At 46.0% G+C, this 72,089-nt stretch overlaps 2 long non-coding RNA genes across 3 annotated transcripts; one reads left to right on the forward strand and one right to left on the reverse strand.

Moving 5' to 3' along the window:
- Window positions 1-1,770: 1,770 nt before the first annotated feature.
- LOC309328978 lies at window positions 1,771-11,894 on the reverse strand. The gene is made up of 3 exons (XR_014150979.1): window positions 9,950-11,894; window positions 2,085-2,222; window positions 1,771-1,967 (listed from the first exon to the last, which is right to left on the reverse strand). It is a non-coding gene; the product is annotated as an uncharacterized lncRNA (long non-coding RNA).
- Window positions 4,287-30,656, forward strand: LOC309328975. Of its 2 annotated transcripts, XR_014150973.1 has the most exons (4): window positions 4,287-4,401; window positions 7,751-7,815; window positions 22,674-22,803; window positions 29,463-30,656. It is a non-coding gene; the product is annotated as an uncharacterized lncRNA (long non-coding RNA). The 2 variants fall into 2 exon arrangements; XR_014150974.1 differs by lacking the exons at window positions 4,287-4,401; window positions 7,751-7,815 and adding an exon at window positions 15,711-16,092.
- The last annotated feature ends 41,433 nt before the right edge of the window (window positions 30,657-72,089 follow it).

A 72,089-nucleotide genomic window follows, 5' to 3' on the forward strand; every position in this document is an offset into this window, starting at 1 on the left:
CTGATCGGCAAGCCCAAGAGGCTCAGTGGTTTAGACCATAGCGCTACCCGCGTCCCTCTGTGATTGTAGGGACCAGCTAAAGGGCAGAGGCCTGGAGCCTGAGGTTTCACGGGTCCTGAGTCCTTTACAGAACTAGGATTTCTGAGGCCAGGCCAACCAGCACCAAGATTGCCCCTTTTAAAAACAATACAGTGGTACCTCGGGTTAAGAACTTAATTCGTTCCGGGGGTCCGTTCTTAACCTGAAACCGTTCTTAACCTGAAGCACCACTTTAGCTAATGGGGCCTCCCGCTGCTGCCACGCTGCTGCTGCGTGATTTCTGTTCTCATCCTGAAGCAACGTTCTTAACCTGAGGTACTATTTCTGGGTTAGCAGAGTCTGTAACCGGAAGCATATGTAACCCGAGGTACCACTGTATTGAGGCTTTCTTCTCAGTTTGGGGCATTTGTCAGCTCACATTGGATCCCTTGTCCACTTGGCAAGCATTCTTCCTTGACATATCCTAGCGCTGCTCGTTCGGCACTCAATTTACGGTAAGTGAAAATTATTGTTTCCCCAAACTTGCTGCAAGGTGGGGCACCGACACCCAGTTAGACTTTTTTGCCTTCTGGTCTTGCTGATGAGAGTTTTATCTCACTGGACATTTGAGACTTTGGCAGTTTATTATCAGGTGAAACATGCTTGATGCAACTAACAGATTAATAGAGAGGAGTTGGGGAGTGCATGGGGGGGATGTTTAGCAACTGACTGTGCATGTCAAATATTAATTATGTTTCATTTCATATGTAGATGAAGCAATCAGCTGTATAGCGCCGAGATAATGCTTGTGTCTGGACTTGTTTTTTGACCTTGAAAAGGCTGCATGGCTCAGAAATCAGAATTCATATCTTAATTATACTATGTGACCGGAGTTAACACGAACCCTTCCAGGAGATAACAGGGTCCGTGGTACTGTACAGACTTTGCCTTCAGATCATAGCTTTCCGCTGAGCACCCTGTAATCTGTTTGACCTCGGTGCTGACAACAGCAATGTTATTCTCAGCCTCGTTTTTTTGAGTAATGGGCGGGAGGAGAGCCAGGGCAACTTCATTAAAGTTGCACTTTGCGTGTGGAAGGTCCCTGACTCCATCCCTGGCATTTCCAAGTGGGGGCTAGGAATGCCCCTTGCCTGGAACCCGGGAGAGCTAGAGTTGCTGCCAGTGTTGGAACACAGAAAGGAGATGTAGACCAAAACATCTGGAGAGCACCAGGTCAAGGAAGGCTAGCCTATGCAGTAGCAAGGCGGACCCAATGAAAAGTTTAATTATAGCTGATGCCCGCCCACTAGGTAATCCCACCACCCCTTTTGGGAACCACTGGTGGTAGAGAGTAAGGGCAGGGAATCTTTTTCCAGCCCAAGGACTGCATTCCAGAGCTAGGCGAGGCCAGAGGCAAAAAGGAGGTGGACATACCTTCCAACATTTCACAGACGAAAATAGGGACATTTCTCACTCCCCACTACTGACCCCCCCTTGACCCCCCATTTTTGGTCCCTCCAACCCGCAGAGCATTTCCTATCAGAAGAAGGGCAACCACAACACCATTTTCCAATATTACGTTCCTGTTGCTACATTTCCCCATTAGTTTGCTTTTTTCAAAACGTCCCCATGATTTTTTAAAATTTAAATTTTCTCATTTTGCAAATATTTTAACGAAAAAGCAAAGTCTTAACATAACCAATCTGCATTTCCCTTGACTTCCCTCCCCTCCTTTCTGGGGTTACTTAGTTTATAGCTTTTTGTTACTGCATATCCAGTTCAAGCCTATTTACTAATTTCCCCTTTGTAGTCCCTTCTAATTACCGGTATTTCTTTCTGCACGTGTTTATGTCAACCCGCTAATGTTTTAAGTTGTTTACAGTACATCTTCAAATAGTCAATAAATTTTCCCCATTCTGTTTTAAAAAGTATCTCTTCTTGGAGTGGATCTACAAACAGGGGAAAAACGCTATAAATAAGTCAGAAATAAAATCGTTATAACACAAGAAAAAAATGCTATGTAAAATTGCATATAACACGTTTAAAACACGTTTTTTTTTTCTTACTAATGTATCTGAGTCCTTGGTTTCTTATTCTTCCAGTAAGCTTCACCATTTCTGCATACTCCATCAGTTTTAATTGTCACTCCTCCTTCGTTGGAACTGTTTCTTCTTTCCATCTCTCGGCATAAATCATTCGAGCAGCTGTAGCAGCGTACACAAATTATTATTTTCTTTTCTTTGGGTATCTTTCCACCGATTATACCTAAAAGAAAAGTTTCTGGGGGGTTTTTTTAAAACAAAAGTTATCTTCAACATTTTCCCCCCAGAAAGCTTTTGCTATCTTACATGACCATCAAAATATCCTCATGAAAGCCTCTCTTCTTTTTATAGGGTAGGTAGAACTGGAGATAAGCTTATGGAACTCAGGCAGGAGGCAGGGCTCAAAATAAGTTTGCAAACCACCGATCTAGTCCAACACTCTAACCATGACACTGCACTGGCTTAAAAGGGCGGTGCTGTATGAGGCATGGTAAGAGTCTGGCAGTCCTCCTTGCAGTTTAAAATAAAATATGAGGCCAAGGGTTTGTGCATCTGCTTCCATCCTCATCGATAACATGGTGCGACCAGGTAATGCTTGCAAGAAGTCTGGGAGGTAACTTTACCCAGCAGGTCACGGGGATGGCTGCAATTCCAAGGCATAAGCCAAGCCTGCCTTTAATTACCTTGGAGAAAGCATCTTGATCCACGCACGATTAAATATTCATTCTGTGTAACTAGACGGTTTCGTTGGATGCAAAGCAATATGAAATTTAGCTGGCACAAAGCCCTACCACCCAACACATCTAATAAATTCTTTGCAAGGCCTTGTGGCTTCAAACCAATCTTCTTCCCCCCCCCCCCTCCCCGCTTCCATCCTACTTTCTGGATCTTATTTAATTTTGATAAATTTGTTTCCCCCCCCCCTCTCTCTGCCTCCTTCACCTTTATGTCTGAACAATCAGGGCACATATGGGATTTTTTAGACAGGAGGAAATGACGGAATCTGGGCTAGGCCTGGGAAAAATAAACAACCAAATTGTTCAGCGAGGAATAGAGGCAAGAGGAAAATGTGATTCTCTTTCTCTCGTTTTCACAAGCGTTGCCAGCTAACTACTTTGGCAGCCAGAGCCACGGATAATAATAATCAAACCTCTTTTTAAAGTCAAGGCAGAGCTGAGGTAAATATTTGTATAATATTTTATTACAATCTGAATTTGTTCCTTGATTGAGAACATTTCCTACGGACGGGCCCACTGGAAAATCAAATTGATATGTAATTGAAGTTGCTGGGATTTGTATTTGTTTTTTAACAAGGGATTCTAGCTGGGCTGCCTACAGAATACCGGCTGAGCCTCTGCGAGAATCAGGACAGATTTCAAATTGCACTGCTCTTGGAATGAGAGGCAAAGAGGTGGGGGGAAGCCCAGGTAGCTCAGCAGATGAAAATCTCATTTTATACTGTTGTGGGTTTGAGAGCTCAGTCTGGATGATGCCCCAAGCCGCCTTCCAATTCTTGGGGTCCTGTACCCAGTGAGGGTTAGGATTTAACTGAGGATTCTATTGTTTGAACTAGTCAGATTCTTTGTAAGGCAGTGACCTGAGCTGGCTATATCAGTGTCCTCATCAACATCCCAAAAGAATTAGCTAGGCTGTGAGAGCTGTAACTGAGTGATGATGCCCTTCAGGCAAAAGGGTGGGCTTTCCTCTACCCCTCTCACCTAGCTTCTAGGTAGAAGAACAAGAGCCAGAGTAGATGCGTATGCGCTGGAAGACGGCTTGGAAGCTGGAGCCGTAGAGACCTGCTTGCTCTGTGCTCCTACGCCGCAACTAATAGAGAAGCAAGTTCTGCTGGGGGGGGGGTGTTAGTGCTATGAGCCCTTCCAGCTTCTTCTCAAGTTCTATATATGAGTAAGTAAAATCATATATCCTAAAGACACCACAGTCTCTGTTAAGTTGTGGGTGAACATATCAGACGACACAGCGGTTCTTCAAACAGCTCTTGTTTATTCACAGGCCAGAACAGAACTGAACTGAAGGGTTCAGCCAGCCTGCTTATATAGAGCTCCACTAGAATGCAACAGTAACCACTTTCTGTAACTATCCAATCACTGAACATCACTTTCAATCCCTTATTTGTATATGTGGACCTGAGTGAAAACTATCTACAGTATCCCCCTGCTGGCTCAGGGTGGGAACTTCAGTACATAACAGTCACCTCATTCCAAGGAAACTGAGCCAGGGTAAGTGCCTGGAACCCCTGGGTTCTCTCACCACTCAGAGATTGGGATGGCATGTACCAGTATAAGGAGGTCCCAAGGTGAATCTCTGATGGCATCACCAGGTAGGACTGGGGAGGACCCACTGGAGAGCTAATGCCCAGTCAGTGTGGAACAGTACTGACCAATGGTCTGGCTCGGTATACGGCAGCTTGTTCCTGAAGAGCCAGCGAGGAAAGACTGTGACAACCCACTTGTTTTTTCTTCTCTATGGGAAATTATGTTCATGCAGGCTTTTCCTGACGTGACCTGGGTTTTGGGTGTAAAAATGTCGTTGGGAATTTTGCTGAATCGGCAAAATGTCAGGGAAAACCCGGATGTATGGCAAAGTGATGGAAAAAGCAGTGGAAACAGCTCAAAAAGCTTTAAATCACTATTTTTGGGGGTTAGGTTTCCCCAAGGAAGCAAAACAATTTTGGGGGCTTCTTTAAAAAAAGTTCAGGAATTTTACTTTTTGAAATATGGCAACCCTAGTTCATGGCAAAGCAAGCCTGTCTCTTTTTGAAAAATTCTGCACAGGCAGAGACCTTTGGAGATGAAAGCTCAGTGGAATATCTCCATGTGACCTTGATCCTCCAAGGCAATGAAAACAACTACTTCTTCTTCTTCTTCTTCTTCTTCTTCTTCTTCTTCTTCTTCTTTGCATTTCTACCCCATCTTTGGTTCTTCCCCTCCTCATTCAATCCCCACAGTAACCCTGCAAGGGAGGTTAGGCTGAGAGGCAGTGACTGGCCCAAGGGTCACCCAATGAGCTTCAGGGCCAAGTGGGGATTTGAACCCTGGTCTCCGAGGTCCCCGTTCGACTTTCTAACCACTACGCCACACTGGCTCTCATCAATTCTGCCAGGAGGCTGCAGCGAGAATGATGGGCAGATTTCGGAGACCTGACCCACAGAGCCTAGGCAGAATTCAGTCTTGGCAGATTAACTGTTGGGCCTGGGCTCTAGGCGTTATATGTAGGGCTGCCTTTGAAGATGGTTCTGAAACTGCAGAGGACCCAGGTGTTGTGACACCACCTCTAATGGTCCGCCTCTCCCCCATTTCATACTAACCAATCTAACCACTACACCACCACTGGCTCTCCTATGGCCTCTGGTTGGGTTTCTAGTGTGTGTTAATGAGTCTGCTTCACTTACATCTTCTGGTTGGCAGTGAGAGGTTCCTGTGAGCTCCTTCAAAAATAATTTGCTTTTCAGAGAGGTGGGAAGTGCTTGGGAAGCATTATATTTTTACTGGTGTGTGTGTGTGTGTGTGTGTGTGTGTGTGTGTCCGTCCCTTGGAAGTGAGCACACACACATCCACCTGAAGCAAAGAAGCTTCCTTTTGAATTTGCTTACGTGCAAATTGAGGCGCCCTTAATGAGGCAGCCAAGGCTGGCGGATAAAGCACAAAGCCAATTAGCTGTCTTGGGGAAAAAAAAAAAAAGAAGAAAACCCGACGTGTTCATTAGCATGAAAATAAAGCTAAACTTTTAGAACATAATTGCATCTCCCTTAAAAAAAAAAAAGTATTCTTGATCTATGACAGTCTCATAAATATGCATTCTTATATAAATACTCTTCCCGAAGGCAGGAATATGCGCCCCAGAAATATTTGAACCATTTCAGACAGTGACAAAACCAAACCAAAAGGAATTCTTCTTCCTTTCCTAAGCCTCCCTCCCAATATGACAAAAATCATCGGCAACACAACCCTGTTCTTGAGTGCCAAGCACGGGGAAGGGCTGCAGTTTGGTGGGAGAGCATCTGCTTGGTATGAAGAAGGTTCAATCCCTGATGCCATTTCTAGGTGGGGTTGGCAGAGATCCCTCGTCTGAAACCCTGGAGAGCCTCTGCCAGTCAGTGCAGGCAATACTGAGCTAGATAGGCCTGACTCTGGAGGACTCAGCAGCTTCCTATATACAGTGCTACCTTGGGTTACATATGCTTCAGGTTACATACGCTTCAGGTTACAGCCTCCGCTAACTCAGAAATATTACCTCAGGTTAAGAACTTTGCTTCAGGATGAGAACAGAAATCGTATTCCAGCGGCGCGGCAGCAGCAGGAGGCCCCATTAGCTAAAGTGGTGCTTCAGGTTAAGAACAGTTTCAGGTTAAGAACGGACCTCCGGAACGAATTAAGTACTTAACCTGAGGTACCACTGTATGCCCATTTTAGACTTCATACAGCACCCTCCAGGCTCTGCAGGAGAACCTGTGTGGTGGGCCTGGGAGACCTGCGTTCAAATTCCCCTCGCAGCCACCAAGTCCACCCTGGGCTTCATGCTATCTCTAGCCCACTCAGTAGAGTATGAGACTTTTAATCCCAGGTGTCATGAGTTTGAGCCACACATTGGGTGAAACATTCCTGCATTGCAGAGGGTTGGACTAGATGGACCCACGAGGCCCCTTACAAATCTACAGTTCTATAATTCTATTCTGTGCCTAATTTACCTCACAAAGTTGTTGTGCAGATAAATGGTTGAAGTGTGTACATGCTGCCTTGAGCTCCTTGGAGAAACGGTGGGATATAAATATAATACAGTGGTACCTCAGGTTACATACGCTTCAGGTTACATACGCTTCAGGTTACAGACTCCGCTAACCCAGAAATAGTACCTCGGGTTAAGAACTTTGCTTCAGGATGAGAACAGAAATCGTGCGGCGGCGGCGCGGTGGCAACAGCGGGAGGCCCCATTAGCTAAAGTGGTACCTCAGGTGAAGAACAGTTTCAGGTTAAGAACAGACCTCCAGAACGAATTAAGTACTTAACCCGAGGTACCACTGTAATAAATAAAACAAACCTTGTGCCTTCTATAGAGTGCCGTGGGCGGGCTGGCGTCTCATCCTGAGCCGAATTGGGCCGACTGTTTCCTCAATTCCCTCATGAAACTGTGCTGCATCAGGAAGGTCTTGAAAAAGAGAGGCAGTGTGTCTAGCATGTTGGAGACCAGGGTTCAAATCTTCCCACTGGGCCATGTAGCTCTCTGGGTGAACTTGGGCCCTCAGCCTGACCTACTTCACAGGGTTGTTGTGGGGATTAAATGAGGAGAGTTGAACTGTGGAGGCCACCTTGAGGTCCTTGGAGGAGAAGGTGGGATATAGATGCTAAAAATGATTATGACGGTGATGTCAACAGAAGGGGGCTCATGGGAAATGAAGTCCAAAACATCTGTAAGATGCCAGGTGGGCCAATGTTTTCTTAGAGAGTAGCTGTTAAGATGTCTGGCTTGGTAGCCCATAATAAGACCCCCTCTCCCAGCTTGTTTCCATTTCCCAGCCTCAATCTCATCTTTCAGCTGTGGGTGTCAACACCGACACAGATGCTAAACCAGAAGTGCTTAAATAGACTTTCCAATGGAGGGGGCGGAAAGCCATCCTGCAGTTCTCTTTCCTCTTAAGGTGTTAAGTGCTGAATTCTCGGACTCCTTTGCAGAACCCAAACACTTAAAAGATTAAACCGGGAGAAGATCTGGGCATGAGCAATTGACGGCTTCTGTTGTGAGTAGCACCACCAAGAAAAGAAAAAAATAACTTAGCCTTCCCCTGGGGCTTTGGGCATGATGTGTGAGAGAATTGGCCTGTCAGGCACAGAGTGGGAGTGGGGTGAATATACCAACAGCAGGAAGAACCCTAAGTGGATATTGGAATGGCTGCTTAGGAAATGCTAGAAGATGGGCATTTGCTTGCTGGAAACTGTGGCATAGGGCAGGATGGGAAGGGCAGAAATCATGGACTTGTAAAAAGGTAGGGTTGGGAGAGATCTGAGGGGTCATCTAGCCTGACCCCCTGCAATGCAGGAAGTCCCTTGTCTTAGACTTCATTGAAGTGCATCTTTTCACCCCTTCGCTGTTGGCTTGCTCGCTGGCACTCTCCCCCCAAGTATTGTAGGGGGCGAAGTAGATGACCCTTTGAGCCCCCTTCAGCTCTACAATTCTATGATGCTAAGTAGCGATGATTGAGTCACAACATATACATGTCTGCAGGCAGGCGGGGCCTTCTTCGCTCAGGCCCCTTGCCACTTGGAAAGCATATGCCAACATTATCTCAGAAGCAGAGGTGAGAATACGCTGCCTGGTGCTCAAAACACAGCTGATCAACAGCCATATGTATGAACTGAGCAACCATTTCTTGCAAGGATCCCAGGCTGTGCACACACCATATGTCTAAAGTCCACACGCCCAAGGATCCTGGGGACTGTACTTTACCCCTCACAGAGCTACAATTCCCAGCACCCTTAAACTACAGTTTCCATGATTCTCTGCAGGGCAGTGGGAGTCTTTATTCCCTGCCTCTTTGGTGTTCAGGGTGCTGCCACTCTCTTCACAGACATAATTGGGTTTGGCAGCTAAATATAATAGCCAAGCACCTGTTCCCCCGCAGCTGTCATGAAAGCCGCTGCTAATGGCACCAGAGAGAGGCCTGAGGGATTGGTTGCAAATACTCTTTGGGCAGCAGGTGCCGGGAGCAATGGCCGACCTGCTTGAGCACTCTGAAATACAAGCAGCTAATGGGTAACCCAGGACGAGGGAGATTGGAGGGCCTAATGGAGGGGATTATCAAGGACCCGGGTTGGGAAAGGCCACAGTCAGGCCTTCTTCTGAGGCTGTGACGGCCATTTTGGAAAGTGATCAAAGGCCGGTCTCTCTCTGACAAGGGTCTGTCATCAGGAAATCACTGTCCACAGCCAGCCAGCTGGGTGTTAGGGACTGTTCTGTATGGGTTAGGGATGGCAAGAGCTACTCAGAGCTCCACTCTCTCTCTCTCATGCACACACGCAAACACACATCTCTTGTCTCACGAATACATTATCTTTAAGCAGATTTATAGCAGAATTCTTTGAGTTTATGCATCTGAGCACAGAATGAACCTTTAACTGACAGAGCTCTAGCACTCTCCCACCCTGGCCCTGCTATCACAGTGGAGACTACCTCTGTACAGTGGTACCTCGGGTTAAGTACTTAATTCGTTCCGGAGGTCTGTTCTTAACCTGAAACTGTTCTTAACCTGAAGCACCACTTTATCTAATGGAGCCTCCTGCTGCCGCTGCGCCGTGTGTCTACTGCGCGATTTCTGTTCTCATCCTGAAGCAAAGTTCTTAACCTGAGGTAATATTTCTGGGTTAGTGGAGTCTGTAACCTGAAGTCTATGTAACCCGAGGTACCACTGTGTTATTATTGGGCATTTGGAAAATGGTACATATCAAGCCCTATGCCTGGTGCTTCCCCATCGTAATAACATAAGCATAGCCTGCTGGATCAGGCCAATAAACGGTAAGTTCTCATGGAAGTTATTCATCGTTTTAGCACGAATTTCTCCTGATTTGTATGCAATTTTGTTTACTGCGTGCATTTTTTGCAAAACAATTTCTCCTGGTATAGTGCATGCTGATATTTTCACTAATATGTATATGCGTTTTATTCTGGTAGATGCATTTCCCTACGCATTGTTTGGCTGAAGAACTGCGTTGCAAAATTCAAAGAACTGTGACTTTTGAAGGAAGGTGTTTTGATTTGCATAATTAGGCAGATTAGATCACCTCTCATTTAAATGCAGACTTCATCAAACTTTGGTCCCACCCATCCTCACAACTCCTTCCTTGGTCACCTCAAAAGCAAGGTAAGCGTGAGGTTACCTCACCGATGAGAATTTCTCAAGCGTCGTCCTCTTTTGCGTGAATGCTCCCAGTCCCTGTTGCATCCTGCATTTATCTCTGTGCCTTTGAAAAGGAGATGGGCGGCTGGGAAACTGAGCTCGGGGAACACAGGGTGAACTCTGTTGCTCCGATATAAAGTGCCCTGTAATTCTATATGTGGACAGGATGTTGGCTTAACATCGTATTGGCAAGACAGGCCTTCCGGGGGGGCCGTGGCTTTTAACATGCTGCTGACAGAGAGCAAACAGGCTGCCCTCTTGATCCAGGAGGGCTTGGGTTTCTCCCCCATCCATCACTCCCATAATAGCCCCGAGGACAAAAAGGGTTCAAAGACACCCAATCCCCAAATCTTGGGATAAACTGCAGGCACAGGGGGATGAATTCCAAGATTTAAATGTTCCTTAAAAATGAGTGAAAGTGATCTCAAATCTGGAATTATAATGAATTCTGGTGACATTTAAGGGCTGGGGAATGAGTATTTACACCGTTGTTCCCTGAGGGTCTTCATCAGTTACCACAGCCTTAAAAAGATTCATAGGATATATTATGTAGCTTATTAAGAATCAGTGCCTGAATTTGTTTGTTTTTCTGTTCTTGGCATCTGTGAATTTCAGTTTCAACCAGTTTCCCATTTTTCCCACACTGGGATTAAAAAGGAATATCGTGCAGATAAACAAACAAACCAAAGAGCGTTGCAGGAGAGGGGAGGGAGTCTTGGCCAGCCATATCAGCAAAATCCAAAGGCTCCTTTCCACAGTAGCTGTAGTCAAGAGGTAAAGTGCCCAAGGCTGGACACAATGTGCTTAAAATGTCATTATCCCTCTTAACAGGAGTAACGGTGTTCTGTTGAGTAAACCGTCTGTTTGCTTTGGAGTCAATACAATGGCTGGCCGGCGGGTTTGATGAATGGTTCAACGTACATATAAGTCACTTATTAATCCACTGTGACAATGCAGACCGCGCTTTTCCCATGTTCATTGTCTAGGGGGCATCCTGCTACCATGGAGCCTCTGTTTCCACAGATTACACTTACACACACACACACTCTGCACACACATCTCCCACGGCATGTTTCATAAACAGATCCCTCAGATTACGATCAGATGATTTCGATTTGAATGCTATTTGGACAATGGGGCCATGTGATGATATTGTATGCCCTCATCCACCTCAACCGGCTGCGACGGCACCTGAACCTGACTGGCTTGTGCCTCCTAAGTAGGAGGAGCTTTGGGGCAGCGTGGGAGGGGTTGGTTAAGAAAGATCTTGCCTCACCCCCAAAAAACACTCTGGAGTGGCTGCTGGCACATGAGACCACACGGCACAATACGTTTGTCAGTCTTTAAGAGCCGAGAACCGTAGTTGAGTTGGAAGGAACCCCAAGGCTCATCCAGTCCAATCTCCTCTACAATGCAATGAATTGCAGCTAAAGAATCCTTGGCAGATAACTGTCCAACATTTGTTTAAAATCCTCCAGTGCCATCATCGCATTCTCGGTTCTTCAAACATTATCTTGACCCGTTGTAATCTGTCCTTGTTTTAGCACCAAAACAAGAGCAATCTACCTGTGTTCTCATGAACCAGACCTTTGGATTTAGTAAGTTAAGCATTTAAAGCTTACTTAACAGTGTGTGGTCTGGTCATTATGAGAGGGGTAAAGGGAGGGAGACAAGAGCTTTAAAGCAGACTAAGTGGAATATGCAAACCTATTTTCCACTCTGAAAGTGATTTTTTACTCTGCTGGAGGCTCTCTCACCCTAGAGAGTGTGCAGAGCCCTGCCTTTTGAATCCAGGCACCCACATTTTCTTATGTTAAGTACACACATGTGGGTCAGATCTATTTTCCACCTCCAGGGACCCCGCACCACTTTCCTAACAACACTCCTGCAAGCTATTGAATTTGTGTAATGTCGTTATTGTTGTTGTTGTTTGAACAGGAGGCAGTGATGGTGACCAACTTAGATGGCTTTAAAGGAGGATTAGACAAATTCATGGAAGAGAGGGCTATTGACGGCTACTCACCACAATGGCTATGCTCAGCCTCTACAGTAGGAGGCAGCAATGCTCCTGAATCACAGGAGGGGAGAGGGTTCTTGTGCACAGATCCTGCTTGCAGATTTCCCACAGGCATCTGGTCACAGCCCCCCCCCCCCACTAGATGGGCCATTGGCCTGATCCAGCAGGCTCTTTTTGTACTGGCTCCTAGCCCTGAAAAAAAAGGAGACCTATCCACTATCTCAACGATTATTCATTTAAATGTTAACCTCTTGACTAATCTGCCTCATTCTCACTGGAGACCTCTTTCGCTATCTGCATTGCAATGTTTATCCCCTGCAATTTCTGAAAGGATAAGAGGACCATCAAGCTTTTCCTAGTTAAACGCAACCCTGACATTTCAGGTAATCCAGGCGCTGGCCTCCAGCTGCTCTTTGCCCGCTCTCCTCTCTTCCTCCCTCACAATGATTAACTTTGCTATCCACACAACAAGGCCCGGCTAATCTCTGCACTGCAAATACGGTTGTTAGCAAGAGCAAGCTATAATGAGCGCAAAATGCAACCCTTCCATTTAAAACGCAGCCTATCTGTAAGCTCAGGATGAAGACCAAGAATGTACGATGCCTTAAGAGGTCTTCTGAGAATGGAGATGCCAGCGATTGAAACTGCAGCCTTCCGCATTCAGGGCAGATAGATGCTCTACCCCTGAGCCACTCTCTTCCCAGAAAATGGGACTTTAAGCTTACAGCCCCTGGCAATTTTCCTGCACACGTGAGCTAATCCTAATGTCTGTAGTGCACCCCCTGCTCACTGTCACCACTAGTGTGCTGCATCCCATGGAGCAGGTCTGCAGGGTCTGCTCAAATTTGAGTGCGTGGCATTTGGAAAGTAGCTTTTCTTAAGGATGTAAGAACCACCTGCTGGGTCAGGCCAGGCCAGCCTCCTGTTCTCACCGTGGCCAGCCAGAAGACTGGGCTGGGAAGCCCTTAAGCAGGGCCTGAGCACAAGACCACCCTCCCCTCTTGCCATTTCCAGCAACTGGTATTCAGAAGAATTCCTGCCTCCAACCATGGATGGCAGCAATTTCACGTGACACCTTGCAGTGATGAGGAAGAGTTGCTCCTTTGGTGAGTGGGGGTGCTTGGGTGCTGTGTCCTTTCAGCCAACCCCCAGAATTTATTAAAGGTAAAGGACCCCTGACAGTTAAGTCCAGTTACGAACGACACTGGAGTTGCGGCACTCATCTCACTTTACTGGCCGAGGGAGCCGACGTTAGTCCGCAGACAGTTTTTCTGGGTCATGTGGCCTGCATGACTAAGCCGCTTCTGGTGAAACCAGAGTAGTGCATGGAAACGCCGTTTACCTTCCTGCCAGAGTGGTACCTATTTATCTACTTGCACTTTGACGTGCTTTTGAACTGCTAGGTTGGCAGGAGCTGAGACTGAACAACAGGAGCTCACCCCGTTGCGGGGATTCGAACCACCGACCTTCCAATCTGCAAGCCCCCGGCTCAGTGGTTTACACCACAGTGCCACCCATGTCCCCAGAATTTATGAGCAACCCCCAAAGTTGTTCAAGGTGACAGCAAGCCTTTCATGTGTTGCTTTCACCAAACTCCCATATTAGAGATGAACCCCTGCCCTCTTGAAGGAAGAGGTCCCAAGTTTTAGCACTGCCCCCCTTTCCAGGAGCATTCCTTATTCCCTTGCAACTTAGCCTCATTCAGCCCTCTCTTGGCCTGGCAAAGAGCTTGGCTTGGCCTTGAAAGAGTCCCAAAGGCAGGTAAGAAGTGACATGGTAGACGTCGATAACAAATGTTGGACAAATTCATGGAGGAGAGGGCTATCAGTGGCAACTAGCCGGGATGGCATACCCGCCAACATTTCTCTGATGAAAATAAGGACATCCAGTGGCTATGCTCTTCCCCCACAATTTGAGGCAGTAATGCCTCTGAATACCAGTTGCTGGAAAGCACAGGGAGTGAGAGGGCCCTTGTGGTCACGTTCTGCTTCTGGGTTTCCCAGAGGCATGTAATAAAAAATTTAAGGTCTAATATATATAATAAATGTTCATAAATGTACCAACCAAGCACGTACATAGATATGTGGACCACATGTCTGGAGCAGCACAGGAAGACCGTCCTGAAACCGTTTCGACTGACCAAATGTTTTCTCTGCAAGGAGGGAGGGGGTGAGGGAACCTTCCCATTGTCTCAGGAATTGGGTAATCACTATCTCAAAGGAATGGCCAGACTACCAGGAAAGGCAATCAGATAAGGCATTATCAGATAACCTGGCAGATAGGAAAAACAACAACATTCAAATTTCTGTTGTAGACCACCTTTTCTGTGATGTAGGTATGATGTTTGTGGGGGGTGGTCTTCTGTGATGTATGTGTGATGTATGGAGGGGTGGTCTTGAGCTCCAGGGAAGGCAATTTAAAATATCTATATAAGGGCAGGCACACCTTTGTTCTGGGTCCTCCTTTCTCCTGCGTGTGACGGGAGCACCTTGTTGCAACAGTTCAATAAAGAACAGGCTTACTAGCTGCTTTGCTTCTCAATATTCTCTGGTTGGCCTCTGTTATTTTCTCCTGCCAATGGAGAACCTACAAAGGACTCTATAAGGGCTCTTGTGTCCCCCAGAAGGGAATAAGGGCAGATTTTGTTTACAACAGGCACCTGGTTGGCCAATGTGAGAACATGATGCTGGACTAGATGGGGCACTGGCCTGATCCAGCAGGCTCTTCTCATGTGGCTATGAGAGATGACTCAGGGAGGTGGGGAGCCTCTCAGGAAGCCTCAGTTAATTTTTATTGCTTCGTGGATTTAAGGATTTGGAGGAAGATAAATTCCACGGAGCCCTCCACTGCCAGCTCACCCAGATAACATTTGCATGCTCTGGGTGTTTGCTGCCTTGCTGATCCCTCTCAAATTCCGCTCCCTGTTCAAACTTTTTCCCCTCCACCTTGCGAAGGATCAGTGGCTACATCAAAGGTTACGTGAAGGTTGTCCACATTCCTTCCGAGCTGTTTGCACAGCCCTCCAGTTTGCTCTGCTAACACCCCAGGCAGCTCTCCTTGCAATCGCTCTATTTGCCCAGCATTAGGCCCCTGTTTGCCCAAACACCTCAGAGAATCCGAGGGGGGCGGGGCGGCCGGCTTTCTAAACATTGGGTCCCATCTGTCAATCAATAACACCAATCAGTTTCCTGATACAAACAGCAAACTCTGCCAAAGCCAATATTTGTCCAACTTTTACTAACTCTCTGTGTGTCGTTGGGTTTGGTGTTTTTTTTTTAAAGCGTAAAATGCATCTGAGCAGACGTTTTGTACACAGAATTGTCCTCGCTTAATGGTTAACTCTGGGCAAACAGAATGTATGATTTCAGTTAACGGAAGGCGCAAAAAAAAAGAAGGGGGAAAAACAACCCGCATTTTTATTGCCACCTTTTAAAGAGGAGAAGAAAGGACTGGGGGAGGCGATTTGCATAAATACAGGGGTTGTTATCTGTTACCATAGGCAATAATGAAAAAGGGCAAGAAAAAGGACTCCATTGAGTCAGCCGTGTACACACCCAGCCCCACAGGCTCACCTTTGACTGGTGTTTGTTTCAGGTGATGTTTATGCAGGCCCATAAACCCACTGATGTCATTACTGTGGAATGGGAACAGCACGACACTACAAGACCCATGCACACATCTTGCAAGGGACAAAGTGCTCCATGGTCTGCCTTGGGAGTCCAGGGGTGCCAACTTGAATAAAATATTGGGGGAGGGGGATTTCCAGGTAAGCCTTTCCCTACATAATCAATCACAAGACGATTCATTGGAGGTTTTAAGCTGAGGTTCGGTGGCCACCTGTCAGGAATTCTTGAGTTGTGATTCCTGCATTGCAGGGGGTTGGACTAGATGACTCCTGGGTGTCCCTTTCAACTCCACAGTTCTATGATTCCATGACTTGTTTACAGGCTGTGCTTCAGTCTTCGGCTTTCTTCCTCCTTGCCCCTTTTTAAGTTCTTAACATTTCTTCCGTGCCTTTTCAATATCCCTCCTGGAGCTCGGCTTGCGTCAAAGCGATTAGATCTCACAGCCCCCCTAAGGATGACAATACTGCTTGTCTTGTAAAGGTATTTCTTTATTATATCATTTTTTTATTTTTGCTGGAGGTTTGTTCAGAGAGAGAGAGAGAGAGAGCGTGCTTCTAGCAGCTCAGTTCATGTTTAATTCATTATGTTTTGCCAAGAAAAGGAAAACCTAGGAAGAACTGGGCCAGATAATGATCTGCCAAGAGGTGTGTCTGTGTCTGTGTGTGTCTGTGTGTGTGTCTGTGTGTGTGTGCGCGCACGTGTGTGTTTAATATATCACATTTTGGTAATCAAATAAATCTCCTTTTGAGATAAATGTCAGAAGTATTTTAAAAGCTTTTCTTCACAGGGAAGGAGCCTTTCGCTGAAAGGGGCATCAAACAGTCATTTTCACAAGGAAAAGATCCCTTAATTGGATCTGACAAGGATGGAGAGAGGAAAGAAGAGATACCTGAACAGCAGCATCCCCCAAACTGGTGCTCGCCAGATGTTTGGGGCTGTAGCTTCCATCAGTCCCAGCCAGCTGTTTTCTTCCCCTCTTGTCTAAATGCCAGAACTTGAACTGCCTTGTGATCACCCTCTTAAATTTTGTAGGGAAGGTAAAATCAGCAGGAGGCAAACAGGTTAAATCATAGAACTGCAGAGACACCAGGGGTTGTTTAGTCTAACGCCCCGCAATGCAGGGGTTTTAACTAAAGCATCCATGACAGAACAGCTATCCAACCTCCAGCTTAAAAACCTCAAATGAAGGAGAGTCCACCACCTTCTGAAGGAGTCCGCGCCACTGTCAAGCAGCTCTTACCACCATAAAGTTATTTAGTCCAGTGTTTCCTAAACTTAGGTCTCCAGCTACTTTTGGACTACAACTCCCATCATCCCTAGTTACAGGACCAGTGGTCAGGGATGATGGGAACTGTAGTCCAAAAAAATCTATATTATACAGTGGTACTTCGGGTTACATATGCTTCAGGTTACAGACTCCGCTAACCCAGAAATAGTACCTCGGGTTAAGAACTTTGCTTCAGGATGAGAACAGCAGCGGCACGATGGCAGCAGGAGGCCCCATTAGCTAAAGTGATGCTTCAGGTTAAGAACAGTTTCAGGTTAAGAACGGACCTCCAGAACGAATTAAGTTCTTAACCCGAGGTACCACTGTATCACATTTATATTCAACCTTCTCCTCAAAGAGCCTAAGGTGGCAAACATAACTTCCCCTCCTCCTCATTTTATCCTTACAACAGCCATGTGAGGTAGGTTAGACTAAGAGACAGCAATTGGCCCAAGCTCACACAATGAACTACACAGCTCATTCAATTGTCCCAGGGTGGGGGTTATAACCATTTTAGAACACAATGGGCAGTATCCAGCTAGTGTATCTCATCATCTCAAGGATTTCCGCTTGTGCAATGGAACTTCCCCTTCTCCTCCCCCTGTCCCTCCCCAGATTTTCTCTGGAGGTTTGGGGGGACCCCTAGAATAAATTTAGTCGGTGCATGGGAGGAGGGGCTGGAAGAATATTTGCAAATTCTTGTGTTGACGAGACATGATAGTTCAATATTCTATTAGAATGGGACTCACTTTTGCCTCTGCGACCAGAAATTGGCCAGGAGGGGACCAGAAGGCGCTCACACCTCACTGGTAAAACTGTGGAGATTCTCTTGGTCCCCCAAAAAGCCAATACTTAAATTCAAACAGAAGGTGGCGCTAGATGAAAAATGATGGCTTTTTGCCCTCCCCACCCCCAGCTTCATGCTCCTTCTTTATTGCAAGCAAAGATTGTTGTACTTCTGATAGCATCAGAATGGTTCACCTAGAGGGGGTTAGGGATCTGCAGTGGTAGGAAGAAGAATATGTGTACAGTGAACATCTCCCCACCCACCAACTTAGAGTGGTAGGCCATTATTTATTCCAGCCTTACCCTTTCCAAATGCTGGCAAGCACATTTATTTATTAGAATCGTAGAGTTGAGAGGCGCCCCGAGGGCCATTTAGTCCAGCCCCCTGCAACACAGGAATCCCGGCTATCTGTTTACTCGACCTCTTTCTTAGCAATGCCTCTCATTCCCCCTGAAGCCAGGAAATGTTGCCACTGCTGGGCGATCCAAATAAATAAAGAAGTCCAGAGGCTCCCAAAATCTTACTAGGTTTTATGGCAGTCCAAATGTATTGCTTGTTTATTCAGAAGTGAACCCTGTTTAAATCAGCGGGGCTTTCAGCCATGAAATATTGAAGTGCACAAACATTATTGACAGGCCCAGTGCCGTCAAATGAATCCAAATAGAGTAATGCAGTGATTGCTACTTTGCTGCTAAATAACCTACAAATATGTGGTCTCTAATCTACAGTGCTTGGGAAGGGAGATTCTCTTCGCTCCGTCCATGGATCCTCTGCTTTGCATGGAGAACGTCCCAGATTTGGTTCCTGGCATCTCCAGGGAAAGTGGCTGGGAAAAGCTTCCACTGGAAATCCTGGAAAGCCACTCCCAGCTGGTGTCAACATTGTTGGTTGACATTCATCTGTCTCAGGAGACAGCGGAGGAGCGAGCCTTTGGAACTGTATATATTTTGTTAAGAATTACATAACATACCCTCCAATATTTCTCTGATGAAAATAGAGATGTTGATGATGGTGGTGATGATGATACTATTTATACCCCCCATGTGACTGAATTGGCCCAGCCACTCTGGGTGGCTTCCAACATGTACAAAAACATAATAAAACATCAAATGTTAAAAGAACCTTCCCTATACATTGGTACCTCGGGTTACAGACGCTTCAGGTTAGAGACGCTTCAGGTTACAGACTCCGCTAACCCAGAAATAGTACCTTGGGTTAAGAACTTTGCTTCAGGATGAGAACAGAAATTGTGCTCCGGCGGCGCGGTGGCAGCAGGAGGCCCCATTAGCTAAAGTGGTGCTTCAGGTTAAGAACAGATTCAGGTTAAGAATGGACCTCCGGAACGAATTAAGTTCTTAACCCAAGGTACCACTGTATAGGGCTGCCTTCAGATGGCTCAGGAGTCAGATAACTCTATACCCTCCAACATTTCTCCGATGAAAATAGGACGCAGTAAGGTAATGTGGGACATTCCTGTATCAAATCAAAAAGAGGGATGGCTTCTGTAAATCTGGGACTGTCCCTGGAAAATAGGGACACTTGGAAGGTCTGAAAACATATAGAAGGTCTTGAGGTTCAAAGCCTCCTTCTGGACTGCTTGTTCCCAGTAATCTGTACTGTCTGTCTCCCCACCCACACCCTCCCCGTCATCGGCCCTGAGGATAGATATTGGTTGTGGCTAATAGTGTGCGTAGATTTCTGGCTGTTTGTATTGCATGGGTAAGCAGGGTGCCACCACAACCTGTGGTTGTTTGAACTAGCGGGGAGCATCCATGCCAGCATGAAACCCAACAGCTATACTCGAGCAAGTCCCACCCCCATGCAGCACCGCTCTCACCCCCCCCCATCCTAAGGACCATTATGGCACCATATCCTACATGGGCCTGATGGATTGGTTTCCCTGTTGTGCTCTGTGTTATCGCAGGCCTGTTCTAATGCTAGTCAAACATCATGGTGAATAGCCCAACTCAATGGCAGCCGTGTCGGGCTGGAGAGTCAATATTAGCTGAGCAAACAGCGCAAACAAAGAGTTGCTATTTGCGTAGCTATGAGGAGCTGTGTGCTTTTGTCACCAGACAGGCCACTTGGAAATTTCGTGAAAAGGGAAGCTCAGAATTCTCTTGCTCAGCAAATGCTCTCTGTCAGGGTTAAAAACAGGCTGTGTTTTTTGTTGTTGCTAAGCAAGTATATTTAAGATCAAGACTGGTTCCCATGCTTTCATAAGAGCCTGCAGGATCAGGCCAACGGGCATCTTGTCCAGCATCCTGTTCTCACAGTGGTCAACCAGATGCCTGTGGGAAACCCGAAACCAGGATTCGAACACAAGAACCCTCTCCCCTGTTGCGGTTTCCAGCAACTGTTAATCAGGAGCATCGCTTGCTTGGTAGAACATGAGACTCTGAATCTCAGGGTTGTGGGTTCGAGCCCCACATCGGGCAAAAGATTCCTGCATTTCAGGGGGTTGGACTAGATGACCTTCATGGTCCCTTCCAACTCGAAAAATCTATGATTCCATGATTCCAACTGTGGAGAAAGAGCCTGGGCATCATGGCCAGTACCAACAGAAACAAATGACAAGTACCAACAGAAACAAATGGCCAGTACCAACAGAAACAAATGACAAGAAAGGAGATTCCAACTAAGCACTAGGAAGAGCTGTTTGACAGTGGAGTCACCTCTTCGTTGGAAGTTTTTAAACAGAGTTTAGATGGGGATTCTTGAGCTGTGATTCCTGCATTGCAGGGGGTTAGACTAGATGTCCTTTGGGGGTCCCTTCCAACTCCACATGTCTATGATTCTATGCCCATCTGATACATTGTTCCCTGGGTCCCCATATGGGTGGCAGAAGGGCTATCAAGCTTCCCGATATTCAGTCTTACACACGTGTGTGTGAATCAGCAGCTCTACAAATGTGCACATTTCAGCTTCAGAATTCCAGCGCGGTGGCCTTGTCACCGAGGAAGCTCATTTACGGTGCAATTATGGCAGGAGTCGGAGGCTGTTTGGAATAACGAAGCCCCCGTGGCAGGCGCCGTTGCATTAATTTTATTTATCTCGAGTGGGTGAGTGGGAACGAGTGGCAGAGGCAAAAAAATAATTGTTTTGCTTCTAGGTCACTGGGATTGCTTATCGGGAGGGATCTCAGAGGCGCTGCTTTCCCCGGCAGAGAGGAGCGCGATATGAAATGCAGGAGGCACAGCCGCGGTGCATAAATAGGAACATAATTTCTGAAAAATGGAATTAATGAGGCAATGAGGTTGTCTTAATGAGTGCAAGGTCTGCTGTAAATGTCACCGCGCCAATGTCTTCATTGTAAATTACCGTATGAATTTCTGAACACCATTTCGAGAGGCAGAAATGAGTCGTGGGGTGGGAAAGAGGAAAGAGAGGCTGCGAGCGCATTGGGGTCAGTTTCCAGGAGAGGGAAAGACAAATGTGCTGTGAAATTGGGCTTGCTCCCGGGCCCAGCAGGATGGCAGGTACAGGGCGGCTGTGTGTGCTGTGTGTAGTTAAAGGTAAAGGGACCCCTGACCACTAGGTCCAGTTGTGGCCTACTCTGGAGTTTATTGGCAGAGGGAGCCGACGTACAGCTTCCGGGTCATGCGACCAGCATGACTAAGCCGCTTCTGGCGAACCAGAGCAGCTCACGGAAACACCATTTACCATCCCGCTGGAGCGGTACCTATTTATCTACTTGCACTTTGTGCTTTCAAACTGCTAGGTTGGCAGGAGCAGGGACCGAGCAATGGGAGTTCACCCCGTCGCGGGGCTTCGAACCGCCAACCTTCTGACTGGAAAGTCCTAAGCTCCATGGTTTAACCCACAGACACGACACATAAGGAAAAAGGGATGGGGAGGGAGAAGGGGGGGGATGCAAGCTTAGGCACTGGTTCTTAAAAGTTACAGTTCTTCCTAGAAGCAGCTGGGATGGAAATGGTTTGTGTAACCTATGTTTCTACGGCTTTTCATTCCGAATTTTAAATTTTAACCTGTCCTGGGACCTGCTGGTGAAGGGTGAGTAATAAATATAAGGATGATGATAATGCTGCCTGGTGGGGTGACAGGCAGTCAGGAGATGCTTGCAGAGCTGCGGTGAGCTTCCGCTTTCCATCCAAACGTCGGGGATGGAGGATGTAGGATCAGGGCGAGGTGAGGCGGAGTCTATGGCTAGGAAGTGCACACCTTCTACTTGTTCAGTGGTAGCTCATTTCCTTGCATGGGAGCTGTTGGATAGGGGTCAAGGGGTATCACCTGGTTTGCTGTGACCTATTGGGATAAAGAGGAATACCTAGGTGCATACCCTACATTGGGCCAGAACCATGGGGTGCCAGATCGAGAGCAGTTGCAGGCATTTTTTTCCCATTTCATTTATTTCATTTGCAACAACCATCCAGTCTTTACTGGGCTGATTTTCATTCTGGATGGGGGACGAATAAGCGAATATTGACAATTTCTGCTCCCATTTCTGTTTTCACTGAATTCTCCAGCATTTCTCCTTGAGAAGTCTCATGGGGAGAGAGGGCATTCTGCAGAGCAGCGTAGATTAAGTTTGCTCGCCCTATTGATCTGAACTGAAACTCCCATTTTCCAAAGCCAGTCCCATGCCTATTCAAGGACCCGATACAACTTGACTTGGGGGAGGACAGCACCAGTTGCTGCGTCTGAATTCGCACTCGCCTCTCCAGTTAGCATTCCAAAGGAGCATGTGCTCATTTGACTGATGCTCTCTATATCTGGAGCTGCTCCTGCGAACAGTGGCTGTGCTTCTAAGGAAGTCAAAATCTTCCTTTGGGTGCCAAAACCTTCTTTGATGCAGCTATAAAACAAACAAAGCTCCTTGGGCTCTCTCCTCCTCTTACCCATTCAACAAACAGCCTGAGTCAATGTTGGCGCTTTTGCCACCTTCAGATGCATAAGATGGCTGTAGCTTCCTTTTCGGATAGAAAGGGCGCCCGTCAACGCCCTGAAAACAAGCCAGGAAGATGACGATTCTTTTCTTTTTTCCAGGCAGGTGTGGTCTAATCAAAACATGTAACTGTTTAATTCCTCTCATTCAGTTGAAGAAGGCAAATGGCAGGCCTGGCACACTGCTCCTCCTCTGCTCTGACAAGCCCAGTGAATTCCCACTGTGCTTCCAGTGAGTGACTGGCCATTTCTGGGTTCCCTAAGCAGAAGGAGGGGCTGATGGCTCTGGGCAGCTAAAGCACTGCCCTGCATTCAATTGACGCGCTTCTATTATTATTATTATTATTATTATTATTATTATTATTATTATTTACACCACCCATCTGGCTGGGTTTCCCCAGCCACTCTGGGCGGCTCACAGAATATATAGATGTTACATACTAAAACATCAAACATTAAAAACTTCCCGATACAGGGCTGCCTTCAAATGTCTGATCCCTATGGATTAGGGATGCCTGAATCTGTCCAATTTGAGTTTTCTCCATTTCTCATTTTTCTGTCTTCAAATTCAGTTCCTCACATTGTCAAATAGTTAATTTTTTTTTAAAAAAAGATCCCCATTAAAAACCAGTGTTTTAGTGCAAATTTCATAAAATCATAAAGTTGTAGAGTTGGAAGGGACCTCAGGGGTCATCTAGACCAACCCCTGCAATATTTATCTGAATGTACATGCTATTCTGCCTAATAGATGCATTTTTTATTTTTATTTTGCAAAGCATATTGGGTGAAATTCAACTCAGTTTTACTCAGAGCAGACTCGTTGAAATTAATGGACCTAACTTATTTAAGACCTTAATTGAGTCTATGCTAAGTAAAGCTTAGTTGAATATCACCCAATTTCTCCTAAAATAATGCATTTTTGCATATTATCTTCACAATTATATGTATTTTTATGCACACTTTAAGTAAGAGTATGCATTTTCGCACGCATTACTTGACTAGAGAAATGCATTGCAAAACATAGAGCACTGGGGCTGTTAAAGGATAGCTGTGTTTCCATTTTAATATCGCATACATGCAAATTAGATAGTTTCCTCTTCACAAGCAAACTTGTGAATTTCTCCCCCATCCAGGTGTTGCTGGACTACAACTCCCATCATCCATGGAGACTGGCCATGCTGGCTGAGGCTGATGGGAATTAGAGTCCAACAACATGGGAATGTACTAGAAGCCTGAAATAACATCATGGGGTGGTGGGGATTTCCTTCACCACATTCATCGTCATAAAAAGAAATGCTTCTTTCACATTTATTCATTCATTTTATCTAACAGAATTTGCATGCTGCTTAATTGTAAAAACCTCTGAGCAGTTGACATAAAATACACCCGAAACCTATAGATAAAAGTTAGAAATTAAAAACAAGATAAAATCAGCCTTGAGGTTTTTTAACTGCTTTGAGGTTAAAGTTATCATTGTTATTTAATAAACAAATCATGCATATGAAGTTTCACTTTTCCTGAAGATGCTTTAAAAAAAAAACAACAACCACCAGCAAGGAACTTCTGTTGCTTGCAAACAAAGGTTTTGCAACTTCCAGACATCCCTCTGTGGCCTCCCTTCTCTTAGACCAATTAGGAGGTGCCATCTGCCCAGCATCTGTTTGCTTTCTGAAGAAGGAAATGGGGTAAAAAAATCGACAAAGGGCGCTCTCTCCCCCATCAAGAAGTGTCAGCCTTTTGTGAAGATGTTTGCACTCAGCTTACATGTCAACAAACTCTTAATCTGCCTGGTCTGGCAGAGGGAAAGACAAATATTGATTCTCCAGGCTCACAAGATGGCTGGCCTTGCCATTGTTTTCATGTCAGCGTGATCTCAGGAGGTTAAGGAATGATTTTGGAGGTTCTCTGGTTTGGGCTTGTAGACAACCAACCAAGTTCTACTCAGAGAAGTCCCATAGGGTAGAATCATAAAATCACTAGGGTCCACTAGGGTCATCTTGTCCTGTCTCATGCAATGCAGGAATCTTTTGCAAAAGAAGACAAAGTTCCACCCAGAGAGGAATGGCTGATGAAGATGATGGACTATGCCGAAATGGCAAAACTGACTTGGAAAATCAGAAACCAGGAAGAGAAGAATTTTAAGAAGGAAGTTGTGCATCTCTACGCATCTTCCAGCACCTGAACTCCAGGGATGGTGGCTGCAAGTGCAGCTCACCCTGGCATCATCTCGCCTCGCAGAACTGGCTTGGCAATGATGCCAACCCCACAGCTGCCAAGTTGGGACTTGATGGGCAGGAGCAGCACGAGTGCCTGCTGAGAGAGAAACTTGGCAGCGGGCGAGAGGCCTTCTGAGTGGCGTCTCTCGGGTATGTTTAGCCTCCCTGCCTGAGAAACTGAAGAAGCCCCAAGTCGGCAAATGTGCAATCTTTCCTGGAGCTATTTATAGAAGGAGATGATGAGAGACAAGCATCATTCAAGGAGTGAGGGTGCCAGGAGGCGGGGGGGGGGGGGCGGAGAGAGAAAGAGAAACAGAAGGGGAGGGAGGAGTGTGAAAGGCTGGCAGCTTCCTTATGGCTCAGCCCAAGTTGCCATCAGCCATCCAGGCACCTCAGCTGTCAATCTGCATCTGCAATCTGGCTGGGTGGGGCTTCTGAGATTGGCATGGAATGAATTTAAATATAAGTATGGATATGAATTTAAATTTAAATAAATATTTATTTATTTATTTTAGAAAGGGAATGTGCTTCAATGACACACATGAAAAAAGGAAGGAAGGAAGGAAGGAAGGAAGGAAGGAAGAAAAAGGAAATGCAGATTTGGGTTGTTTTGGTCACAATTCCTGAAAGAATTATGATTATTGGTATTGGGGCAGGGGTAGCATACCCTCCAAGTGTCCCAATTTTCCAGGGACAATACCGGAATTACGAAAGCCATTCCAATTTCTGATTTGATCCTGGGATGTCCCTGTTTCCTCTGCCAGCGCCATAAGTGCTGAGCTCAGGGAGGAGGATGAGCCAGCGCTTGTCCCAAGCGACGATGACAGCAGTGGCAGAGGCTGCCAGGAAGCATCCCGTTGTCTCTCTCAAATGACAAGTAAGGAAATCCCGGCAAAATCTTAGGAGGAACTTTCTGGAGGCAAGAGCCGTTCGACAGCGGAATGGACTACATCAGAAGGTGGTGGACTTTGTCACCTTGAAGGTTTTCCAACAGAGGTTGGGTGCCCATCTGTCAGGGATTCTTTAGATGTGATTCCTGTGTTGTTGGGGGGTTGGACTAGATTGGGGTCCCTTCGAAATCTATGATTCTATGAAAGCTGGCTTTTGCTTATGAAATGCCCTCTCTGATGTCACAGCCTGGCTTGCAAGACAAACAACTCACACTCCATGGTGGGAAAAGACTTCAGATGCAATAATTGCAGCCTAGAGTTGGCTGTTGAGATGTGGAGTTTGGGAGGGGAAGATAGGCAGAACATGTGAAAGCTATTGATCTCAGAGCATCCGTGAACACGCTCTTATTAACCAACAGTAAATCTCAGCTGCTTTATAATTAGGTTGCTTCCTTCCCTTTGAACTCTCATTGCAAAGAGCCATTACTTAATTTGGCTGCCGTGATTTATATCTGAGAGGAAATACTAGGTTTGCTGGCATCACCGCTTACGCTTGAAAGGGTGTTCACATTTGTTGGGGTTTTCTTCCCCAGGGAATTGTGTTTCTCTCTGAAGCTTTTGTTGTGTAACCTGTGTGGGATCACACAAACATACTCATCGCTGCTCCGGGGGCTATATATTGTCAGTAGTGGTTGCCTTTGGTGGAACAGAACACTGTGATCCAGGGCACGTCTACTCTGCAAATACGAACTGGTTTCAGGATGTATATCGCTATCATATCAGTGTCATCGGAACAAACTGCAATCATGTTAATGTTTGCATTGCAGTAAGATACAGATCAGGGACGCGGGTGGCGCTGTGGGTAAAACCTCAGCGCCTAGGACTTGCCGATCGCATGGTCGGCGGTTCGAATCCCCGCGGCGGGGTGCGCTCCCGTCGCTCGGTCCCAACGCCTGCCAACCTAGCAGTTCGAAAGCACCCCTGGGTGCAAGTAGATAAATAGGGACCGCTTACCAGCGGGAAGGTAAACGGCGTTCCGTGTGCTGCGCTGGCTCGCCAGATGCAGCTTGTCACGCTGGCCACGTGACCCGGAAGTGTCTGCGGACAGCGCTGGCTCCCAGCCTCTAGAGTGAAATGAGTGCACAACCCTAGAGTCTGTCAAGACTGGCTCGTACGGGCAGGGGTACCTATACCTTTTACCTAAGATACAGATCGCTCCTTTCTGCCTATGTTGGATTTCTGGCAATATGGCTGAAATCAGGGGTTGCCAGAATTGGATGTGGTGGTGAGGAAGCTGAGGCTCATTTGGGTAAAAGGGTTGCAAAAGTATATGAGGGTAGGACGGAAAGGCAGTGTGGTGTAGTGGTTAGAGTCTTGGCGTCGGAAGTGAGAGAGACAGGTTCAAATTCCCACTTGGACATGAAGCTCACTGGGTGACTTTGGTCCAGACCCTCCCTCTCTCAGCCTAACTTACTTCACAGGGCCATTGTGGACATTAACTGAGGAGGAGGAGAATCAGGTGTGCTACCTTGAGCTCCTTGGAGGAAAAGGGGGGATATGAATACATAAATAAGGTGGGGAAAGAAGCCTTCTTATTCACACCAGAATGGTCAAAGGGCTGAAGCAAGTCCCCTATGAGGAAAGAGCACAACCTTTGGGCCTTTGTAGCTTGGGCAGGGGAAGTCAACAGCAGCAGCAGCAGCAACAACAACAACAACAACATTAATAATAATTTATATGCTGGCCATCTGACTGGGTTGCCCCAGCCTGTCTAGGCAGCTTCCAGTCAAGTAAGGAGGGGACATGATAAAGATGTCTAAAATTATGTGGAGACTTCCTGTGGGCATCTGGCTGGCCACTGTGGCTACATTCACACTACACACTTAAAGCATCACTTTGAACAGTCATGGCTTCCAACCAAGGAATTCTGGGAACTGCAGTTTGTTAAGTTGTCAGGAGGCCCCCTATTCTTCCTCCCAGTGCTACAATTCCCAGAGTTCCCAGTGAAGAGGAATCAAATGTTGAACCACTCTGTGGAATTGGGTTTCCTGACAACTCTCAGCACTCTTGTTATTTATTTATTTATTTATTTATTTATTTATTTAACACCCCACTTCTCTCCCCCCCCCCAAACACCCCAAGGAGCTCAAGGTGATGTTCATGAATCTTTCCCTCATTTAATCCCCTCAACAACCCTGTGAGGTAGGCTAGGCTGAGAGTAAATGACTGGCCCAAGGGGAGCTCCATGCTTGAGTGGGGTTTGAACCCTCGACTGTCCCAGGTCCTAGTCTGAAAGTCAGGAGGCACTTCTTTCGGTGCCACACTCTCACAGGAGGCTGTTGACTCGTGTGAGAGCATGGCACCACAGCAAACTCCAGTGCCAGCTGCTCCTCTTCCCCATGTTTGGCAGTGAAGGCAGTGCTGGAGGGGGGGGGGTGGAATGGGACATTCTGGGATCCAATCAGAAGCCAGAATGGCTTCTGCAATTCCTGGGTGTGCCAGGGAAATCAGGATGGTTGAGGAGCATGCACCACACTAGCCCTGACAGTTCCCAGAATCCTTTGGGGGAAAGCCATGACTGTTCAAAGTGGTACCATAGTCCTTTAAATGTATCGTACGAATGGGGCCACTGTGAGACTAGGATGCTTGACTAAAAGGGGGTTCTGTTTAGATCCTGCAGCCAGGTTTCCTCTCCTCTTCTTATCCATGCACTTGCAAACAGAACTGATATAAGTTTGGGGAGGGTTTGAGATCATGGGCTTGCTGGGGAAAAGTTCAAATGGATCAGCCCGTGACTGGCTGGGGGCCTCCCACAGCTCTTCACACGTTGAAGAAGAGAGCCTCAGGCCTGGCTGGCTCCAAAAGTCTCTCAGATGTTTGTTTTAAAATTTCAACGCTGCCTTTTCCACTTCAGTCGAGATGCTCATGGAAAGTAAGGGATGGGATTAGAACAAAATTCAGAGTAAAAAAAAAAGTAACATAAACAATAAAACAGAGCTGGTGCAGTGTAGGAGTTAAAGTGTCGAACTAGGGCCTAGAAAAGACCAGGGTTCAAATCCCCACTTGGCCAGGAAACTTGCTGTGTGACTTTGGGCCAGTCACTGCCCCTCGCAGCCTAACCTACCTTGCAGAGCTGTTGTGGAGATAAAATAAAGCATACCCTCCAACATTTCTCTGATGAAAATAGGGACGTCCCCTTCCATCATGATAATTTTACTATTTATACCCCACACGTATAGCACAGCCACTCTGGGCAGCTTCCAACATATATAAAAACATAATAAAACAGTAAACATTTAGAAACTTCCCTGTACAGGATTGCCCTCAGATGGCTCGGGGGTCAGATAACTCCATACCCTCCAACATTTCTCCATTGAAAATAGGGACGTCCTAAGGAAAAGCGGGACATTCCGGGATCAAATCAGAAACCGGGACGTTCCTGGAAAATAGGGACACTGGGAGGGTCTGATAAAGGAGGCAGGAGAGGACTATGTCTGCCACCTTGAGCTTCTTGGAAGATACCGTAGGTGAGAAATAAATGCAATAAAATAAAATGAAAGTAAATAAATTATGACTCTAACCAGACCACCCAAGCCTCTTGACACCCTAATCTTTCCTCCATCTTAACCAGGATTATTTTTTCTTCCTTGTGAGAATTAATAGTGTGTGTGTGTGTTTGGTTGTAATAGACCTCGGTTGCCCTTGGCAACTTTGTCGGAGTTCACTTGTCTCTTCACTTCTCTCTAAATCTTCCTTTTTCTCCCCTTCGGGCTCTTTCCTGTCAGGTCGCAGCCGAGGAAAAAGTAAACAGAAAAGAGAAAGAACAACAACCCTGTAGCTGACACAAGAAGGGCTTGGTTTCCCCAGGTGCCCCCTGAGGATTCTCGCATCACCTCTGCTGTTGACAGATGGCTTTTGCTTTTCGCTTTTGAATTTTGTGTCAATGACTTTCCAGTGACTGGAATACATTATGTTCTCGGGTCCCGCCCTGGCTCTCGAGATGCTTTTAATTTGTAGGTTTAAGCTTAAATTCCTCGACGGGTGCCAACTTTTCTGTTTGTTTTCCTCGGAGCGCTTTGCACTATGGGTTTCGGTAACTGTTAACCGTTGGGGGACATTAATTGCAGCTCCCGAGGTCATCTTTCAGAGCTGACTTATATTTCTGTCGACACTGGAGTTGCTCCTCGATGACCTGTCTTTCTGCTGTGGCGCAGCTTTTTTGACTCCTGTAATTACCCTCTGAATTTAAGCTGATTATGTCGACTTTGGAGGCTGTGTGTTTGTTTAATTCATCCATTGCTGGGTGTTTGCACAGCAGCTCTGCGAGTAAACACAAAACTGATTGCGCATCTCTCAGAAAAAAAAGGGTTTGCCCGATGGCTGTTTCCCCAAAGATACAGTCAAGTAAACAGGACGAGTTTCTCCAGAGCTGGCTGGTATCTGCTCTCTTTCACAGCCGTGTGAAATGTCAAATCATGCAGGCTTTCTGCAAATGTTTCCAAATGGAATCACCTAAAAACCAGCTACTGCCTCCAATGAGCCATCTCCTGCTGTTGACCAAACCGCTTGTGATGCCAAGGAATATTGTTTGATGGAGGAAGGAGCTGTGCTCGGAATGTTGGCAAAGAGTTTGGCTTCTGTGTGTGAAGTGAAAGGTCCATTTGGGGGGGGGGGGAATGCCTTCAAGCGGGGCTGTGCTGAAACAGGACCTCTCATTTCTCGATATTTTTGCTCCCCTGAGAAAGAAGCTTCTACTTTTTCTCCTCATTCTCAGAGAATTTGAAAATGTCTCATACCCTCCAACATTTATCTGATGAAAATAGGGATATCCTGCTTAATAATAATAATAATAATAATAATAATAATAAAAAATTTTATTATTTATACCCCACCCATCTGTCTAGGTTGCCCCAGCCACTCTGGGCAGCTTCCAACATATATAAAACATAACAAAACATTAAACATTTTAAAACTTCCCTGTACAGGACTGCCTTCAGATTTATTCTAAAGTTTATGTGGTTCCTTATCTCCTTGGCTTGGGGGTCGCATAAAAGCTCTTTACATGCAGGGTAACCCCAAGCAGACCTGGCACAAGAAGAGCTTTTGTCTCCACCTTGCTTGGATTTAACTTACTCAATTTCAACCAGCCCGCTTTCAACCACATATGGTTGAAATCACACAAATTAAGTCGCACATAAGCTGTAATCATACTGGATATTATTTAAGACTATCAAATACTCAAAAAGTAATCATCAGTTTGGTCCAATGATCATCAGTTGGGAAATGCCTGGGCCAAGAAGGAGATGTGTTTAGTAACTTTCTGAAACATGCTGGAGGTAGAACCTCCTGAATGCCAGAGCAGAGAACATTCCAGAGATAGGGGCCACCACAGAGAAAGCCCTGCTTCCATATTGCCTGCAGGGAACAGCCTGCATGCCATAGCAAGGTCAGCAGAGCCTACTAGGATTATCTTGGTGATTGCACAGGTATGTATCGGGGAATGGAATCCGCTAGAAGGTACTCTGTGCAATTGGTATCTCTCTCTGTGTGGGCGATATGATTTTACCCCTTCCTATGGGTTGATGTCTGACTCCCTGGAGGGGGTTATGGCACACCGGCAGTGCATCATAAGGACGCCACAGGTTTGAAGTCCTGTAATAGCACCTCTGCAAGAAAACTCAACAAAGCTTTGATGTATTGCGATGATGCATTATTGGGACAATGGCAGTTTGATGCATTGCATTAAAGCATCATCAGAACAAAGGCACTTTGATATATTGTGGAAGCGTCTTGGCGTATTATCTTCCTCTGCTGCCGACGGGATGGCCTCTTAATGTATTTTCAATAATACATCATTATAGAGACAGACAGTGCTTAATTTCTAGGGGAGCGGCTGGAATTGAGTCTCCTGGAACAGAGTCCAAAATAATGCTTCTATGATTCATTTCAGAGACACTTGTGCAAGAGGACTTTGTGATGGTTTTGCCCCCTTAATAAAGGGGTGGGGGACCTTTTGGCTCTGGGGGCCAGTTCTTTATCTGCCTCCGCCCTGTGCACCAACTTTGAACTATATTACCTATAAAGTCCTAAATGGCTTGCACCCAGGCTCCCTGAAATTTCATATCTCCTTATACAAACCTGCCCAGGTGTTAAGAGCCCCAGGTGAGCACCTTCTCTTGGTCCCATCACGATCAGAGGCATGGTTGGTGGTGACATGAGAGAGGGCCTTTTCTGTGTCTACTCCTGTGTTATGGAACTGAAGGAGCATACCTGAAGGAGCGTCTCCACCCCCATCGTTCTGCCCGGATGCTGAGGTCCAGCGCCGAGGGCCTTCTGGCGGTTCCCTCATTGCGAGAAGCAAAGCTACAGGGAAACCAGGCAGTGGGCCTTCTCGGTAGTGGCGCCCGCCCTGTGGAACGCCCTCCCATCAGATGTCAAAGCGATACACAACTACCTGACATTCAGAAGACATCTTAAGGCAGCCTTGTTCAGGGAAGTTTTTAATGTGTGATATTTTTGTGTATTTTTGGTTTCTATGGAAGCCACCCAGAGTGGCTGGGGAAACCCAGCCAGATGGGCGGGGTACAAATAATAAATTATTATTATTATTATTATAACTGTAGAGTTGGAAGGGACCTTGGGGGACATCTAGTCCAACCCCCTGCATGGTAGAAATCAAAACTAAACAATCCTTGCCCATCCAACCTTCAGTGAAGGAGAGTCCTTCCTAAGTCGCCCTTTCCACAGCTGAACAGCTCTGACACCAGAAAGTTCTTCCTAATGTTTAGGCTTCAGGCACAGCCCTCTGGAACATGAAGCACAGATAATTTGTATGTTGTGGGTCTCTCTCTGAGAAGGTCTAGCGTGGCCTGGGAGGTTATCAGAATTGATGGGACCTGTCAAGGAGGTTCCAGAGAGCCCCTGCTCCTCAAAGTGGCGAAATGCAAAGTCACTGCTGAAATCCAGTTCAAACTGGACCTATCTGACTGGGATCTGCTGCTGTAGAGTGTAGACACTCCAAGCTCCTTTGGACACCCTTTGCCAGCTTGGTACCCTCGAGATGACTTTGTAGGGTTTTGCCAAACGTTGTTGAACTTTTTTGGGCAAAATCGCAAGAAATGAAAGTTTTGGGGCTTTATGAGTTCAATTAAAAGTGCTGGTGCTGACCTTTAGAGCCCTAAACGGCCTCGTCCCAGTATACCTGAAGGAGCGTCTCCACCCCCATTGTTCAACCCGGACACTGAGGTCCAGCTCCGAGGGCCTTCTAGTGGTTCCCTCACTGCAAGAAGTGAGGTTACAGGGAACCAGGCAGAGGGCCTTCTCGGTACTGGCACCCACCCTGTGGAACGCCCTCCCATTAGATGCCAAGACAATAAACAACTACGGTATTTTTCGCTCTATAAGACACACTTTTTCCCTCCTAAAAAGTAAAAGGAAATGTGTGTATATCTTATGGAGCAAATGCAGGCTGCGCAGCTATCCCAGAAGCCAGAACAGCAAGAGGAATTGTTGCTTTCGCTGTGCAACGATCCCTCTTGCTGTTCTGGCATCTGGGATTCAGATTTTTTTTCCCTTGTTTTCCTCCTCTGAAAACAAGGAGCGTCTTATGGTCTGGTGCGAAAAATACGGTATCTGACTTTTAGAAGACATCTGAAGGCAGCCCTGTTTAGGGAAGTTCTTAATGTTTGATGTTTTATCCTGTTTTTAATATTCTGTTGGTAACCGCCCAGAGTGGCTGGGCAAACCCAGCCAGATGGGTGGGGAATGAATGAATATTATTAAATCACCAAAAATGGCACTGCCGACATGGGTTGCCATGTGTCCGGGTTTTCCTGGACATATTTTTTGGGAGGCCGATTTCCACCCGGACATGGTTTCCGACAGCAGTATACTGGGTATGTCCGGGAAAATCCGGGCCTATGGCAACCTTCGTTTTTGACTACAATTCCCATCAGCCCCTGTTCTCCAAAAACACTTGGAGGGCACCAGGCTGGCGACTTCTGCTCCTGCAGAGCTCATGCCAAGCCCATAAATTTATGCCTGATTTTCTCCAAACAAATTCAGAGACCGGGAGTGAGGCAAAGCTGCTACGGAGGGCTGCCAAGAGGAATCTATCTCAGAAGAGGCGCTGTGGGAGCGGCGCTAATACTTTTGGAGATTGAAATGCCGCCCATGAAATTACAGATCATTTATCATCGCCAAGCGCTTTATGGAGAAAAATGGTTATTGCTTTTTAAACACTGGTGATTGCAGAGAAATTCTATCTAATCTTGCCTCTTTAATATGCATCTTATGAAAATGTCCGCAAGAGTGAGAGCGGGGTAGCAGCAGCAGAGGTTTTCAATGTGTGTTTAAATGCAAATATTTGCTTTATACAATTTATTCCACTGAAACCTTGAAGCTGTCCGGTGTCAGAATTTAATCCAAACTCCATTCTTGCCGCTGAAATAGTTTTCTGTTGTTCTGTTGGGAGGGAGGTGTGATGTGCTTAGAGTGCCAAAACTTGCACTCGAAACATTCATGGTATTTTTTTCAGGTCAACGGCCACACTGCCTTGTGGCCAAGCTTCTGGTGGCCATAGAATCATAGAGATGGAAGGGGCCCTGAGGGTCATCTAGTCCAACCCCCTGTAATGCAGGAATTTATTGCCCAACAGGGGCTTGAACCCATGACCTTGAGATTAAGAATCTCATGTTTTGCCAACTGAGCCATCTCAGCCAGCCATGTGTCAGCAGTGGGTGGAGCCAGAGCCTCAAGTGGGTGGAGCAAGATATGAATTTCTCCACCTCCAATGCAAAGAAGCAAGTCCAGGGACTTATTCAAGCAAAGACAAAAGGCCTTGATGATGGGATGGAGCAGTGCTGGTGAGGGGTGTGGCCATGGAAGGGTTCATGGCCTAGGGAGAGTCCTGAGGGCCAGATTGAGGTCTGGACAGACATTTGTCTCCCAGGCCTAAAGTTTCCTAGGGTAAAGGTAAAGGGGACCCCTGATCATTAGGTCCAGTTGCGGCTGACTCTGGGGTTGCGGCGCTCATCTCGCTTTATTGGCCGAGGGAGCCGGCGTACAGCTTCCAGGTCATGTGGCCAGCATGACTAAGCCACTTCTGGCGAACCAGAGCAGTGCATGGATACACCGTTTACCTTCCCACCAGAGTGGTACCTATTTATCTACTTGCACTTTGACGTGCTTTCGAACTGCTAGGTTGGCAGGAGCAGGGACCGAGCAACGGGAGCTCACCCTGTCGTGGGGATTTGAACCACCGACCTTCTGATCGGCAAGTCCTGGGCTCTGTGGTTTAACCCACAGCGCCACCCGTGTCCCAAAGTTTCCTACCCTGGTGCAAAAGACTCATGGGAATAAATATCTATTGAACATGTGCAGAGTGCTTTTCTCTCATCACTTCCTGTCCCAGGGTCTGCACATCTAGGTGTTCAGGAGATTGGGTCCTTCCAAAGTACAAAAGTGAGGGTATATAACAGACTTCTATCTAGAAATTGATAATTTTCTTAGGTCAAACTGAGCTAATTCCCACCTTGTTGGGAAAAAGCACAACCATCCATCAGATTTCAATCTTCACTGAAATTTGCGATATACTTTTTGACTCAAAAATGAACCCAAAGTGTGTGTTTCAGGATAAAATAAATTTAGAAATGCATACGTTGAGATAAAATATGTATTTGTCAGCTGTCCTGCGACGTTCTAACAGCCCCATGGAACTCCAGAACATCAAGAGGTCTCCCTTATCTTCAGAGCCCCTCCCTCCCTTCCACTGATTTTGGGACTCTGGTGGGCTCCAGTTTGGGGAAGCGAGGACTTAGATTAATCTGGGGGCAAATGGGCTGGAGAGAGGAGCACCTGGATTTCTCACCTGATACCAGGGGCACCGACTTATAAAAAATATTGGGGGGGCCCATACCGGGGTCCTGTCCCGGGAAGTTTTCTAAATTTTAGATGAAAATTAGTGAGTTTTAAAGTTTTTTAAAAGTATTTTAGAGTCATATGATCAACATTAGAACCCCGAAAACTCGACTCTCTATAACTCCACACTCCGGGAAACTCGACAAGCCTGAAACACTTTTTGGCTTTGAAAAAAGAAACAAAACATAAACACGCACGGTATTTTCGTAAAAAGCTAATTTAATTTACAGTAACAATTATGCTTATAGACTATTACAGAGCAGTGAATATATAGCTCTGAAAAGACTGAAATGATATTTAAATAAATCCTAAACTATCATTAAAAGAATAAAACATAAAATATTGCTGTCGCACAGTAATAGCACTTTGATTAATAAGTGAAATAGCTAATTTAAGCTTACTTTGAATAAGGCTGAGGGTTCATTAAATAAAAATAATATCTCAAAGTTAATGCTTTAATACAGTTAATAAAGTTAATACAGTATGCCTAATACTGTATGTAAATACTGTAATACTGTATGTAAATAACGAGCTTTAATTGGGTCTTACATCCTAAAAATATTTAAGTATTTGAAAATAACTAATACAGTACTATAGTAATATAGAAATACAGTACTAAACTAGTACTAATATTTCGAAACTGAAAATTTAACATTCTGTATGTATTTAATTCTCTATTTTATAAAGATTTTTAATATCTGACAGTGAGTTTGGAATAGCCCAATGCAAAAATCCTGAGGATCCATGTGGATCCGTGCTTTGTAACCACGTTTTTGCACCACTGTGACCCTAGGCAACAGTGGGTGCGTGATTTTTTTGGTGCAGGCTGTAGCCATGGACATGCTATGTGATCTGATGGTGAATTTGGGGTTACCCAATGCAAAAATCCTGAGGATCCATGTGGATCCGTGCTTTGTAACCACGTTTTTGCACCATTGTGGCCCCAGGCCACAGTGGGTGCGTGATTTTTTTGGTGCAGGCTGTAGCCATGGACATGCTATGTTATCTGATGGTGAATTTGGGGTGACCCAGTGCAAAGATCCTGTGGATCCATGCTTTGTAACCACGTTTTTGCACCATTGCAGCCCCAGGCAACAGTGGGTGCGTGATTTTTTTGGTACAGACTGTAGCCATGGACATGTAATGTGATCTGATGGTGAATTTGGAGTGACCCAATGCAAAAATCCTGAGGATCCATGTGGATCCGTGCTTTGTCACCACGTTTTAAATGGGGAGGGAAGGAAAAACACAGAAGGGACAAGAAGCACAAGAGGGGTGTGCGGAGAAGCAGCTGGCTAAGAATGCAGGGGAGGAGTTTAACGGGGTGGGGGGGAGGAAAGGAAGGCAAAAGTCCCCCCCCCAAGCCAGCCCTCTCTCTCTCTCTCCCACCTGCCAGTCCCTAGACCACGGAGAGGAGGAGGTGGTGGGCTGGAGCCTGCACGCAGTGTGACTAGGAAAGAATTAGAAGGAAGGACTCGATCCTTTCCTTAACCCTCTGCTTGCCAGGAGGGCAGGGGATTCCCTGCTCTTTGTTGAGTTTGAGCAAATGCAGCAACAGAAACGGGTGGGCAGTAAGACCCTGAGGCAGAATGCAGGAAAGCAGCAGCTTCCGCCTTCCCTCCGCCCGACCGCCCGATCTTATTTTTGCCTGATTTTTGCCTATTTTTGCCCCTGCGCTCCAGCGAGTCAGCTCCAGGGACCACACATTCGCTCAATAACATGCACAGACATTTCCCCTTACTTTTTAGGAGAAAAAATCTGCATGTTATAGAGCGAAATTTACGGTAATAATTTTCTTAAATTATTGGGGGGGCGGAGCCCCCCCAAACGAATTTTTGAGGGGGCTCGGGCCCCCTCAGGCCCCATGGAGTCGGCGCCTATGCCTGATACCCCAAAGTGCCTTCAGCTGGTGCTAAAGTGTGTTCCTCTGGGCTGCAAAAAGAAACATGAGAAATTCCTCCCACTGCAGTGTTCTCTCCATCAGTTTATTTCCTGCAATCAGTAAACAAGGATCTCCCACAAGCGAAAGTTTGGAGGTGTCATCATCCATCAGAGGCATTGAGCTTGGAAGAAAATGCATTAGGCTTTTCCTTTTTAAAGAATAACAACAGCAAAAAGGTGGTGTTGTTTTGTGGGGTTGGTTTCTCTCTCTCTCTCTCTTTTTTTTTTTGGCTTGGGTGGAGGAAGAAATCAACTCTGGAAAAATGCTTCTCAAAATGACAGCAGCCCCAAGCGCCCCTTGATGGGATGGATAGCAAATGTGCATAGTTAAACTATGGAACTCTCTGCCACAGGAGGCAGTGATGACCACCAAGTTAGGTGGCTTTCAAAGAGATTGACCAATTTATGGAGAAAAGAGCTTTTGACGGCTGCTAGCCATGATGGCTATTGTTGTAAACAAAAAATCTGCCCCTTTTCCCTTATGGGGTATCCAAGAACCCATATAGAATCCTTACGTAGGTTCCCTATTGGTAAGAGAAAATAACAGAGGCCAACCAGAGAATATTGAGAAGCAAAGCAGCTAGTAAGCCTGATCTTTATTGATCTGTTGCAACAGGGTCCTCACTCATCATACGCAGGAGGGAGGAGGAACCCAGAACAATGGCACACAAGGCCTTATATATGCATTTTAAATTCCCGGCCCTGGAGCTCAAGACCACCCCTCCATACATCATACATACATCACAGAAGGGGTGTAACCTAAGACCACCCCCCAGATACATCATACCTACATCACAGAAAAGGCGGTTTATAGCAGAAATCTGAGTGACTTGTTTATCTAGTCTGACAGGTTACCTGTTTAATGGTCACTTGATTGGATTGCCTGGGGAGCCTGGCCAGTCTTTTGTAATGATAAATACTTAGTTCCTGAGCCTGGTCACAGGCTCACACCCTATTCATATCTTAGGGTAAAGGGACCCCTGACCATTAGGTCCAGTCGTGGCCAACTCTGGGGTTGCGGCGCTCATCTCGCTTTATTGGCCGAGGGAGCCGGTGTACATCTTCCAGGTCATGTGGCCAGCATGACTAAACCGCTTCTGGCAAACCAGAGCAGCGCACAGAAACGCCGTTTACCTTCTCGCCAGAGCGGTACCTATTTATCTACTTGCACTTTTGATGTGATTTCGAACTTCTAGGTTGGCAGGAATTCATATCTTAGATGTGCCCTTAAGACAGGATTTGGGAAGGAAAAAGAGAATGGGGAGGTTTCCCACTTTGACCTTGCAGAGAAATAATTGAGGTCAATTTGTTCAGGACTTTTTTTCTGTGGGGTTTTCAGACATGTGGTTTATATATTTATGTACGTGTTTGCTTGGTACATTTATTACATATCTAAGACCTTAAAATTCTTATCACACTATTCTCTACCTCTACAGTTGGAGGCAGCAATGCTTCTGAATACTAGCTGCTGGAAACCCAGGAGGGGAGAGGGCTCTGGTGCTTGAATCCTGCTTGCAGTTTTGCCAGAGGCACCAGTTCAGTCAGTGTGAGGAACAGGGTGCTGGACGAGATGGGCGACTGGCCTGATCCAGCAGCCGCTGATGATCCAGCTGATGATCCAGCAGCCGCTCTTATAGTCTTGGCAAATCCTGCCACAGGTGTTAGAGGCCAACTGCTGGCTGGGAAGGATCCCTCCCGCCCGCCCCCCATCGTCTGCCACCCCAAAGAAACAACATTTGTTGCTCTCTTCTCTCCACAGCGCCACCCCCACCCCTCGCCATGTTCCCTGGCACATCATGCAATGCGACAATGAATATATATTGACCTTATTATAGCAGCCGGCTGCTGGTGCCAGAAGCAGGCAGGCATACTTTGCTCAAATTAAAGCTGTCAGCCTGTAATTTATGGTTCGTTGCAGGAGAGGAGCTCTGAGGGGAGAGCTGTGGAGCTGGGGAACAGGCAGGCAGGTAGGAAGATGAACCCTGGGGGGAGGTGGGGGAAAGATCTCGCTAATGATGCCATGCTGGCGTTCAAGTGTCATCTCTCTCCTGCTTTTGCACATCTTTCAAAGCGGCTCCATTTGCCGGAGGTGATGTCTTGCTCCCCTCTTGCCCGCCTCTCCTTGCCTTGGGATTGTTTCTTCCCCCAGAGTTAAATTACTGGTTGTACCTGAAAAGGATGAAGTAGGTGTGATAACAGAGGGCTAGACAGAAGTTGTCTGAAGACAATGGGGTAGCTTTGTGTCTTCCAGCCTCATAATATGGTATCGTTTTTCCTAACAGAGCTAACAGGCTTGTCAGATTAAGACTCTGTGGGTGGGTGGGTGGGAGAGAGAGAGAGAGAGAGAGAGAAGGAGAAGGAGAGAGAGAGCAGTCTTGCTCAACCTGTACAAAAGGAAAAGTCAAGTCTGTTCCTCCACCTACTTTTGCATGTGGCCCTGTCAACCCTCGCACACAGCTCCTGACAGGGGGAGCATAGCCCCATGGCTGACAATGTTCCCCCTGTGGGGCGGGAAAAATAAACATAGTTCACCCGTGTGGGGGAATTAATAAAAGACTTGGCTGGATCCCTAGATCCTAAGCACAGGGCTAACCACACTCTCCAGCAAGACAGAGCCCCCAGCTGAGTATTAAAATCCTAGAATCATGCAGCACAGTGACGCAAAAAGGAATACAGGCTGTTAGACCTTTTAAACACCGCATTTAGTCTGCTTACAGAGCTTCCCTTCTCCACCTTTCTCACAATGAACAGACCACACCATTAGCAAGTTTAAATGCTTTACTTACAAACTCCGAAGGTCAGATTTGTGCATTATTCCATTCAGCAGCAAGAAGAACACAGGTAGAAATCTTGGGTTTACAAAATACAGAAAAATATTTCTGAGTGCGTGGTCTGGGCTTGAAGGAGTCAAGCCCAGACATGTTGCCTGGTCAGCATCACATGGTGGAAGGGAACGAAGTAAGAAGCTTCACTTGCTTCTTCCCTGGAAGTGAGGGGGCAAGACCTGCCTGAGTCCAGGAATACAGATCTGTGGTCCTAACCCCTTCATGCATTAACTAGCCCTAAGCTAGTGGGTGGGGGAAATTTGACTGCAATTTCCCCACCTCCACCCTTCGTCTCCTGGCACATAAAGGCCCTCAGTGAGAATTTCAGGGATTCCTTGGGAATGATATGTTAAACTTTTCTGATCATTTTGAATGTTGATATTCCAGTTGTTCTCTTATGATGAGCCCAGCTGTGCACTGACGGTCAGATCTGCTGGCAAGGGGCCTTTCTGAAGGGTATCTCCATGGCTACCTATGAAAGGATTACAAGAAACATTAGCCTTGTTTTAGGTCACCCTGTAGCACCCTGCTTGTGGTTAACGCTTAGCTGGAATGAAATATTCAACGCAGCAATAGAGAAATTAAAATAGTAATTTATTTGTCAGACAAATAAATAAGAGGCACAGTGGTACATGGTTACCAAGCTCTGGCCCGGCCTCCTGCCATTCTGGCCAGCACTTATATTCCCTTAATCCAGCCCCCTTTGCTCCTCCTGTGGCTGCCTCTGTCCAATCAGCCTGGTTGAAATTCCTATTGGCTGTTTGCTAGAACCAATCACAAAAGATACACCCACAAAAGATACACCCATTTCCTTGCCCTTATAAGGGAGACAAAGAGCTATATATATGACATATAAGTAATAATATATCTTACATGGAATCTTAATTACCAGCTCACCTCTTGCCCTCCTTGCCCTATTGCCTTCTAAAACAAATGTTTAATCTTACATTTTTATGTTCAACAGATGTCAAGGATCTTGAGTTTCACATCAACATTGAAAGATTTCCTTCATTTAATGTTTCTAAACAAAATGCCTGACAACTATATATCAAGACTGCTTGGATGGCGTCTTCTGTCTGGCAGGGGGGGGGCTAGGCTGGTGGCTGACTTAATTTCAGGATAAATACAACTCTTACAACCATATGAAATAAGAATCTAGCATTCCTTAAATCCTTTGCATAATTACATTTAAGCCAATATATTTAAGCTAATATATTTCATACATTTATCATAGGTAGCCTCTTAAAAGAATAAAGCTTTTCAAAGTAAAAAGGAAGAAACTCAGTAAAACACAGCTTTTAAAAGAAGCCTCTTCAGTTTACACCTCCCCCTTTCACCCCCCTTTCCAGCCTCAAAATAAAATAGGAAGAAGCTTCTTCTTCTGCCAAGCCAGTTGCCTTTCCAACATTTAACACATTTTAACCTTTTTAACTCTCTCAGTTTAAGAAACAGCTTTAGAAGAGACTTTTCAAAAATGTTCTCTTTTTCTGTCAGCTAAATGTTTTTCCCCATTTGCTCCTGGCCTTTCAACCTTAGAAAGAAGATCTGGCTCATTTTACTGGGAGGCACATTGGTATTATCTTACCCATTCTTAATAGTGTTTTTTCAGCCTTGGGGCAGCATATGTAATTCTCCCTTTTTATGACTTTGAGAATTGTTTTTCTACTATAAATCAATGGGGCCCTCTTGTCTTAGGAGAATGGCCAAGGTTTTCTCTGCCTGGCATGAAACATTTGAAAATCCTTTTTAAGCTCATTTTTAAATACAAGCCTTGATTGAAATATATAGAAGCTTTGATAAAAATGCAGGCTTATGGTTAGGTGCCTCATTCCCCCCTTTCAAGCTCAAGGACCTTCATCCCAAGTGTCCTTGATAGCTTGACCTTCATCATATTCCTGAGGTAAAGCTCTGTATAGGGCCATGATATGAGGTAGAGTTTCATTTGAAACCATCTTGCTAATTGTACTTCTAAAACATGAAATGATACATGGCATCATACATAAAACCAATACTACTACTGTCAAGAAAAACAAGCAAGACAATAGTATCCCTTTGAGTCCTGTGACATTAGGTAACCAATTGGTGAGCCATCCCATATCCCATCCTTCCCATGTTTGTACTGGGACATGTGCTATATTCTCCATCTTTGTGGCCAACACACGGATTGCCTCACCATTATCAGAAATGTTAAAGCAACAGGCATTCCCTGTCAAGTTCAAGACTCCACATAGGCCTCCCTGCCTGGCAAGTACATAATCCATTCCCATTTTCAGCTGCAAAATGGCGGCTCTACTTTCATCCAACTGTTGTGCAATAAGTCTCAAACTCTGGGCCGTTGCATTGGTTACAAGTTCCACTACTGCTTGCAATCGAATTATTCTGTTTAGATTATAAATAGGATCCCGTGCCCCTTGTATGAGCTCACCAGGATTCCAGGAGGCAGGATCATAATAGGCTATAATGCGCTCTGGCGGCCAATCATCAGTACCGCTCCAACTTTGGGTACTTCCTCCTGCTATATGAGAAATATCAGCATTCCTTCGTGTTCGCCTGGCCGAACTAGTGGGCATAATCCACATTGGTGGTAATACCCAACCCAAGAAACAAGTCCCACTCCATTTGGAAGGGAGTTTCTTGTATGCCCATTCTCCACATATCCACCACAACCATCGGGTCTGAGGTTTTTGGTACGTGGAATACAGAAGGCGAAATACCAAAAGGGGTAGAGAGTTCACAGTGCAGTATGTTAGATTGCCTTTTTCTGTCACAGTTATGTTCCACACCACTTTCCATGCGTGAATAAAAGGAGGTGCACAGGGCAAGGTATTCCGAGTTCGATAGGTAGTACCGTGTGCCCAGGTATGACTATTCTTAATATAATCCCAAGTATAGTGACAATGAGAAGAGCCTATCATGGGAGAATCAGCTGCATCTGATGATTTATGTACACAGAATTCCCCTTGTACAGGTATAACTCGTAATGGTTTAGTTGAGTTCCATCCGGGGAAATTCTGTATTTCAGTTTGGTGTGGCATTTCGCTTACCATACCAATGGCATCTAATGGTATCGGTAATAAGGGCATACCTCCCTCTGAATCATCTGGCCCAAGAGAGCAAACAAGGCAATTGGTCCTATTTGCAACATTAGCTACCATTTCAGCTAAACCTACCCACATATTGTGGTCATGGCTGAATCCATATTTAGCCAATTTGGTCAGATTCAAGGACCCTTCCCCTTCCCAAGGGATCAGGATTAATAATAAAATCATGTTGATGTCTAGTATATGCATTCCTTCCACAAAAGATTACCTTATTGTGATAGCAAATAATTATTAGCCCCAATATAATTCCCCCAGTGACAGAAATGGGGAACCACCAAGACCAAAACATATATCCCGAGGATCCCCAATGAGTAATATCTCTGATAATTGTTCCACAAGGGGGGCAGTCAATCAATTGTATTAGAGAATCTTTCCGTTCACAGTCGCTGGTTCAGACGCTCCTCAAGCTTCAGGCGTGCGCAGGTCAGCCAGCTTCCAGGTTGTGGCTGCAGCAGGCCGGTCGTCAAATGTTGCCCGTGACCGAGCCCGTTCCCGGTAGGGCTAGATACAGGGGTTTTTGGAGAGAGTTAGTTTTAAAGGATTAGAGGGGTCACCTTTGCACGTCCAACTGCCTTCAGACTTCTTCAAACGAGAGTGATGAATCCAGGGGGTCACCTCAGCTACCTTCACCGCTGTTGGAGTAGAGAGCAAGACGGTGTAAGGTCCACGCCACTTAGGTGCAAGTGGATCACGTTTCCACTCTTTCACCCATACGCTATCGCCAGCCTGGAACTGATGAATCGGCTCGGCAATGCTGCACGGCGTGCGCTCGAGGGCCCACCTGTTAAGAGAAACAAAAACACGGGAGAGAGATTGCACTTGTCCCTGTGTCACATGATCTCCTATTTGTTTAAGGTCAGCTGGAATATCCTGAACAAAGGAGGGCGGTCTCCCATACAGGAGCTCAAAAGGTGACAACTTAAGTCTTTTTGTGGGTGCACACCGAACACGAAACAGTGTTATGGGTAACACATCTACCCATCCCAATCCCGTTTCCTGGGTTAATTTTGCCAATTGGGTTTTCAGAGTCCGATTCATTCTTTCAGTTTTCCCTGAACTCTGAGGCCTATATGCTGTATGCAGTCTCCATTTTACTTGTAGGACTCGACATACATCTTGTACTACTTGATCAATGAACGCTGGCCCATTATCACTTCCAATGCATCTAGGTAATCCAAACCTTGGGATCAATTCAGTGAGGAGTCTTTTAGTTACCTCTCGTGCCTTTTCAGTTCGGGTGGGAAAAGCTTCAACCCATCCGGTAAGAGTATCTACAAACACAAGGAGATACTTGAATCCCTTAGAAGGGACCAGCTCTGTGAAGTCCACAATTAGGCTTTCCATGGGGACGTATCCCACATGCTGAATTCCAGGAGGTTGTACCGGTCCCTGCCTGGGATTGTTTTTAGCACAAAGAACACATTTCTGTGAAATGCAAGTTGCTAATTGTGATAGATTAATAATATACAACTTCCGACTGAGACTCTCTCTAGTTGCAGTACCGCCAAGGTGAGTAGATTCATGATAATTTCTTACAATTGTGCCTGCTAGATGATGAGGTACATAAATCCTATTGTCCGGCAGGATCATCCAACCGTCCTTCACAACTGCTCCTTCCTGATCAGCCCACTTCCTCTCTTCTGGGGTATAGTGAGGTTTAACATCTTCTGGAACTACCTCTGGTATGAGGGCTGCTATAAATCCTCCCACAGGCTTTTGGGCTGCCTCTCGGGCTGCTTTGTCAGCAGCATGATTTCCTCTGGTTATTGGATCCCTTCCTCGTCCTTCTGATTTCTGAATTTTCTTACGAATGTCAGAAGCGCACTGGGCCACAAATGTAGCAGTAATCATTCTGCTGTTTTCAGGGGCTTCAGGGTCAAAAGGAGTCCATATACGATAGGCTTCCTGCAGCCTCTCTAAAAAGTCTCCCGGACTCTCATTTGGTTTTTGTTCTACTTCTGAGACTTTAGACATATTAGTGGGCTTCTGGCATGCCCTGCGGATACCTTGCACAAGTGTCTGGCGGTAGGTGGTGAGTCTGGCCAGGTGAATTGCATTGTTTGGATCCCAATTAGGATCTTCCAAGGGAAAGTTATCTTGGAGATGACGGTCAATATTATAAATATTTCCCACTCTGGCCTGCTCACGCAAATATATCTGTGCCTTTTCAATTATGTCTCTCCTTTCCTCAGTGGTGAACAGAGTATTCAGGAGCTGGCGGCAATCTGTCCAAGTAGGACTATGAGTATTTATTATTGAAGTCACCAAGTCCATCATAGCCTGAGGTTTTTCTGCAAAAGATGGGGTGTGTGTTTTCCAATTCATCAGATCTGTAGTTGTGAATGGAATATATTGCAGGGTCGAAGTTCGAGGTGGCCGTGGTCCGGGTTGCCCATTAACCAGCGCAGGCTCCTCAAGTGCATCAAATACTCTTCTAAGAGGGGCTACTACGTGATCTTTCTCTTCACTTTGCTCTAGGGGCCTCAAATCATAGGGGATGGTATCTGTCGCAAGGCGTTCTTTTAGCAGCTTTATACGCCTGGCTGTATTGCTTGCTGACCGAGCAAGGTCTCCCTGTAACTTCTGTAATATTTCTCTGGGACTTGGATGTACAGGGGTTTGGGGTGGGCAATCAGTTGTTCCACTAAAGGAGACTGTAGATGGAGGTCTATTAGGAGTCACAGGTGGAATAACCACTTCTGCTTGGGCTTTATTATAGGACTCCAATGCCTCCTGAAGATATTTATCATAATCTATCAAGGAATCAAGCTCTGTGACTCCACTCCCATTATTCATTCCAGTTTCTTGCCTTGGGGTTACAACTGGTGGAGTGTTTGGATTAAGCTCCCTTCGATGTGGAGCATAGGGTGGAGGTGGAAGCACCTCTTCCTCTGGCCCCTCAAAAATGGGTTTGAGTTTATTTGGCAAGATTCCTTTCCTAGCTTCGGCTTTTACAGCCAATAATTTGCATCGTTTGACTTTGCATTCCCTTATCCATGGAGGATTTTTATTTAATGTGCTCAGCCAGGAATCTATATATGGAAATTGTTCTGGGCACCCTCCAGTTTCTTTGGCGATATCAGTCCAAAGTTTGCTCACTAAATTTATATCAAAAGTTCCCTGAGATGGCCATCCAGTAATTTGTTTTGGCCATTCTAGTTCACATAACGTTCTCAAGCGCTCTGGCGTCATTTTGACTCCATATGCCCCTGAGAAGGCTTTCTTAAAATTATTTAACATACACTCAAGAGGTGTATTTTCCCCCTTTGAACCCCCAACTCCCATTGTATGGCCCTGTGAAGTATCCACTCAGTCACTCACAGACGCGCTTTGTGGGTTTCCTTGCCTAGTGAAGTCGCCTTACTAGGAACCGAAGTACTGCCCACTCCACACTCAGGTCAGCTACAGATTGCTCTGTACTTTCTCACACATACAATGCGCTGGATACTTCACCACACTCTACCTCCCAATCCTTCCCTTTCCCTACACCAGATCACCATCTGATGTACCCAACCACCTAGCGTACTCAGTTTCCCCTTACTGAGACGCAGAAGTTTGATCAAGACTTCTCTTCCTCCTAATTAATTGGAGGGCCAAAAATCCCTTTGTGCACTTACCCTTGGTTGGTTCCCTGTTTCCCCCGGTCCGTCGCCGCCAGTGAGCAGGGTATCAGACAGACGAGTCTTCTGCGTTCCCCCTGGAAAAATTTACCAGTGCGCGCTTTGGGTAAGCAGTTGTCCTCTCTCTTGTACCCTGCCCAGTACGGCGAAGGGGCTGCGTTCCAGCAGACCACTTATCCGAGTCACAGGGCACCATAAAATGTAGCACCCTGCTTGTGGTTAACGCTTAGCTGGAATGAAATATTCAACGCAGCAATAGAGAAATTAAAATAGTAATTTATTTGTCAGACAAATAAATAAGAGGCACAGTGGTACATGGTTACCAAGCTCTGGCCCGGCCTCCTGCCATTCTGGCCAGCACTTATATTCCCTTAATCCAGCCCCCTTTGCTCCTCCTGTGGCTGCCTCTGTCCAATCAGCCTGGTTGAAATTCCTATTGGCTGTTTGCTAGAACCAATCACAAAAGATACACCCACAAAAGATACACCCATTTCCTTGCCCTTATAAGGGAGACAAAGAGCTATATATATGACATATAAGTAATAATATATCTTACATGGAATCTTAATTACCAGCTCACCTCTTGCCCTCCTTGCCCTATTGCCTTCTAAAACAAATGTTTAATCTTACATTTTTATGTTCAACAGATGTCAAGGATCTTGAGTTTCACATCAACATTGAAAGATTTCCTTCATTTAATGTTTCTAAACAAAATGCCTGACAACTATATATCAAGACTGCTTGGATGGCGTCTTCTGTCTGGCAGGGGGGGGGCTAGGCTGGTGGCTGACTTAATTTCAGGATAAATACAACTCTTACAACCATATGAAATAAGAATCTAGCATTCCTTAAATCCTTTGCATAATTACATTTAAGCCAATATATTTAAGCTAATATATTTCATACATTTATCATAGGTAGCCTCTTAAAAGAATAAAGCTTTTCAAAGTAAAAAGGAAGAAACTCAGTAAAACACAGCTTTTAAAAGAAGCCTCTTCAGTTTACACCTCCCCCTTTCACCCCCCTTTCCAGCCTCAAAATAAAATAGGAAGAAGCTTCTTCTTCTGCCAAGCCAGTTGCCTTTCCAACATTTAACACATTTTAACCTTTTTAACTCTCTCAGTTTAAGAAACAGCTTTAGAAGAGACTTTTCAAAAATGTTCTCTTTTTCTGTCAGCTAAATGTTTTTCCCCATTTGCTCCTGGCCTTTCAACCTTAGAAAGAAGATCTGGCTCATTTTACTGGGAGGCACATTGGTATTATCTTACCCATTCTTAATAGTGTTTTTTCAGCCTTGGGGCAGCATATGTAATTCTCCCTTTTTATGACTTTGAGAATTGTTTTTCTACTATAAATCAATGGGGCCCTCTTGTCTTAGGAGAATGGCCAAGGTTTTCTCTGCCTGGCATGAAACATTTGAAAATCCTTTTTAAGCTCATTTTTAAATACAAGCCTTGATTGAAATATATAGAAGCTTTGATAAAAATGCAGGCTTATGGTTAGGTGCCTCAACCCTTCCCCCAACTTAGTGCCCTCCAGCTGTGCTGCCTAGAGTTCATTGGCATAGCCAAGGGGGGGGGGCAGGGAGGGGCAGCTGCCCCCTAAATCAGTAAAAATCAATAAAAATACATAGCAAACTGAGGTTCTGCCCCCCCCAACAAAAGGTCTGCCCCTCCCAACAAAAATCCTGGCTACACCTATGCTGGGGTTAATGGGAGTTATAGTGCACAACATCTGGAGGTTGAGGAAGGGCATTCCTTGATGGGTAAGGTAAAGGTAAAGGACTCCTGGACGATTAAGTCCTGTCAAAGGTGACTATGGGATGCAGCATTCATCTCGCTTCAGGCCGAGGGCGCCAGTGTTTGTCTGCAGAGTACATTCTAAAGCACAGCTGAGTACAACTGGTATGGCACAGACATTCTATGCTTGAGCCAGACCCCCAAATTCTTATGCAATGTACAATACTCAACATGATTTCTGAAAAGGATGAAGGTTGGCTTGGGTTCCACTGCAGCACCCCTGCAATGAAACTGCTAGCACGGTGGGCCGACTCCTGTGGATTGACCTCAAAGGGATGCCATCAAAGTGTTTTTAGCCTTTGGGAAGCATAACTTTGGGAGTCACCTCAAGGATGAGGATTCTACCTTCATAGACCTTGTTTATACCCGCCCCCCCCCCCCAGCTTGGGTGAATATGATGCTTGGTGGAAGGAAAGCTTCTTGGCGCGAGAACTGTACTGCCAAATCTACTTGGGTTTTGAAGGATGGCGGTGTTTCGGTTTGTGGATTCCTTCAACAGTTATGAATGAGGTAAGGTAAAGGTAAAGGGACCCCTGACCGTTAGGTCCAGTCATGGACGACTCTGGGGTTGCGGCACTCATCTCGCTCTATTGGCTCTGGGAGCCGGCATACAGCTTCCGGGTCATGTGGCCAGCATGACTAAGCAGTTTCTGGTGAACCAGAGCAGCACACGGAAACACCGTTTACCTTTCCGCCAGAGTGATACCTATTTGTCTACTTGCACTTTGACATGCTTTTGAACTGCTAGGTTGGCAGGAGCAGGGACCAAACAATGGGAGCTCAGCCCGTCGCGGGGTTTCGAACCGCTGACCTTCCAATCGGCAAGCCCTGGGCTCTGTGCCTATAAATGTGGAACGAATCAGGTTTCTCTCTCAACCCTACAACACGCCAAGCATCTACAGTAGGCGTAGCAAGATGGAGATGGCTTTCTAGAGGAGGAGAAGTCAGCCTGGACTCCAGCAGTCAAGCAGGGCTGCTTTCCTTTCCCTGATTTATTAATAGGCTGAAACAAGCATTTGTTTTGCTCATTGAGGGATAGCGTGAGATGGCGCGGACAGTGGCGGCAGCGGCAGCAAGGAGCTGAATGACCTCAGCATGGAAGCATTTTTATTTTCTCCTTCCCCTAGATTTAGGACAGCGTTCTTTTTTTGCGATTAGCACCTCTAAGCAGGAAGGAGGCTGGGCCAGCTGATGGTGGCTGAGTGGAACAAAAGAGATCTGGGAAGCAAACTGAGGCCAGGCAGTCTTCTTGACAGCCCTATTTGGACGCCCAGGAATCGGTGGCCCAAATACCTGTGACTGGAGGCCTGGAATAGCGTGAAGGACGGAGTGGAAGCAGACATCCTCAGCACATTGCAGGCTGGAGAAGCAGACGAGACAACAATGGGGAAGGGCAGGCTCTGGCATTCTTGTCCATTTCTAGAGCATCGAGGAAATTTGGGTGGTGGGGTATCACCATGATCCCTGCAAGAGCAGTATAAGATGGCTGTTTCGCACATTACACAGAGGCTAGGGTGGGTTGACTGCAAGAGCGCATGCCACAAGTGCCTGCAATCCATCCTGGCTGTGTGTTGTTGACAGAGTTTGGGGAAAGGGTGGTAGCTCAGCGGGAGAGCATCTGCTTTGTGTGCAGGAGGTCGCAGGTTCAATCCCTAGCATCTCAAGGTAAGGTGGGGAATGTTCTGTTATAAGAAAAAACTGCTCCTTTCCCCTTATGGGGGATCCAAGAGCCTGTATAGAGTCCTTAAGTGGCTTCCCTATCGGTAGGAGAAACTGACCAGAGAATATTGAGAAGCAAAGCAGCTAGTAAGCCTATTTTTATTAAACTGTTGCAACAGGGTCCTCACTCATCACATGCAGGAGGGAGGAGGAACACAGAACAATGTTGCGCAAGCCCTTATATAGACTTTTGAAATTGCTCGCCCTGTAGCCCAAGACCACCCCACAAAACACCATACATACATCACAGAAGGAGACGGTCTACAGCAGAGGACAAAGCAGTAATCCTGCTTTGCCAGGATACCTGACAATGGTCACTGATTGCTTTACCTGGGCAGTCTGGCCATTCTTTTGTGATGGTTAATAGTTTAGTTCCTGAAACCAGGTCACAGGCTCACCCTATTCATACACAAATATGGATTTGTAAGCAAAATACAATGGGGGAAGGCTTTCCCATTTCCTTTCTCCTTGCAGAGAAATATTTGAGGTCAATTTGGGAGAGTCAAAATGGTTTGGGGGAGTCAAAATGGCTTCAGGATTGCTCTCCTGTACTATTTCAGACACATGGTTTATATACTTACGTATGTGTTTGCCTTGTAAATTTATGGATATTTAATTTATATATTTGAGACCTTAAATTCTTATAACAGTTCCTTTCCTGACACCCCAGGGAGTCACTGCTATGTAGACCAGTGGTTCCCAAACCATTTTGGGTCTCTGCCCCCTTGGTTCCATAAACTCATCCCCCATGCCCCCTGCCCTATAAAAGACATTATTCAGAATAGCAATTTGCACGACCCACTAAGGAAGGTAATAGCGCAATAAAATTCAAAACAGCAACAATGCATTGCACATTTATTCAAAATCCAATTTAATTCAACAAAATGGACAAACCTGATCCAGCGATAGCAGCTTTTCAAAGTCCAAAACACCTCCAGCAAGCTTCCTTAACTTGCAAAATGCTGCAAGGTTGCCACAGGTTTGGAGGGGATTCCAGATTTCGGGGCTTGCAGTTAACAAAGCTCTTCCAGCACCCCCTGCTGCCTCTTAGCACCCCCTAGGTGATCCCACTGCCCCCATGGGGTTTTCCCATGCATTTTGGGGACTTGCTAGCATAGACAATTCTGGGCTAGATGTTCTCTGTATAAGGCAAACTACCTTTGTTCCCTCTGGTGCTCCCTACTGAACAGCCTTCCCCAGCCTGGTGCTTTCCAGATGTTTTGGACCACAAAGCCAAAGGCAACATCTGGAAAGCACCAGGTTGGGGAATGCTGTTGAGGAAGATGTTAGCTTGCAAGCTCTGGTTTGATAAGTTTGTCTGGTTGCATTTTTAGGTGAGCACTGAAAACAGGCCTGCCTAATGGAACTCAGGCAGCCGCCTTACCCAGAGTCAGATCATGGGTCCATTTAACTCAGCATTGTCTGCACTGGTTGGCAGCAGCTCTTTGGGGTTTGGGGCAAGAGTCTCTTCCCAGCCCTGCCCGGAATGCTGTTGGGGATGGATCCTGGGATCTTCTGCATGAAAGCCAAGGGCTGTACCACTCAGCGATGGCCAGGCCCTAATGGTGGGGTCAGCTCTGCAAGCCATCAAGGGGGGAGCATTTCTGCATGCATAAGCCACCCCCCCCCTTTATTTTGGGTGGAAGGCGTACAGATTTTATCTCTGTGCTTTATTTCCCTTAAAAACAGCCCAAGCCTTGATGCTCCTTCCTTGGCTCCTCAGTGGCCCGATTCCCTCCCCAGCGTCTTAAGGCAATTTGACAGATTTGGCAGGGTGGGGTCAGCAGCTAAATAAAGCTGCCATTCTAGCTGCATTGGATAAATGCACCCTTTGCTCTCCCCAGGAAGCTATTTGCAAGTCAAAATGTGGCACAGGGTGATCTCGAGCTGTCAGCAGCAGAGGTTTTTTTGTTTTGTTTTTTGAGACTGCGGCTCATGGCCAGCTCAGCAACATGCTCAAGCCCTGAACCTAAAAATAAGGAGGCAGCAGCGCCAGGCTGTGGTTTGTGGCAATGGGGGTGGGACAAAGAGCAAGCTGCGATTGACAGGTGCCTGAGCAAAGCTGCCTTCAGGTCCTTCTTCAGAAGCACAACAACTGAGTGTCTTCCTTCTAGGCTGCAATTATTGCTTCCATTACCTTCGTTTTAAAAATATCCTTGGTGTTTGCAGATGTTCACACACTTTCACATCATACGCCTGCGGTGTGGGGAGTAACAGATGGGCACACAGAAAAGTGGGTCCGGCAAACCCTTTTGGTTGCAAAGAGATTTAGCCATCACTGCTGCTTGCCCCATGAGTAGAACCTGTTGCTCAGGGGACACCTTCAGAAATATGAATAGGCACCTCCTTGAGTTCAGGTGGGCTGTGCTAGTGCGGGATTTACACAATAAGCTAAACAAGCTATAGCTTAGGGCCCCACTCTCTTGGGGGCCCCCCAAAAAAATTGAAGGGAAAAAACCTGGATGTACATTTCCAAAATATAAGATAAAAAACAAATAAAACCTACATACAGCAACAGTGTTTTGTGTTGTGTAGGCTCCTATGATGTAAGTAAGGGGCCCCGCCTGCTAGCCTGCTCCCTAAAATATCACTGATTTGTTCATTAATTGATAAAATACATATTTTGTTATCTGCAAATGGCTTTAGATATCTATTAAGTCCATAATTTACCATATAGCATATATTCAATGGAAAAAAACAGTGACAATTTGTTGTTGACAAAGGACAGCTCCACATATAAAGGGCCCCATTACCTTCAGTAGCTTAGGGCCTCATCAAACCTAAATCCGGCCCTGGGCTGTGCATTTACTTGTGGCAGGGCACCCCTACAGACGCATGAATTTGCATGCTCTTACCACGTGCAGGGAAGTGGTGAGTTGCTTTTCTTTTCTTTTTCTTTTAAACTACCAGCCTGAAGTGACATCGTCCCTGCTTGGCACCTAATCATGCAAGCCCACTTTTCCGCTTGGGGGTGCATTACAGACATTCAAGTCTCCTCTCTACCATGCAAGAAAAATCAGCTAAAAATATGCCCAGGGAGGCAAGCTGCACGAAACCGCCATTGCACTTCGATTAGGGGCCTGTTGTCTGTGTCATTATTACCTGCTCCAAAGGCTGCTTTTGCACACTGTGGTGTCTTTCTCATTCCAGAGAAAGCTTTCCCATTCCTTGCCTTCTCCCTCTTTCTGCACAGGCTACCAAGGCCTTAATAGGGTGGCCTCGATGCTCTGCAGTGATTTACAGGGGAGCAATTCCATAAATGGTTTCAAACTCCCACCGCCCCCAAGATTTATTTGCTTTCCAGCTAAAAGCCATCCAAGCTGGTCCACCACATATGCTGCTTAGGTTAATGATGCTATTTATACGTAAGATAAATTGTTTAATGGGCAGGATGCCAGGGTTGCTGTTTAGTTTGACGCTAATCTCTCCTAGCAGATTTTGCTATATATGTTATAGATATATAATCCTGCTGAAAGTTTGCTCTCCCTGCACAGAATATCAAGAGTGGGGAAGGTTTCCCCGAGCTAGACGGTGCCCTACTTCAGAGTACTACCAGGAGATGCCTCTAATTCCTTATTAATAATTCCCTTTGCTTCTTCTCCAGCCCGGTTCTCAAAGGGAGGAAGAGGCGAGCGAGGCACAAAACAGAATGTTCACGTCCGTTTTCCAAAGCGTGTTTCCTCACAAACACTTCCTTTTCAACCTGCTTCCTTCAAGGATTTCAGCCCATTTTCTCAGTCCTTCAATTCTCTTGGTGCCTTTTTGATATCTCCACCCCCACCCCCCTTTCCACGGAGAATTTTGCACCCGTTTTTGTTTTCATTACATTGGCATTTTGCCAATGGGGTATTCCCCGCCCATGCCCCGACTCCTTCTTTAAAATATAAGAGCCCAGCTGCTGGAACAGGCCAAAGGGGGACACATCCAGTCCTGTATCCTGTTCTCACAGTGGCCAATCAATAATAATAATAATAATAATAATAATAATAATTTGTTATTTATACCCCGCCCATCTGGCTGGGTCTCCCCAGCCACCCTGGGCAGCTTCCAACAAAGTATTAAAATACAGTGGTCTGTAAAACATTAAAAGCTTCCCTAAACAGGGCTGCCTTCAGATTTCTTCTAAAAGTCTGGTAGTTGTTCTTCTCTTTGACATCTGATGGGAGGGCCTTCCACAGGGTGGGTGCCACTACCAAGAAGGCTCTCTGACTGTTTCCCTGTAACTTGGCTTCTCACAATGAGGGAACTGGCAGAAGGTCCTCGGCGCTGGACCTCAGTGTCTGGGCAGAACGATGGGGGTGGAGATGCTCCTTCAGTGTACTCTCCCTTTCTGTCATTTCCAGCACCTGGTATTTCCGCCTCTGACCATGGACGCAGAGCGTACCTATCATGGCTAGTAGCCATGGCTAGCGCCCTCTCCCATGAATTTGCCCAATTCTTTTTCAAAGCCATCCAAGTTGGTGGAGACGCTGCCTCCATGTCATGAACTGGCTGGATGCAGAGGGGCGTGGGGTGGGAGGCACCAGCTGGGGAACTCCCAAGGGAAGAAGACTCAGAGCTGGGGGATTGGTGGTGGGATGACAATGAGTGGTAAGAGGAAACATGAGGCGTTCTGGGCTGCAGTCGCATAGCCGGGGGTGGGTGGGGATGCGTCCGGGGAGACAGGGGCAATTGGCAGGCCCCCAGCTGGCTCCAGCCCACTGGCCAGCAGCCGGGCAAACTCCAGTTCTCGGAACAGCATCAAAAACTGCGACTCAAGCCTCAGAAACCTTTAGAGACTGAGCATGCAAGCCAGCAGAGATAAGAACTCTTTGCAACGGCAGTAGCGGACAGAAGCATATGTAAGCATATTTACAAGCATTTATTCAGCATCAGGACATAGGAAAAAACATGTCTGCTTCCCTTCGTGTCCAAGCAAAAACAGCATAGGCAAAAGCTAGATACAATGGAAGTTACCAGCAGACTGTGCTGGAAGTAAACAGACGTGTGACATACAACAACTCCACATGCCTGTTCTAAAGGTGGAAGGGAACTATATCCTAACAGGGGGCACATTGGGTATCTTGTGTCAGGCGGCAGAGGAACCAACCCCCACGGCAGGTTGCCAGGAATGGATAAGACAAGGAAAAGTCCTTACCACCTGCTTCTAAGGCTCGCTGGGTTCTGGGAGATGGTGGGTCTGGAATGTTTTCTAGTGATAACGTGTCAGCCAGCTGCTCCTGCTCTGCCTCCTTCATCTCCCTCTCTATTCCCCACCTTTCCCCCTCATCCGCCTCTGAGCTGTGACCGCCCTCAAACCCCTGTTGTAATTCTGAACTGTCTTCTTCTTCTCTGGAAGGGTCAGGCTAGGGAGGCGGTCTCTGCCATTCCTCCTCTGCCCAGTCCCTGGCATCTTGGGGGCAACATGCTGTGCCCAAGGTGACGCCCAAGTCCAGGAGCCCCAGAGCACGGCGTGCCACTCCTAAAAGCAGCACGGCCCAGGGCTGTGCTCTCAGGGCACCAAGAGGGCAGCTGAGAAAGACTCTTCTGGGAGTGATGCGGTGGGCTCTAGCGCCTGCAGGCACCACTCTGCCCGAAAAAGGAGCCTGGGGGTGCCACCACCCATCACCTCCCCCTCAGCCACCCTCCAGCTAAGGGGGTGGGGGTGGGCAGGCTCCCTGCAGCCTCCGTGCTCTCCAAAAAGCAACATGGGCCTGCAGGGCATCCAAGATGAACGCGGCAGCTCAGACGATGGGATTCCAGTAGCATGCCCTGCTGATGGGATTCTGTGCACCACCCCGGGCACCCAAGCAGCTAGCTACGCCACTGCTGGGCTGGAGGGTTCCTTTAATGCAACTTTTGTTCATTTCATTTATGCACTGCTTAATATGATTAATATGTACTGCTTAATATACCTGAAGGAGCGTCTCCACCCCCATCGTTCAGCCCGGATATTGAGGTCCAGCTCTAAGGGCCTTCTGGCAGTTCCCTCCCTGCAAGAAGTGAGGTTACAGGGAACTGGGCAGAGGGCCTTCTTGGTAGTGGTGCCCACCCTGTGGAACACCCTCCCATCAGAGGTCAAGGAAATAAACAAGTATCTTACTTTTAGGAGGCAGCCCTGTTTAGGGAAGTTTTTGATGTTTGATGTTTTATCATTTTTAATATTCTGTTGGGAGCCGCCCAGAGTGGCTGGGGAAACCCAGCAAGATGGGTGGGGTATAAATAATAAATTACTATTATTATTATGCAAAATCCCTAAGTGGTTTACATAAAACACAATAAGATCATTTTTAAAAAAGGAAAGAAAAATCTGCATTGTATCCAAAGCCACTCATCAGTAAAAACAGAGAAACCCTATCAATAAAACATTTGGTTAAATATCCATAAATAATAAAACACAGCAGTGTGATGAATCTTATGACTAAACACTCAGAGGAAGTTTCTGACAAGAAGAGCTGTTCAAGAGTGGAACAGGCTCCCTCGGAAGGCGGGTGGACTTTCTTTTGCTGGAGGTTTTTTAAACAGAAGTTGGATGGCCACCTGTCATGGATGTCATAGTTGAGACTCCTGCATTGCAGGGGGTTGGACTAGATGACCCTTGGGGTTCCCTCCCAACTCTACAATTCTATGATTTCCCAAGGAAGGCGGCTGGGGGGGAATTTGATTCGGTCTGCACAGAAAGGCAAACCCACTTAGCTGACACTCCCCCCCCCAAAAAAAATACGCAAACCGAAACAAAACCATCCTTTGAAATTTTTGTCAACTACTTTGAGGTTTCATTACAACCAAGTGGTACAGAAATGGTGTGAAAGAAATAAAAAAGTCAGGCTGCATTCTCTCCGCCCCCCCCCAAGTAATGATGCAGGAGATACTGAGGTCCGACTATTGCAACCACCCCTTTCCTGTTGGCCACTGGAATTTGTACTGTCTTCCAGGCTGAGGTTTGCACCAAGAGCTGTGGGTTTAGGGCTGTAGCTCAGATATAGTGCATCTCCTTTGTGTGCAGAAGGTCCCAGGCTGAATCCCAGATATATCCAGGTAGGGCTAGGAAAGACACCTGAAAACCTTGGAGAGCCACTGCCAGTCAGTGCAGACAATACAGAGCTAAATGGAGCAATGATCTGATGTGGTATCAAACAATTCCCTATCAAACTCTCCCCCCCCCCAATTTTTTTATTAGTTTTCCACATTTATAACAATTATAACATATAAAACACACAAAACAAAACACATTACAATACTAAAAAATAAAAAACAAAAACACATATTCCTTCTTATATTCCTTTTAAATTCCATTGTTAAGTGACTTCCTCAAATCTCCCCTAACTGAATTTGATTATATCACCTTGTAACAGTTCTCCCAAACATCTTTCTAAATAATTAGTTCCTTCAATTAACTATATTCAACTCTTTTCTTATTGTCGTAAATCCATATTCCTATACCACATTCTTATTGCTGTCCTAGGCCTGTTTAGTACTTTCAAGAACCTTCTCAATTATCTTACATTACAATATTTAGCTAAATAGTCTTTAAATTTCATCCAGTCTTCTTGGTATTCCTCCTTTTTCTGTAATTTCCTATCAAACTCTTAATTCAGCACCATGTTTGACTGGAATATTGCCACAGCTCTAGATAAGAGTTTCTGCTAGGCATGCAGAAGTCCCTGGTTCAGAAGTCCCCCCCCCCCCTCAGCATCTCCAGGTAGGGCTGAAGACCCCAGAGGGCTGCTGCCAGTCATGTAGACAACACTGAGTTAGTTGGACCTTCTGACACAGGCCCATTTTAAACTTGAATTCCTTATTGCCCCAAAGCCAGCTCTCTCCGGGACCCTTCATGCTGTGAACATTCGCTACGAGCTGGCTGGCATCTCGCCCTGAGCCAAATTCAGCAGGCTGATTCCTTGACTCTCTCACAAAAACAGCATTTCATCCGGCAGGTCTTGGAAAAAAAAAAAAATCTTCTGAAGGCCTGGGAGGAAGTGGGCTTGTGTGAGTACATTCCAGGCCTTGAGCTCTTCCCAAGCTGCGGTTTCCAAGGCTGCACCAGAAAGGATGACTAGGCTGGCTCCGAATCCCTCGGCTCAGACCACAGAAACCCAAATCTCAGTGTTGTTTTAATGCAAGGTTCAATTTGATACTAATTAAGCCAAGATCAAAATATTATCTTAAGGGTTACCACCGCATAAAGCTTGCAGAGGTGGAAACACTCAGCAATGGAGCGTTTTTGTACCAACTTTTTATTGCATCTTTGAGAAGCAGGCCAGAAACAAGCCTGTTGCAAAGATTTATTTGTGGGTTAAGAGGCTGGATTTTTAAATATGACATCTTTGGTATGCTAGCTGCTTGTTTCCTATAAATCTTAGCTAGTATTTCTTAGAAAGCTTTTCATGCCAACAACTTTTTGGCATCCTAAAGCTTTCCTTAGCAGCTGTCTTTCAAGAGATTGAAGTGTTTCAAGGTTTGAGGTGGAAGATGATGAGGCAAACTTTTAAGATGTTTCATAATGATGGGTGGTTTAAAAAAACCCAATAACTGCCAAATCATACACTTTTCTAGTATATTAAGGAAGAGCTTCCAGCCATCTGCTTGCTGTCAACCAATGTTTGTCTGGCACGGGATTTTACGGCATTTTCCCCATCTAACACTCCCATTTTTACAAGTCGTTGACTGAACTTCATAAATGTCAACTTTCTCTGTAAAATTGCAAGGAAATTCTGATTTAGGAGATTTCGTCAACAGTGAGTCCCCCTTTTTCTTTAATCAACTGGAAATGGAGATCCAAAAAAACAAACAAACACAAATAAACTTGAACTGAAAAGCCGTTATTTGAAATATCCTAGGAGGAACCGGAGCGTGTTTTCCTAACATAATTATTCCCAGGCACGATCAAACTTCTTCGAGCCCGAGTCAAGCCCCAGCTCAAATTAAGACCAGCTAAATTGGAAAAAGATGGATTATGGAATGGTTATTTATCCAGGGCAGAAATAGTGTTGCAAAGTCAAGGTGTCCATAATTCCTCCTGGCAGCTGAGGCTGGAGAAACATTCCACTTGTTTCCTGTCCCCCCCCCCCAAAAAAAAACATCCTTTGAACTGAAATGCCTGGTTTGTTTGATTTGATTAGGAATAGTGGACATTTTGATTCCAGAGCGTGAGCTAGCCTGTGCAGGAGATTCAAAATGGCACCAGTGTGTGTGTGTGATGCTCATGGGGAAATGGCTGTGTGTTGAGGCTAGGTCCATGGGTTGCTGAACTCAAATCTGGGCAAGGGCCTCCAGCTCCAGGTCTGTGATGGGGTGGAGAGACACAGACCCAGGGCCCAAAATGGCTCTTCGTGCATCTCTAACCAGCCCTTGCGAGTCTCCCCAGACCATTGCTGCTGGCTTCCTCAAGTGCTTTTGCCCTTGAAATGGGATGCTGCTTCTTGCTTGCCAAGATGGAGGTGTGTGTAGAGAGAGAAACCTTTCACTTTTGCCTGTCTGGTATCTCGCCTACAGTATAAAGGTGAAAACTGCAGGATAACCAGCTTCATGTAACTAACATGCTTAAGTCTAATTAATGCATGAAGGGGTTAATACCATAGAGTAAGCTGTTCTGCAAGGCTTGGTGTGGTCATTTCCCCTTACCTTCTGAGGAAATGGACAATCAAGCCTATTGTTCACCCTCTGGCCTACCAGAAAAGCTCAATATATGAGGTCTGAGTTGGTTCTGCAGCTCAGATGGCATTACTCTTACAAACCACTCTTGAGTTCCCATACCAATAACTGAGGAACAATTTAGGGCAAATAAGTGCATTGCCCTTCTGTGGTAAGAGGCTGTAAGGTCTGGGCTCCTAAGGTCTTTTGAGACATTGGAGGATCCCATCAGGAGCAGACATTGCCACAATTTGCGTGTTTGCCCAAGGTCAGGAACAGAAGTCAAGCGAATTCAAGCAGTATTCACTATCATTGGTTTTTTAACACGCAAATATCATGTAAATAATCACATTCTTTTCTGCATTGTTTTTGATATTTCTCTTCCACTGGAATTAGCCATGTTATGTATATAGTTACGTTATCTTATGTACCGTACAGTGGTGCCCCGCAAGACGAACGCCTCGCAAGACGGAAAACCCGCTAGACGAAAGGGTTTTCCGTTTTGGAGGCGCTTCGCAAAACGAATTTCCCTATGGGCTTGCTTCGCAAGACGAAAATGTCTTGCGAGTTCCTGCAGGTTTTTTTTCCTCCCCCCCCCCTTTCCTAAGTCCTAAGCCACTTATCAGCTGATCCGCTAAAAGCCGCTAAACCGCTAATAGCGCTAATCCTGTCATTGAAGCAAGCTGTCAATGGGCTTGCTTCGCAAGACGAAAAAACCGCTATGCGAAGAGCCTCACGGAACGGATTAATTTCGTCTTGCGAGGCACCACTGTATATAGTTATGTTATGTATATGAATTAGTTATTGTATTAGCTTTGGCCATTGTGGATGACAAGACAAATGTCATCCACTGGTGCAGTCAAATACAACAGGCAGGGGGACATCCAGTCAGTGTAACTTCCTGTTCCACTGGTCTGGAGCTCCTCCCCCTGCATGTGACCTGGGAGATGGGCGTGGCCCTGGCTCACGCCATAAAAGAGTCGAGTCATGCAGCCATTTTCTCAGTATGTCTTGATCATGGATAGGCAAACTAAGGCCTGGGGGCTGGATGGTCTGGGAATCAGCGTGTTTTTACATGTGTGCTTTTATTTAAAATGCATCTCTGGGTTGTTTGTGAGGCATAGGAATTTGTTCATATATTTTTTCTTCAAAATATAGTCTGGCCCCCCACAAGGTCTGAGGGACAGTGGACCAGCCCCCTGCTGGAAAAGTTTGCTGACCCCTGGTCTTGATCTCTCTCTTGTCTTGTTCTTTTGCTGCCATGCTGCTCCCCTGCCGCCATTTTGTTATCTTAATGTAATTTTGCTGTCTGCTGGCTCTCAGCCAGCAGCACATGAGTTCAGTCTCCCTATGAGATAAACTCACAGTTTCTTTGTGTAACTGTGTAAAGTCTGCCTTTCAGGGATCATATTGTGAACTGAAATGTGAGTAAATGCTTTGTTACTTTACTCAGAAAGACTGTTGTGTCTTTATTCTTTTAGGAGGGATCAAAGGGGACACCAGGAAATAATCTTAAGTAAGAGATTCAAATGAATCTGCAAACTGCTTCCAGCTATATTGAGGGGAATTTGCTCTGCTATATCACTTCACTAGTGTGAGTGAAGGAAGGATAATACTTATTCAATATATCCTTTCCTACTATCCTTAACATTCACACAAGTAAGAGCTGTTCAAGTGTGGAACAGACTCCCTTTGAAGGTAGCAGTCTCTCCTTCCTTGGAGATTTTTAAGCAGAGGTTGGGTGGCCATCTGCCAGAGATTCTTTAGCTATGATTATTTCACTACAGGGAGTTGTACTAGGTGACCCTTGTGGTCTCTCCTAACCATACGGTTCTATGATTGGTTTGAGTCCTGGAGTCCCTGTCAGGTTGGAGGAAAGGGTCAAGTGCTAGGGGGGAGATCATAGAAGCTGCACCCCATTACTGGGTAGCAAGAAGGTCATGAGACACACATTCATGGTTCCGGACACAAATTCCCCAGAGCTGAACCCAACCCATCTCCACTGTTCACGGCCCACTTGTGATTCGGTTCCTGTCTAAGCATTCCAGATCACAGCCTGCTCATTCCTCAAGGCCTAATTACCATATTTTTTGCTCTATAAGACTCACTTTTCCCCTCCTAAGAAGTAAGGGGAAATGTGTGTGTGTCTTATGGAGCGAATGCAGGCTGTGCAGCTATCACAGAAGCCAGAACAGCAAGAGGGATTGCTGCTTTCGCTGCGCAGCGATCCCTCTTGCTGTTCTGGCTTCTGAGATTCAGAATATTTTTTTTCTTGTTTTCCTCCTCCAAAAACTAGGTGCGTCTTGTGATCTGGTGCATCTTATAGAGCAAAAAATACGGTATCTATCATTTCATGTCTAGGCCTAGGAGGCTTTTTAAGCTGTGTGGAAAATGTCAGTCATCCTGGTGGAAACGTAACGATCCCAGTATCCGTTTCATTTTGGCAAGGCTTGGCGACGGCGGACACGACTGGAATGGCGCGTTAATGATCCGAGCCATGCGGCGCAGCTAGTGCGGGGCCCTGAAAACCAAATTAATTGGGGTTACAGCTGGAGCAATACCCTTCGGAATAATTAAGAAGTCAAACCAAACTTGGAGCGAGTTGGGCGGCTGCACACAGGTGCCTAATTGCACTCTGGAGTGTGCTTGCACACCATCTCAAAAGGTAGCAAGCGGAAGAAAGGAGGAGAGAGAGAGAGAGAGAGAGAGAGAGAGAGAGAGAGAGAAGAGAGAACATAGATGTCTGTACATACGTTTAATAAAGGGATCGGAGGAACCAATTGCTGGCTCATTTCTATAGATCGCTAGGGATGAACATAGACCACTGACCTGTTTCCAGTGTGGGATTCTGGCCTGAAGCAGCAAGCAACAGAGGGATTATATATATTTGTAATTTTTCTATATTTTAGTAATTTTGTATTACTGTGACATTTTTTATATGCAACTGTATGTAAGACTTTGTTTAAATTGTGTTATGTTTCATTTTTCTGTACACCACTTAAAGACATTTTAAATATAGAAATTAAATAATCAATCAACATAAGATGCAGGTAGAGCAAGAAATGTTGGTTTACTCAATGCACCCCTTTCTGACTTCCATCCAGATGAGTTAAAAGCACCATCAGAGTTCAAGGACTACTCCTAGCCAGTTAAAAAGAGCGTCAAGAACAAGCATAATTTTGTTCCAAGGGAGTGGAGGGGAAAATGTCAGCGAGTTCTTCCACTGCTAGGTACTCCCAGCATGCCTCTGATGGGCACCATTATTTATTTACTCTCCAGGAAACCAGAAGCTGGCAAACATTTCCTGTTTGGAGGGTCTTTCTTCTGCCCCAAGCCCAGTCTTTGTGGCACCAGAGCTTGCAACATGCACTCCACATTCTGCTTGTTCTACTCTATAAAAACGCTTTCTGAATCCAAGGAAATGGATTTTTAAGAAGAAAAGGAAAAAGCCTCCGGGATGTGTGTGTGTTTTCACAGGATCCCTTCTTTATTTGTCCCTAATCCATCCCACTTACGATGCCTCATGTATCCTAAGCTCAACATCTGGTTACCATCACACCTTCTGTCGACTCAAAAGGGAATAAAAGACCCAAGATGGCTCCCAGATGCAGAAGGCTTTCAGCATCCCGTAAGGGTCCCGGTTGATGGCAGGAGGGAGGGAGGCCAAAGAGAGACTGCCTGTCCCAAACTAAGAGGGCTCTGCGGGCATCACATCTTCTCAGTTAAGGCTTATGTATCAGGGTGTTCCCAATGGGCTCCTGGGGAACTGTCTTTTTCTCATTGGCTGTAACCTCACATGGAGCAAACAAACTCTTCTCCAAGGGCAACGATAAATAAGCAAACTTATTTCACAGGCTGTACGTGCCCGTATGTCACATCTCAAGATAAAACTGCTCTCTGAACGCTCCGATTTTTTGAAAGTCAATATTTAGAGTCTACAAATGGATAGAGTCTACTGTGGAAATGATCAGAGAGTTGGTGGCCTACAAAAAACAACAATACAGAGCTGATAATTCTGCTCCAGGCTAGAAACAATCATTGGTAGTGAAGCAGGAGAGTCCAGGCTTGGTTGAGGAGTGAGCACTTATCCTTACACCATCTTTCCAGGTTTTAAAAATATGAAGGACCTATTTGACCACTAATGCAGAGAGTGGACAGGAAGAGGTTTTCTTCCCCTTCTCACAATGTTAGAACTTGGAGACATCAAATGAGTGAAGCTGGACATCTTAAAATTTGGGACGAATGAAAGAACTTCTTCACGTAGCAGCACAAAATGAAACGGTGGCTTTTGCTCTCACAGGAGGTAGTGAACAATATATTATTTTTCAGAATAGTTTTATTATTTATACCCCGCCCATCTGACTGGGTTGCCCCAGCCACTCTGGGCAGCTTCCAACACATATAGAAACATCATAATAAAACATTAAAAACTTCCTGATACAGGTGATGGCCCCCAACTCGGATGGTCTGAAAAGAGGATTGGACAAATTTGTGGAGGAGAAGGCTACCAATGGCTATGATATTGGAGGCAGTATGCCTCTGAATTCCTGTTGCTGGAAACTACAGGAGAGAGCTGTTGTGCTCAGATCTTTCCTGCTCAGAGCATCCCATTAAGGCACCTGGTTGGCCACTTTGAGAAAAAGATGTTGGACCTTTGGTGTGATCCAATAGGGATCTTCTTTTGTACTTTTGTTCCTCTAGTGAGATGTGGGTCTAGACTAGAGGACCCTTCAAGATCCTTTCCAACTCTACAATTCTGTGGTTCTACGAGAAGTAAGCTCCTGTGCTGTGGGAGAGGAAGCTGCCTTTACCAAACCGTCTTCTGAACTACTGCTTGCCAACAACCCATTTTGCCCAGGGCTGCCACTGAGAAGGTTTTCCTTGCATCAGTTCTAGACATAGCCTCCAACCTGCTATTTGACTCAGGCAGATTCCTGGGGATGTCTGAGCTGATATTTCCACTCGTAACGCCGTTCCATTATGTTGAGGGGATCGTGAGCATCATGTCACCGTCACACTGGCAAAACCTCCAGTTTCGAAGTCCTTTGATATTTCCACTTGTACCTCTCTCCCCCCCCCCCCCGCCCTGTTCATCTCTTTGGCATTGATATAAATGCATTTATCTGAAAGGAGAATCTGATTTCCATGGTTGCGTGCGAGACATTCATTGTCTCCTGACAATGAGATAAAATCCACCGATTATGGGCTGTTGTAAAGTTCTTCTTTGACAGAGAAAGAGAGAGAGCTATGTGGAATACCGCAGACTTCTTACAGCGGCTAGATTAAATGTCCTTGACTCTGCGATATTGTGGGGAAGGTACAGGGGAGTACCATACGCCCAGAGAACCTGTCATTGTGCTATCTGTGTGGTTGAGTCCACCGAACACATTCTCTTGACTTGCCCTTCTTATGCAGAGCTTAGACAAAATTTTATAGACCCACTCCTATGTCAACTTAGCTTCCTACCTGGAGAAAACCAGGTTTTACACTTGCTGAATAATGTCACTAGAGCTATACCTTTTTTGGTGGCCAAATTTCTTTTTTTAGCCTTTAAGCGTCGCAAGACCATAATTGACTGTATTGATATGGGGCTATCTGTTTAGCCCTTTTTAGTGTTGGCTAAGCTCTAAAATCTTTCTGGATGTTTTAACTGTGTATTGATAAACGTATTTGTATTTATTTTTTTCTGACTGACGGTCGAATAAAAGGTTGATGATGATGGTTGCGTGCGAGACATTCATTGTCTCCTGACAATGAGATAAAATCCACCGATTATGGGCTGTTGTAAAGTTCTTCTTTGACAGAGAAAGAGAGAGAGCTTTCTCTTTGGATGCCCGCTGCCATATATGTGTGTGTGTGTGTGTGTGTGTGTGTGTGTGTGTGTGTGTGTGTGTCAGATGAAACGGCTCTGTTTGCCTCGGGCCACTTCAGTCCACAGCAGGCAGACTCAGAGAGCGAAAGGGAAATATCACAGAGTGCAGAGATCCTCTCCGAGGCAAATGAATCTGTTTTCATCTCAAGTCTTCCTTTGATGTGTCAAGATGTTAAAGGCCTCCAGTCTTCTTTTCATACCTCTGTCCTTGTCAGAGGAGCTCCTTTTGGTCTCTGGATCTTTCCAACGCAGCCGCTGGAGAGATCTTGATGAAAGTGTACAAGCTGCCCCTCCCTGCCTCCCGCCAGGCCTTCGTGCTCCTCAAACCTGGGCAAGCGGTTATGAAAGAGGAAGAGACTTTCCAGGAAGGATGTTTTCCCCTTCTTAAAAAGAGAGAGAGAGAAAGAAATGCATCCTGTCAGGTGATTTACATAGTGACTTGAGGCATTTGGAGGCACAAACAGGACTTGCAAAGAGATGGCGGGCGGCTGAGATTTATCAACCAGGGCCATCAAGTGGCTGGGGCATTTGGCTCCATTTCCCAGCCAGGGGCCATATGGCCCCCTGGAGGCCCCTAGGATATTCCAAGGGCAGCACAGGTGAAAATCGCATAAATGGGGAGCCAGGATGCTGGCCTGGCCAGGACAGCTTTCCTTTTATACCATCTGGGCTCAATGAGGCATGTCACCCTCACCTGCCCTGAGTCTACTCCAGCTGAGGAATCACACCTCCTCCCCGAACTAGTGAGCCCCACCTCGGCTGTGGGTCTTTTGCCTGCCTTCCCTCGGAACTGACAGCTGTAAGTTCTGGAATCCTGAGGTCAGGGGTGGTAGGTCCCGTTTTGCCACCTGAGACAAAACAGGAAGTGCCACCCAGCTCTGCCACCCACCCACCCACCCACACCCCAGTGTGGGCGGTGTCCTAGCCAGGCCGGCGTCATCAAGCACAAGGGTCACATTGATCGAGAAGACCTTACAATCTCATTTTTTAAAAATGTGATTGTATTTTTTTATAAATTATAAAAATTATAAATAAAATATGTTCTGTTTACAAACAGAACATTTAAATAGCTCCCTTCTATCGGTAGGACGGGAGGGGGGGTCACAGAAAGGAAGGAAGGTCGGAAAAAGGTTGAGAAACACTGGTGTAGACCAGGCATGTCCAACAGGTATATCATGATCTACCTGTAGATCACTGGACGTCTGTGGTAGATCACTGGCTCCCCCCACCAAGAAGCTCAACATCTTTGGCTCCTCCTAAGAAAAACTCAACAACTTTGACCTGAACCCCCAAAAACAGGGCATTCCTCCTTCCTCCCCCCCCCAAAAAAAACTCAACAGCTTAAGTTTTTAACTCTGTAAGTAGATTGCAGTCTCTTGGGAGTTGGCCACCCCTGGTCTAGACCAAGCATCGCCGACCTAGTGCCCTCTGCCCTCAGCTGCTTTGGTTTACAACTGGGTGCTGGCTGGGGCTGATGGGAATTGTAGTCCAAAGCAGCTGTGCGAGGGAGGGGGAGGGACACATCAACCTGGCAAAGAGGTGGTGGTACAGGGTCTTTCCCCATGGGCGTAGCCAGGATTTTTTTAAGGGGGCCAGGCTTTTGTTAGGGGATCAGGCTTTTGTTATGGGGGGCAGAACCTCAGATTTGTATTCATTTTTATTGATTTGGGGGGACAGCTGCCCCCAAACCCCCCTTGACTACGCCCAGGTCCCCCCTCCCCCCCAAAATCCTGGAGAGGTTCTGCCACTCAGTGTAGACAATGCTAAGCAGCATGAGCCAAGGGGTATAAGGCATGAGCAGCTCACATCCTGCCCAGGACCTTTAATGAACAATCCTGCTTTCAGGAGGACTTACTTCTGAACAAACATAGTTAGAACTGCACTTAACTTTTTCTCCTCCCTCCCCATCCCTTTTCCCTTCTCTGCTCTGTAAGCATGAAAGCAAAGATTATCTTTTTAAATAAATAAAAATTAAAAACAAATGATGCGTTAGCCACTCTGGCAGCCTTTTGTACTGAAGAGCAGGGTGATTTTCCTTTCTTTCCTTTGATACAGGAATAAATGATGGGTTAGCCAGGCAGTGCAGCAAACCAGTAAGATCAGAGTGGTAACCTATGTTATTGGGCTAACGGTTTATTTGATTTGATGTAATTTCCTAAAGATATTACAAGCCAAAGAGCTCCAAAGGGAAACAAGCCTTTGAGGCCAAGCCTTCCATCTCAGCTGCTTTTTATTATTCCGGGGTGACCACATTTTCCTACTTTACATTACCCATGTATGGTGCATTCTGCCGCCTTTAGGATTTGCTGCCTTTTGTAAACACTGACTCCCCCCCCCCCAAAAAAAATCCCTTTTTTGTGGCTGCCTCATTAAAAAACAACAACACAAAACTTTAGATCTTGGAGGCAGGCAGTGCCTATTTGCATATGTATAAACTTTAATTTCCCCAAAACATGCTGGCTACCAGATGGGGAAGCAGAGAGGCCTCTGACGTTTATCTGAAAGCGGAGACATTTTCCTGTGTTCTTAACCTCAAAGGAAACTTGGTGGTTTCTAACCAGGCTGCCAGATCCTAACCTTAGCAGGGTTTCTTTTTTTAAAAAAAGGTTTTTTGGGTTTTTTTGACAGACAAATGTGGAGGAGGGGATGTAGACGAAAGCTTTTCTCTCTTTTCCTTCAAACCAGATGGTGGAATGGAGTCATGAAAAGGCAGCCCTCCACATCTGTTTGCGTTGAATAAAAGGGGCAAGATTACCTACCAAATGCAAATAGCACTGGGGAAGGGGGAAGGGGCTTGTAATGACAAGGATCACAGTGAATGGGGTGGAATTTAACCCTTTCCTCCACACGGCAGTGCTTCTGAGGTGTGTTCTGCACCATCTTGGAAGTTGGGCCTTTAGTGCAGCAGCAACCTCCCAGCCTTTGGAACTCCCTCCCACTGCATAGTAGGCATGTGCCTTCTCTACTGCCTGCTAAAGATGTTCCTCTTTCAACAAACCTTCTAAAATATTTACCCTGCCTTGGATTTGAAGTGATTGGACAAGAACGTAAGAAGACCCATGGCCCATCTAGTCCAGCATCTGGTTCCCACAGTATCTGAACAGATGTGAATGGTGAGAAACCAGGGAGCAAGATTTGACCACAAAAGCCCTCTCCCCTCTTGTGGTCTCCACCACCTGGAATTCAGAAGCATTGCTTTCTCCAACTGTGGAGCTAGAACATAGCCATTCTGGCCTAGTAGCCATCGGTAGCCCTCTCCTCCATGAATTTGTCTAATCCTCTTTTAATGCCACCCAACTTGGTGCCCATCATTGCCTCTTGTGGGAGGGAGTTCCAAAGTTTAACTATGTGCTGCATGAATTGCTTTCTTCTATCTGTTCTGAATCTTGCAATGTTCAACTTCATTGGATGCCAATGAGTTCTTCTACTATTACGTGCTGCTGTTGTTTTTAAACTATTTTTGTACGTGTAATTGTTATTATTTTGTAAATTGCTTTGGGAAGCGATTCATAAACAACAACAAGCACAGCTCCTACTAGATCCTATTGGAAGTGGCTGTCAGCTTGGTTGAAAGTAGGCGTGGGCTGAGCAGGATAATTCCGTCCAGTTTTTGCATGTAGATCTGCCCCAACCTCCATAAGGAGGATTTTCTAAAAGGCAACCCCCACATTTAAATTGAATGCACCACGTACACAGTTAGTGTAGTGGTTAAGAGTGATAGTCTCGTAATCTGGTGAACCGGGTTCGCTTCCCCGCTCCTCCACATGCAGCTGCTGGGTGACCTTGGGCTAGTCACACTTCTCTGAAGTCTCTCAGCCCCACTCACCTCACAGAGTGTTTGTTGTAGGGGAGGAAGGGAAAGGAGAATGTTAGCCGCTTTGAGACTCCTTAAAGTAGTGATAAAGCGGGATATCAAATCCAAACTCTTCTTCTTCTTCCTCATAAAACATGCACTTTTCAATGCCTCCCCCTGTGAAATACGCATTTGTAAAAGTGTAACGTAGTATTTTTGTGCTTTTTGTGGACCAGCAGCCAGAGAAGTGTGCAAAGCAACTGAGAGTTGAATTCTGACACACAGGCAGGTTCAGGAACATTGGATCAGGTTAGTACATTGCAAAAAGCAGACCAGACCAAACCTTCCTCCAATCCTACTTGAAAGTTCCATCCATTTTCTTCTTTTTGTGTGATGGTGAGAGCAAAAATAGAAGAAGCAGCAGACACAGGCTTCTAATCCTTCTCGTAAATTAGTCTGTTGGGTGAAAGATGCTGATTAACTGAGAATGGGTGCTTCCCAATGGGTGCTTATTATGGGATAGGTGCACCTCATGCATGCACACAACATGCACAGGACATTGCTGGCAGCAGTGGTCCCTGTCCCACCCATTTAGTACAATATAGGGTTTTTAAAATTATTTTAAAAAACCTATTTGCAACATCTCAATTTTGCAAATTAAGAACCTTGAATTTTCCCCCAGAGAACACAAAAATATCACTACCAACCACCTTTTATTTGTTTCCAGTAAATGGAAAAATACGCTTAGGATTTACAGGGGCGCTGAATGCGTTGCCATCAGTTTGCAAACATGCAAGCCCAGTTCATTCCTCCCTTTCAGTACATGCAGCCAATTTCCCCCATGTAGCCTCCCTTGAAAACATGAGCTCCCATTATGAACAAAAAAATCTGTCCTCCATTAATTCATTAGAAGCTGACAAAAGGAGCTTTGATCAGGCCTGTTTAAAGGCTTCTCGATGACACATAGCAGTAAACCTCAGCTCTTGCACCGGAAATGTCGCCATAACTCTTCCTGCTAAATTTGACGATAGGCTGCCCCCCTCCTCGGATATTAATTGGCGCTTGAGTGCTCACACATGGTCTCCAGGCATGCTTTCGATCTGCTGTTTGAACTCTGGAGCTCGCAGTAGAACAGGAAATCTTGTACTTGTTCCGTGAATGAGGAAAGCCAACACTGGTGTGTGTGTGTTTTCATCCCAGGGATCAAAGGGTTATGGAAAGCAAGGAGGTAAATTAAGACTGTTTGGGCATCTACCAGCCGATGGGCTGGCTTTACAGACAAAGCGAGTGTAGTAATGTCTAAATATATATCATTCCCCACAGATAGCCAGTGTTATGTAGTGGTTATATTGTTAGACTAGGACCTCAGTAGACCAGGGTTCAAATTCTGCACTCAGCCCTGAAACTGAGTGACCTTGAGCCACTCACTGCCTCTCAAGCTAGCCTACCTCACCTGGTTGTTGTGGGGATTAAAGAAGGATTAGGACCTGGGCTGCATCAACAGAAGTCTAGTGTCCAGATCAAGGGAAGGAATAGTACTACTCTATTCTGCCTCGGTCAGACCACACCTGGAATACTGTGTCCAATTCTGGCTACCACACTTTAAGAAGGATGTTGACAAGCTGGAACATCTGCAAGATGATCAAGGAGAGAGCTTTCATGTTGGTGACACACTTTTTAGACATGCATCATTTTGCAGCACAGAAATTCAGTTTTACTAGCACACCAGAGGTTAAACCAGGGGTCAGCAAGCTTTTTCAGCAGGGGGCAAGTCCACTGTCCCTCAGAACGTGTGGGGGGCCGGATTATATTTTTTGGGGGGGGGAATAATAATGAACGAATTCCTGTGCCCCACAAATAACCCAGAGATGGATTTTAAATAAAAGCACACATTCTACTCATATAAAAACACCAGGCAGGCCCCACAAATAACCCAGAGATGCATTTTAAATTAAAGGACACATTCTACTCATGTAAAAACACGCTGATTCCCGGACTGTCCGTGAGCTGGATTTAGAAGGTGATTGGGCCGGATCCAGCCCTCAGGCCTTAGGTTGCCTACCCCTGGGTTAAAGTAACTCCTTTCCTGTCTAAGGAGGAGCTCAGGGAGGGTTCAAGCAACACACCTACACATTGCAGCCAATGCACACGTCGTGACACACAGTTTTGAAAGCTAAGGAAGGGAAGAACCATGTACCCTGCTTTGGGCTCC

Source organism: Podarcis erhardii (assembly GCF_964252035.2).
Source record: "Podarcis erhardii genome assembly, chromosome: 14".
Lineage (NCBI taxonomy): Eukaryota > Metazoa > Chordata > Lepidosauria > Squamata > Lacertidae > Podarcis > Podarcis erhardii.